Source organism: Bidens hawaiensis, unplaced genomic scaffold, assembly GCF_021521415.1.
Source record: "Bidens hawaiensis isolate Kalapana, Puna unplaced genomic scaffold, B.hawaiensis_p1.1 tig00019320_1, whole genome shotgun sequence".
NCBI lineage: Eukaryota > Viridiplantae > Streptophyta > Magnoliopsida > Asterales > Asteraceae > Bidens > Bidens hawaiensis.
In genome coordinates this window covers 347,256-419,344 of record NW_027492928.1, presented here as the reverse complement: position 1 = coordinate 419,344, position 72,089 = coordinate 347,256, and the positions used below count along the sequence as shown (strand labels likewise).

At 37.9% G+C, this 72,089-nt stretch overlaps 3 protein-coding genes and 1 long non-coding RNA gene across 4 annotated transcripts; 1 reads left to right on the top strand and 3 right to left on the bottom strand.

Moving 5' to 3' along the window:
- Nucleotides 1-14,441: 14,441 nt before the first annotated feature.
- On the bottom strand, nt 14,442-16,319 carry LOC143558065 (uncharacterized). Its single transcript, XR_013139665.1, has 5 exons — nt 16,281-16,319; nt 16,104-16,199; nt 15,838-16,037; nt 15,060-15,728; nt 14,442-14,538 (listed from the first exon to the last, which is right to left on the bottom strand). It is a non-coding gene; the product is annotated as an uncharacterized LOC143558065 (long non-coding RNA).
- A 7,058-nt stretch (nt 16,320-23,377) lies between these two features.
- Nucleotides 23,378-24,489, bottom strand: LOC143558064 (glutamate synthase 1 [NADH], chloroplastic-like). Its single transcript, XM_077046987.1, has 4 exons — nt 24,323-24,489; nt 24,053-24,205; nt 23,862-23,962; nt 23,378-23,775 (listed from the first exon to the last, which is right to left on the bottom strand). Exons 1-4 carry the CDS (start codon nt 24,440-24,442, stop codon nt 23,601-23,603), a joined length of 549 nt encoding a protein of 182 aa, XP_076903102.1. The 5' UTR covers nt 24,443-24,489; the 3' UTR covers nt 23,378-23,600.
- Nucleotides 24,490-46,654: 22,165 nt separating this feature from the next.
- On the top strand, nt 46,655-50,440 carry LOC143558063 (uncharacterized). The gene is made up of 11 exons (XM_077046986.1): nt 46,655-46,786; nt 47,617-47,678; nt 47,828-47,967; nt 48,046-48,104; nt 48,276-48,299; nt 48,549-48,631; nt 48,718-48,782; nt 48,887-48,936; nt 49,189-49,290; nt 49,387-49,446; nt 50,148-50,440. Exons 1-11 carry the CDS (start codon nt 46,784-46,786, stop codon nt 50,271-50,273), a joined length of 774 nt encoding a protein of 257 aa, XP_076903101.1. The 5' UTR covers nt 46,655-46,783; the 3' UTR covers nt 50,274-50,440.
- A 1,529-nt stretch (nt 50,441-51,969) lies between these two features.
- Nucleotides 51,970-55,712, bottom strand: LOC143558071 (glyceraldehyde-3-phosphate dehydrogenase GAPCP1, chloroplastic-like). Its single transcript, XM_077046993.1, has 14 exons — nt 55,518-55,712; nt 55,385-55,452; nt 55,229-55,296; nt 55,069-55,107; nt 54,762-54,862; nt 54,348-54,460; nt 54,146-54,245; nt 53,924-54,070; nt 53,784-53,844; nt 53,574-53,671; nt 52,666-52,808; nt 52,491-52,574; nt 52,290-52,379; nt 51,970-52,185 (listed from the first exon to the last, which is right to left on the bottom strand). Exons 1-14 carry the CDS (start codon nt 55,602-55,604, stop codon nt 52,128-52,130), a joined length of 1,257 nt encoding a protein of 418 aa, XP_076903108.1. The 5' UTR covers nt 55,605-55,712; the 3' UTR covers nt 51,970-52,127.
- Between the last annotated feature and the right edge of the window lie 16,377 nt (nt 55,713-72,089).

Genomic DNA, 72,089 nt, shown 5'->3' with positions numbered 1-72,089 from the left:
GAACCTGATCAATTGGTGTCTTTTTCCGAACCATGTTAAGTTCAAAAGTTCTTAATTTATTGACTGCTGTTTCCAAATCGATATTGGCAAACTCTTTATCTTCTCTCATCAAAACCGTGTACATTTCCCATTTCGGTGGAAGAGAATCAAGAAGTTTCTCTACTATCTCCTCTTCTTTGTATACAATGGAGTAATTGCTTAGTTCGGTCATCAGGTGATAATATCTTGTGATGATATCATCAAGTGATTCATTTTTCAAATATTTGAACACCGAGAATTGGGTTTTTAGTAGCTTAATTTTGGATGCACGTATCCCCGCATTACCTTCATATCGATTTTCTAGCGCTTCCCATAGCTCTCTAGCGGTTTTGTATTTCCTGAAGGTGTGAAGAATCTCTTGTGGAAGAGCCATGGTGATCGCTGCATGAGCTTTACTCTCTGCCTCATACATTTTCCTCTCCTCCTCATCCATCTTACTGTACTTCTTTATTTGATCACGACCCTCAAACAAGGCCGTTGGTGGAATGTATCCATCTTGTATGCACACCCACATCTTAGCATCTTGATATTTAACATACTGTTCAAACCGATCTTTCCAAGCAACGAAATCGGTACCCTTAAGCATTTTCGGAGCCTTAGTTGCTGAACCGGCCTCAACTTCCATTTTCACTAGTTCCGTAATGTTTATCGAAGTCATCTCTGAAAGAAACGCGACTTGAAAACACACAAAAAGTTTTTTTTTTTTATTTCTGAACAGTGACTAGTAGGCGAAGTTATGCTTAACTTCGCTTAAGCTTAACTTCGTTGGTTTTCCACAACTTCGCTTACTCAGATGGCGAAGTTGTTCTCAACTTCGCTTGAGATTAACTTCGCTTCCTAACTTCGCTTCTTTCTTAACTTCGCCTGATGTTAACTTCGCTTAATTCAAGCGAACTTGTGAGACAAGCGAAGTTAATGATAACTTCGCTTAAACTAATATCTTCGCCTAAACCCTAAGAACAGTGATAGCAACTTCGCCTGATGAACACAAGGTTTTTGCAGGTTTTAATTTGACGTATTGCGAGGTATACGAAAGTGTAATGGGTTATATTTGATAGTGGGAGATGGGTAGGACATAAAAACTCGGTATTTCAACGTAAACTCGTCCCACGAATAGTCGAACGGAACGATTTCTACACTCGTGTGATAATCCCGAACCACACAATCACGAGCAAACGATTTGATACTAATTGTAGGTTCCCAACCGGATCTACACGGAAGTATCTCGTACTACGTAGGTGCGGAATCCCTACGTAAGACGATACGAGTGTTCGATGCGATATACGTTAAAACCAAGCACAAATACACGTTACAATACTCAAAAGACAAGTTTTATTGCAACTCCTTTAACACGTGATATGCAAATCACAATTACACGTTCTCCAGAACTTATTAAAACATAAGTCGTAGCCAAACATATATAGTTATCGACAACTTCGCCTAACAGACTAGGCGAAGTTGTCAATAACTTCGCTTGTCCACAAGTTCGCTTATATCAGGCGAACTTGTGAGACAACTTAACTAAAACCCAAAAACAAAACCAACTAACACGATTACAGACACTAGATACTGAACTACTGACATCATGTACCAACAAGTTTTGAGGTCGGCTTCATGCTTTAATAATACTCCGCTGATATCAACAGCTCTAGAGTCGTCCTTCTTCTCTGCTTCAGTTGTTTTGGTCATGAGTTGGATTAACATTTCTTCGATATTTGAGTAGCTTGGGTTTTGATGGCTACTAGAACTTTGATCTTGAAATTGAGGTTTAGGCTGGAAGGGTTGATTCATCGGTCTTTTTTCGAATCCGGGTAAGGGTTGAGTGTTACCTCCGTCTTTCCAGCTGAAATTCGAGTGGTTTCTCCATCCTGGATTGTAGTTGTTGCTGAAAGCGTTGTTCTATCTAGTGATGAAATCGACTTCTTCCATGGCCATGATGGCTTGTTTACAGTCACTTGTCTTATGATTTCCTCCACAAGTGTCACAGGCGAGTTTGGTTTTTGATAGCTTGGCTTGAAGTTGTTCAAACTTTTTAGAAAGAGCTTCAAGCTGTGCTGTGACAAGAGTGTTGGAATCAACGTGGTGTATTCCTTTATGGGTAGGTGTAGATCTTGGTGGGTTGTAAGAGAAACACTTCTTTGCGGCCTTCTCTAGGACTTCAAATGCTTCGTTAGGTGATTTGGATCCCAGGTCTCCACCAGCGATTTGGTCGATGGCCTGTTTGTTTTGACTGGATTGGGCGTCAAAGAAAGTTTGTACTTGTAACCATACGCTCAGTCCATGATGTGGACATCTTCTTAGAAGACTTTTGTATCTTTCCCATGCTGCGTGTAACGATTCATCATCACCGGTCCGGAATCCGGTAATGCTGGCTCGGTATTTGGCAGTTTTATCGGGCGAAAAATATTTGAGGAGAAACTGTTCAACCATCTGGTCCCAAGTGGTGATGGAACTAGGAGAAAGAGATTCTATCCACTATAGGGCTTGGCCCCTTAGAGAGAAAGGAAAGAATTTAAGCTTGATTTGATATTCTGAACAGTTTTGGATTTTAAAGGTTCCGCAGATTCGTAGAAATCGAGATATGTGAGAAAGAGGGTCTTCGTCGAGGAGACCATGAAATTGAACTGAATATTCCACCATATGAATGGTGCTAGATTTGATTTCGAAATTTTCGGTGATTTCGGGTGGAGCCACTCCATTGCCATAGCCTTCGAGAGTTTGCTTGGCATATTGGCTCATGTTCGGATCATTTTTCTGGGCCGCCATCATTTCTTCGGTTTGATTTTCTCCTGATGTGGTGGTGTCTACTGATTCGTCTTTGATTGCCTCGGCGATTTCTGTAGTCCGTTTATGAGTTCGTCGACGAAAGAGTCGTTCCGGTTCAGAAATTGGAGAAACAAGCTCAGGCTCAAAAGTAGAGGACATACATGGGACTAAATCAAAATTAAACACTAAAGTAAAAGTTAGCTAAAGTTAGTCTAAAAGGTTAGTCTAATATTAAACTACGAGTTATACTATGCTATTTTAAGCTAAACTAAACTAAGGTCTAAATTAATTAAGCTAGAGTAAAGGTAAGGTAAATAAAGGTAAAATGTAGGCTAGCCGTAAAATTATATATTTTAATATTTTGTAAAAAAAATTAAAGCAAAACTTAAAATAGAAGCTAAAAATTTGTACAATTATAGACAATAATTGAATTAAAACTTGGAGTGTTCTTAGAAACGTACCGTGTCCCCGGCAACGGCGCCAAAAACTTTGATGTGTGTGTGGGCGGCTTGTATATGTATGATAGATTGGATATTTGCTTATGCACAAGATCGTGTTTTAAATTTATAAAAGTGATTTCTACAAAGACTAAACACACACAAAATAGGCAAGTGTACCTATCGTATATGTAGAATAGTATTGGTAAGAACCAAGTATCGATCCGTGGACACAAAGGTTTCTAATAATAAATCGTTGTTTTACTTTAATCGGAGGTTTTAATCATTTTGGGGTTAATTTTTTTGAACTTTTTATAAAATGTAGATACTTATATATAATATATAGGTGACCAAGATAAGAAATCTAAACGAGTTATTCAATTATGCGAAGGTTACCATCTAAGATCAAGAATCCACTCCATTTTAGCATTGATAATTAATATTTAAACATGTGATAAACTTGTCGTAGCAATATATGATAGATAGCTCCTTAAACCTTAAGTGAGCATCTTTGGCACTAAGGAGGTAACATACGCATATTAAAGTCCACCCTTTCCTAATGTCACGCCACCTCAATGATGTCAATTTAAGTTAGCAAGTAGTTTCGTAAAGTAAAAAGATTAGGATTGACTCCGATTTCTCAAATACCAATTCTAACAACTTCGGGTGGTTGTAGTTTAGTCACACAACCTCCCCTTGGTTGATTTATGTAGGTTATAATTACACATTCCGTTAACATATGATTTCTTTAGCTAATTTGATATTCTAAGCAAAGCCATTTTCGGATTACCAAGACTTAGAAAAATACATCATAACTTAAATCTCATCATTTCTAAGTACAATATAAGGATCCATGTTTCGATAATGTATCAAAGTATTTCTATCTTTCAAGAACATGAATCAATCATGAACGATTGCCAATGGAATTGACAACCACCAACTTTGAATTAGTGATTTAAGATGGTGAAACATTTCTCATCAAAAGATAATTGTAATATAACCATGTACTTTACTAGACTACATCACATGTCTTGATTAATTATCAAGTAAAACAAAGCTTCTTCATAGATTTTAGATGGTAAAAGGAGTTTAACTCATAATGAGCATGATGATTAAGATGAATGATGATAACAAATACATGATTAAACTTGGAATGATCTAACCAAATGTAGATGAATCTTCCTTTATAATGATGTTGATGATAGTTGATGATGATGGTTGATGGTGATGACCTCCAAGCCTTCAAACTCTTCACTAAACCTTCTATGTGAGTGTTAGTGTGTGTTTTTATAAGAGAGAATAGGATAGAAATCTTTTCAAGGCACACTTAATGAATGCAACATGAGCCACTATTTATAGGCAATCTGGATGGTGAGGCACGACCCCGTGTATCTTTATGACATGTTCCAGATTTGTTTTGTCTTTTGTGTGAGGTGGCAACGGCCCCGTGGTGGGTAGGCACAGCCCCGTGTTTTTTAGTGACATGTGCTCAATTCTTTTTGTCTTTTCTGTATTCTCGTCCACGGCCCCGTGCATAATAAGCACGGCCCCGTGCTTTTTTAATGACATGTGCTCAATTCTTTTTGTCTTTTTTGTATTCTCATCCACGGCCCCGTGCGTGATAAGCACGGCCCCGTGCTTTTGCTTCCAGATTTTGTCTTTTCTTATGTTAGAAGCATGGGGGCGTGTTTCTACGTTTTCTTGTGTTTTCTTCTGTTTTTCTTCGTCTTTTCGCTTGTTTCTTTGTTTGGGGCTTGGTTTCACCTGAAATTATGTTTTATTATGATAAGTAGTCTTTTATGCTATGTTATAAGATAGAAATTGCAGTTTTTAGAGATTATTTGATGCCGAAAAGATGTATATTTATATGTACGTCATCGGGCACTTCTAGATCTTTGAGCATGTGTTAGTATCACGCCCAGTAGTTTATATTATCAGTATGAATTTGGCCCATTAGAAAGGGTAAACACCACCGTGTTGTTGGCGGACCAAACTCATACACTTCCCCGGGGCATGGTGACTAATGTAATGGTTCAAGTGGAGGAATTTTTCTACTCAGTTGACTTTTTGTACTTGACTATGCTAAACGTGTGAATAATACACAACCACAAGTCATATTGGGTAGGTCATTCCTTGCCACAGCACATGCGGTGATTAATTGTGCTAATGGGATATTGGAAATTAAGTGTGGAGATCGTGATAAACGGTTACCATTGTTTGAAAATGCTACTAACCATGTTGTTGACAAGTGTGAATCCTTGAGCATAGATCACACAAAAGAGAAATGTTTTGTGACTGACAGGAATGAGCTAAGGAGTAGCATGAATGTGAAAGGATGGAATGAGATGTTGCATGGAGTTAGAGATGGTGAGGAAGAAACTACAAGAAAGGGAAAGAAGACGAAAAAGAAAAAGGTAAAGAAACCGCCAGAAGTAAATGAAAAATGGCAAGATCATGGCGTGCCAAAAGGTTGGGAGGAATCTCTTTAGGAGCGTGCATGTAACGAGAAGGCTGCACGGGGGCAGGCCAGACGCCCACCTTGAATGTCATAAAATTGTCAAAAGGGTGGTATTTGTACATTTTGTATTTTTTTTTAGTTTGCATTTTTTTTATATTACTAATTGTATTTCAAGCGTACCATCATAGCAAAAGATAAGTGTGGGGATACCGCACCACAAGAAAAGTTGGGATTTTGATGCGTTCGGTAAAGTTTTTTTTCCCGAAAATGAGGTTTCAGTTAAGCGACCCAGAGTGCTTTCATGTTCATTTTGCAGTGGTTAATCCAGGTATGTGTATATTATGTTATAACCGAACTTTGTGGGTGTAGTTCACTATAAACCCTCACGAGACCCCACTCGTCCTCCTGGGCTACCGGGAGGTTTAAAGGGCTTGTTGCATACGCTAAATGCTATCGTGATTCCTACGAAAGTGAGTTAGGTCTTTTAACGTTTTTAACTAATTTAACAGAATTTATTATGAAACGACTTAATTTGGCTAGGTAATTGTTTTAATAAAATTAACAAAAATTCATTTTCATAACTCTTAAAAGACCTATGTTTTACACTTGTGAGAAGCTTGCTTCTACACGTCTCGAGATTTTGCAGGTTCGATTGTCAGATTGGTAATTGGATGAGACGAGAGTATACGAGTGTTTATGAGGGTTCGCGAGCCGACTGGTCCTCTTCCAGTCCCGTTGATATCAGGTGATTTCAGTTTTATAATTTATTTTGTTTTTATTACTTTAAATGTTAAAAGTGTAATTGTATAATTGATAATTGAACCGCCACATTTGAGCCCCGAGTTTTAAAATTACTTAATAGTCAAAAAGTCAATTTCAACCCTGTCCCTCAAATGTTCATTAATCGTTTTATCTATTTTAACTTTGAGGACAATGTTTCATTATTCTAACATTGAGGACAATGTAAACCTCAAGTATGGGGATGGGGGAAATTTGAAAATTTTAGCCCGATAGTACCTCGAAGAGTGTTCAGAAACCAAAGTTATTAACTGTTAATTATTGCCATTAATGCCAAGTTAAAGATTTCTAGTCATGGTTTGTTTTTCAGCTTCTCAATAGTTTTACTCACAGATGTTTTCATAACGAGAAGTTGAAAATGAGGTCGTTTAGGTGGGGATAACGAGTCATGGGGACAGGTACACATGTTTATATCGTCAACCCTATTCCTCCGGTACGTGTGTGAGTTGACCCAAATATATATAATACACATATAATATATATAGTACACACATGTCATTTGAGTGCTTTCATTGATGTTCAAGGATTACGGGATCGTAGTTGGCAAAATGCAAAAGTGACAGAGGCAATTAGGTTAAGCCTCGTCTGGATGAGCGCGAGTGTGGGTACTGGAGGTTTGGGGCCTCATACATTATACATATGAGGATGGTTAATGTGAGGAGCAGGGGGTTGGGTCCATTAGAAAACCTTTCTTGGACTTATTTTTCATTTGTTTAACCCCGACATTATGTTACGAGACGATCCGGCTTACTAGGTTTATTTGTAATTGTATTTGTTTTTGTATTTGTATTTGTTCCATTATTAAGCATCACGTTATTATGCTTAAAAAAACTTGAGGAAAAAGCCAAAAAGATGTCTGTTTATATTCAGTTATGTATTCAGTAGTTCGTTTATGTAAAAAAAAAGAAAAAAAATATGAAATCAGTATGTATGTTAGTTTGCTTATTTAGAGGTTTTATAATAAGTCAGTCAGTTTGTATAGCAGTTTCGTTTATTTAGATGTTTTATAATAAGCCGGGTCGGATCGTTTGAGCTACTTAAATATTTCCCTTCCATACCCTTACACCTAGCCCCATGACAACCCTTTTAAGACCTCTTGATTTGCATTTGTGTCAAAGCAGCTTTATGGATGAATATTTGCTTATGAGTGATACTGAGAGCAGAGTGATACTAGCATATCTTTTGCTAGTCCAGATATTAAACCGAGAGGAGATATGTTATATTATGAGGGGTATGAGCATGTGTGCCTTAACCGGAAACAAAGTACACTCGTCTGGGCGGCTCTATTGTTTTTATCATAGCACTTAACCTTATTTGTGGGATGTCAATCTATAAAAAAATGTCAGTCTGGGAAACTGGGTATGACCTTAAACCTTACTAGTATTAATGGCGATAATTTACATACCTATGATGGAGGTTGATGTTTACTTTAGAGTTTGCTTGAATGCAAGCAAAATATAAGTGTGGGGATGTGATGCTTGGTTAATTTGTATATAATTAAGTTCGTTTATTTATTAGTTTTAACTGTTAATTGTGGGAACTTCGATACTTCATACGTGTTTATTGTATTTCAGGTCATAGACGTTAAACTACCTAATTTGGACCTGTACGAGAACGGGATGAAGACCCGGGATGATGTAAAAGTTGGTTTAGCATATCATTTGCTGAAAATAGAGTATCATATGCTGAGCATAAGAGGGAGCGTGTACATCAGGTGTCTTTAAAGTATGGTATGCTGAAATAGAGTATCATACTCTAAAGTTAGAGTACCATTTGGTGAGCCAGAGTACCATTTGCTGAAACTAGAGTACCATATGTTAGACCAAAATAAAGTACGCATTTTTAAAACCCTATATAAGGATAAAATTAGGGTTTGGAAAAGGGACTTCTGGCTGGCAGTTACCAGAGCTACAAGAGGGTGATTCCATCATTCCGATTCATACCGAGATCACATACATGTTCCATATCATCATAATTGAAGATTCCATGATGTCGATGCTCGGCTAACTTCTCCGAATCATACCCGGGATGTAAAGTTTGTATTATTTTCAGTTTTCTCATGTAACTAAGAACGTTTATGTATAATTGTTTATGGTTAATCTATAATTATTGATGTTTAGTATTTCTGTGTGTTCAATCGGTTTAGGTTTACGTTGATCTGAACGATTAGTTAAGAGTTGCTATAATAATTGATCATAGGACTGCTTGATTAGGTTGAATACGATAAAACCTATGATTGCTCTTAACTGAGTCACACTGGCAGGGACTGTTTGATAACCAGTGCCGTGTGTAAAACGATTATTGATGTCTAAGGTTTTGTCTAGTTGATCAGTCTGTAGTTAACCGCTAATGATTAATCTGTTAGGTTGCATGAGATTACTGTAAGTTACTTACTTGAAGTCCCGGGTGTGATTTGCTTTTATTAATTGATTGAAACTTGTTCACTTGTTCGTTGCTTAATTCTAAATTAAAACTAATTGCTTGTGTGATCAGCACTAAAATCTGCTACTTCATAATATTATAAATCTATACACGAATTGCACTGACCACATACTCCTTGTGATACGATACCCTACTTGCTCTAACTATTTAGTTTAATTAGGTTTTTGATTGACTCAAACGACGGTCATCAAATAGCTTTCATCATCAAACAACAAATTGATTAATAAAATAAAGTAACAAAACATGCTAAAAAATAAATAAATAAACAAAGGGAGAAGCCAACTATTTCTTAGGTTCGAATGTAAGTAAAAAGAGAAAAGCCACTAACTCGGAGTTAGATTAAAAGAATTAAAGAAAAAGAACCAATGCGTACCTGACACCAAAAGAACCTTAGCACTACACGACATGTTTTTCTTGTACTATAGTGGGCCTTCATCTAAATTTTTGTGCACTTTATTTAATTCTTTTACTTTCATCTTATTACTTACCTTAAAATATGTCGCATGATTATTAGGCTGAGGGGTGTGGGGGGCGCGAGATGGGGCGTGAGTGGGGGCGCCAGCCAATAATATTGTGACGTGTGGCAGAGAGAGAAACTTGATAAGATGGGTGTTGGTAGTGGTGATAGCGCCCCGGGCCATGGTGTGGAGGGGCGCGAGAGGGGGCGCAAGCGGTTTATTTTTTTATTTTTTTTATAAATGTATTAAAAAAACGTATTATTAAAAAAACAAGAAATTATTTAAAAAAACACACATTAATTAAAAAAACACATTAATATATAAAAAAAAATTAAAGTACTAAAGAAAAACATTATTCTTATTATTCGGCTTCGTCTTCTTCGATCAACCTCTTCCGGATACGTTCCTTTTGTTTTTCCATCAGCATTTGGTCGACCGGATTTAGGTGGCTGAAGTCTCTTGCAAGGAAGTCCAAATCTCTCATTCTTTTTTTTTCCTTTTTGTCAATAGAGACCACCTCCATGGTTTTGTTGAATTTATTGAGGGATTCAACAAGATCGTTGATGTTTACGGCTTCCCCCTCAGCCGGTTTTTTCCCCCTGGCGTCCCTTCCCAATGGCCGCCTCCTCGGCGGTGAAGACGTTTCCTCCCCCGCAACGTTTAGGTCGAATCCAACCCGGCAATCCGACCCGGCGGAAGTGCTGTACGCTCCAGACGAACTAGTTTTAGTCCGTTTCGGCCCTACTTCCGCATCAAGGTCCGGCGCCACTAGCTCAACCCACTTGGAACACCTTCTCAACCTCTCCCACACCTTTACATCGTCCCACGTCTTCACCGTCCCATACCTCCGCAGGCACTCCTGCCTCCACTCTTCGACAGTGAAATTATAGACCGCCAAATCGTCACTGCCACTTGGTCTCATACGACCGGCGTTCCTGTTGAACAGATTAGTAAACAAGCCGACAAATTTTCTGATTTCGGTCCACCGACCCGAAATCATATCGGCGTTCCGCTCTGTACTCCCAACGAGCGAATAGAACGTCTCCCTAACCTTTGTCCAAAAGACCTTGCTCTTTTGGTAGTCCGCTGCAAAATGCATAATAAATTTGTATGTCATTTAACTTTTTTATTTAACTTTTTTATTAAAAATCATTTTTAAAAACGTTAAAACAATTACCGCAACGCCGATCCTCAGAAGTGGCTATCCAAGCCCGACACAGGGCTTCCTTCTCATCCGATGACCACGGAGTGATTTTCCGTTTCGCCCTTCCGGTCGAAGCCGAACCCGACCCGTCCGTTGCAACTTGTTTTTTCCGGTGGACGCGTCTTCTTTGTCCCGCAGCTTCACCTTCTGGTTCTGGTTCTTGTGTCTCCGGAACTACAAAGTTAGGAGACGGTTGTATGTTGGATGGTTGAAAGCCGGATGGTTGTTGCGACCCCGAATAAAACATCGGTTGGTCCGGTGCCGACCATAAATCGTCGTAACTGTAATCTGATTCTAGGTTTGGGTACCAATTTCCAGCCATGTTTTTAAAAAAAGGTTTGGAATATGGGGTGATTTCGGGTTTTGGGTGTGGTATGTGATATTGGTTTTGGGTGTGGTATGTGAGAATGGTTTTGGGTGTGGATATATGTGATATATATTGTGATATATATAGAGGAAAAAAAATTTTTTTTTTTTATTCACATTTAAGCCTCCAACGGCTCTTTCACCATTCCCCAAGCACCCTCACGCGCAACAGCTCCCGCGAGCCCCCTGGCGCCTGCATCGTTTTCCGCTCTCGCGCCCCTCTCGCGCCCCTATCGCGCCTCGGTGGTGTGGTGCTCGCGCCCCGGGGCGCGATCGTCTGGCCTCTTGCGCCCTTCCTAGCGCTCCACACCCCTCAGCCTTAGAATCAGATGAATTTAAACAACATTAAATGAGATATGATGAAGAAGAGTTTTCATATTAAGTTTATTAATTATACAAATAATTTTAATTACAAACTATCGTACAAACTTGTTCTTTTTTTTTGTACTATATTGCCTTCTTTAATCATGTTAATAATTTACATAAAATGCACACTTTAATAAAGTTGTAGCACAATGTTATGTTTAGGGCGCAACTTATATTGCAAGCATTTCAAACTACCAATTAATCAATTTAAAAATAAAAGGCAAAAAATTCATTTTATGATAAATAAATAAGGTATGATAAAGGTATAACAAATACATAGAATCTATTTATCTTATCATATATTGTCTGTCGGTAAATAAAACACTTAAAAAGATAGAGTTTCACTTTATGATAGTTTCATTCGTTTGATCGTACACCAAATCACATGTTTCCGTAGCGCTCACCGAGTTTGTCCTTTTGACAACTAACGCTGCCTACCAATATGTTTTATCATACCCTAACATCTTCCAGGTTACTAGGAAGTCTTACCAACATGACCATCAACTATAGAAATAATATAATTATATTTATGTTAATTGATTTTTAAGGTTAAAAAGGTGTAAAAGAGGTAAGAGAGTATCTCACTTCAATTTAACAGTTAAATTGAGGTTAAGATAATATCGTATTAATAGGAATTTGAGTATGGAAAAACGGTAATATAGAAAATATGGGTTCTAAATTTGACTTGTTAGTATTTTTTTTTCTTTTGAACGATTGGCCCAAACGTGCCCGAAAAACGAACCCATGACAAACATACAAGATTGTACATGTACAATTACAATTTTATCGAAATATTAGATCTAGCTTTTAGCCAAAGGTTAACATCTTCCTTGATCATCTTCAAGAAAATGACATTCCGGGTATGCTTACTGTTGAAAACCACCTCGTGCTTACCCCTCCATAGATTGCATAGTGTAATTAGAAAAAGCCGCCCCATGTTTAATTACAATTATCAGATGACATTATGCATATCTTGCAATGGCGAACCTAAAATTTTTCATGAGTTGCAAAAATTAGCATTTAAGCATGTAGAAACTTTGCAAATAAGTTATTATGACAAACTACTCGTACTTGTGAAAAAATAGACTCAATCTCCACTTTTAACATAAGTGTAGGCCTAATTACTTATATAAATTCATATTTTAGAAATTTTCATATGCATTTTCATTTACTAGGTTAAATGTTCGATTCTCCTTTTCCATAATTCATCATCTCTATTCCTTTCAACTTTTTTTTTCTTTTTCTATCTTCATCCTAGCCAGAATCTATCTTTAAAATATGCTATGTGACTTTTAATTTATCTTTATGCATTATTATTATATTTTCAAATCAAGAATAGTTATAAACACATGATAAATTCCTTCCAAACTTTAGTTTTATGTTTCTAAAAACTCTTGGCAAATTCCTTCAAGTCACTCCTTTTATACACTCCAAATAAAAAAATACCTATTAAATGATTAATCAAAAGCATCTTTTAAACATCATCTAAACATCATATAATTATGATATTTTTTTCATACTGATAATTGTTTACTCGCGTGTTGCGGCGCGCAGATTATTTGTTGGTAACGTTACTAAATGACCTATACTTTGTAAAAAATTTGCAGGTGTCGTGTTAGAATATGTCACATGATGCTTTATTCAATTCGATCTATACTTTCATCATTTTGTTCTACGTTAGATTAATATGTCACATGATTATTAAATCAACTGAATTTAAGCAACTGAGATATGTGTGATAATAATAAAGTTAAAAATGGTGTGAATGTGCGATAATTTGCTGTACAATTAAAGCAAGCAAGTGATCTTTAATTTCTAGACAAAAACAAAAGAATCTTTCACATGTGAAAACTTCCACTCACGTACCTTCTTTTCTAAAGTCACGAATAACATTAAACAAGGCATTGCCTATTCATACACCCATTAGTATGTTTCACATGTGAAAACTTGCAGACATTCACCGTACGAACCTTATTTTCCAGTAAAATAATGTGTATAGATTATGGTTCCCGTTTTAATTCAAATACTTGTAATCTATTTTATTAAAATATTTAGGGCCTAATAAATTGCTATTCACATTTTAACTTCTAATGATTGATGTTGCTTAGTTATGTTTAATAATATTCGTTTACTTGTGTTAGTTATATTCGTTGGTTATACTCATTTATGTTTCGTGAACCATTCGTTAACTGTTACTATTCATCGTTTGTTCAGTTAAAGTTAATCGGACAAACGATCGAACATAAACAAGCCCCATTCTAATTCGTTCAGTTCATTTACCAGCCTCCATGACACACAGATAATTTATCATGAATTATATCTTTTGGACAATAATTGTTTCTGGTCAACCTAGCAGGACTTGTTTCTATCTGTACCAATAAAACTTCTTTTAACCCGTTATCCAGCCCGACAAGCGTGTCCATTTCGATACATGAGCATAGATGTAGGCCACGAAAATATTTTTGACAACAATACCGAAGTGGAGATGCATCCTGTTAAGCCCGCAATAAGCCCTCCCATGTTTTTATATTAAATCTATATAAGGCTAACTAGTAGATGTGCCCGCGCGTTGCGGCGGGACACCATGAAGATTAGGTCGGTATGAGTAAGGTTCCCAACATAGATGCGACGGAAATTTGATGGTGTCGTTACGGTTGTGATGGCACGGTAGTTTTCTATAGGTTAATGCAACATATGCTAGTGTAGGCTGAGTAAAAACAAGGACTAACTTTTAATTACTAACAAATATTATAAATATATCTAATGAAAGAAAAAGCTAAATATCTAAAACAAAACAAAGGCAAACAAAATGATCAAAAAACAACCTTAATTATGACATAAGTAAACAATACGATAATATCTTTTGCCATTACATAGTATACAAAAAAAATTATATATTTAAGAGATCATAAGCAAATAGTTAAATGGGCTTATAAAATGTCAAGGGATATATAGTGCCATTAAAAGTTGCCAGCGATCATGGGTTCTCTTATACCTTGAAATTAAATGTGTTGTCTAGAATCAACTGAACTATCTGTTTTACTATTTCGATGTTTTCAGAATCTTGGTCAACTGTTGACTTCGACCTTTGTTTTGTTTCAGGTCCTCAACATGCCACATATTGTTTCTATTTTCGTTGTAAACTTCAGCCTAAACCAATCATTAGATGCAGATTCATGTTATGCCAACTCCAGCATCCTATATCTGCCACAACAACATAATATTCCTACTATAAAACAAATTCAAAAACTGATTCAAATAAAAGATCAAGTAACCTGAAACTTTATGGTTGGGGTTGGAGTTGAAATTTAATTGTTGTGTTTGGACTTTGACATTAAGAGTTAAATCTATTTTGGGCATTTTGTTGCAAGCTTGTACAGGTCAAACCTTTCCAAGAAACAATAAGTTAATTTATGCTATCCAATTGATGAGTCAATGGGTGTGCATGAAACCGAAAGATACTGACCAAACCAGGAGTTGCTTATTGTCGATGTTGTATTATAAATTTGTATTGTTTTTGATGTAATTCAGGTTATGTTGTTATCATACTTTCAAAATCAGGTTTTGTGCTGTCACTATTAATGCAACAGGTTATGTACTTTTTGTGATAGATGAAAGGTTACTTAAGAGTATATGTTGTAAATATTATTAGGCTTATTGGGAAGAAATCAATCAAACAAAGAGTTTACCATAGTTTCTTCATTTTGTTAAGGAACTTGTTAAACCCGTCAAATCCGTCACGCAGAACCGGTTTATATACCCGGACCGACCCATTTGTAATAGGTCCTGTTCCGGGTTTGAGAAATTATTCAAATCGGTTCCAGTTCCGGTCCAGGTCGGACACGTTGCACACCCCTATTAACATAAACCTTTACTGATTCTTTACAGTTCAATTTAGTATGACTAATTTGCCCCAAAAATCCAAGGTGTTCATTGAGCTTTAATTTAGACAAGGCAACAAACAAGGTAAACAAGTGTAATGAGCGAGCCAACGAGTCAATCTTACCTTGGCTCGGGATTGGCTCATTTACTAACAGATCCGTATCGGAAAGTAAAAAATTTTGACCGTTCACGTTTTTGGAAAGAACCCGTTTTAACCATACCACGTTTCATATGTTGTTTCATCAAATAATAAAACGACCAAGTTAAAATAAACAGAGGTAAAAAAAGGGAAAATAAGTACAAGTCATTACATAAGGGAAAAAAAGGGTAAATAAGTTCAGCTTGTTTATCTTAGCGAACTAAAATGTTTAGCTAGAGCTCACTCGTTACAAACCCTTGGACTACAAAGGGAGTCCGCTCGTCTCGTTTACAAACAATCCAATATCAAGCGAGCCATGAGTTGCTTCTGACTTCGCTTGACATAAAAACCGATAATCTTGCATTCGTTCATCCTATATGATTGATTGAGTATTATTATTATTATTATTATTATTATTATTACTGGAATATCATGTATTCAACTAAAACATATAACAAGTTGAACAAGTGGAAAAGGCTTACTTTGATGAGGTGGGAAGAGTGAGGCATAGGACACTGGACCAGTCTATGGTTCCATCAAAGCCGAGCAATATTCATATAAAGCCTTCATTTGAGGATCCATGTTCTTGTCATTTTGCCATGCTTCGAGGATCATCATCATAACCGCCTCGGTAGACTTCTGCCCGCTCGTACTAAAAGCTCCAAAACACCATCAAAAGCACCTAAACAATAAACAAAATATTAATATTAAAAAAAAACAAACAATTCTTATCAAATGCTGTAAAGACATTATTACGATGAGTTGGCGTCCACGATAGGAAGAAGCTTCTTCATCTCGTTCTTTGAGAGGCCGAGGTCTTTGCATTTTAAAAGCCCCTCACGCGCTTTCATCTTTAATAAACAAACACCTAATTATTTTTTTCATATATAAATGTACACATTAGAGTGCAAAATAAAGTGTTTACCAATTAACATTTCCTCTAAGCGTGTTAATTTCACCGTTATGTTCAAGAACACGCATCGGTTGTACACGATCAGATAAACTTGGTGAAAGATTGTATATTGATTGTGTTTAACATAATACAATAGGTTCTATATTTATAGATCTACAATAGATTTCTAGGGCCGGCTAACATAAGCCTAGGGCTGGCCCATAAGACCATAAATGTATTGACTAATACTCTCCCTCAAGCTAAGGCCGGGGACCGACTCTTAGCTTGGACTTTAAGAATAGAAAACGATCTGATGGTAGCGGCTTTGTGAACACATCGGAAATTTGATCATGTGTAGAGATAAACTGAACTGATAGCCTTCTTTGTGCAACTTTCTCTCGAACGAAGTGAAAATCTACTTCCACATGTTTTGTTCTAGCATGAAAAACCGGATTAGCAGATAGATATGTAGCTCCTAGATTGTCACACCATAGAGTAGGAGCAGAGTGCATTGGGACACGAAGTTCTCTTAATAATGTTTCAAGCCAAGTCAATTCAGCAACCGTGTAACATCTTAAATTTTCATATTTAATAAAATAAAGTCGCTTTTGGTTATTAGGCCTAAATAAGTAATTAATACTAACAAGGAAAATGTCATGGACTTGGAATAATTATGGTGGATTAAAGGGTAATGGGCCTTAGGTCCATGGGCTTTAAGGGATATAAATACCCCTTAAACCATCCTAAAACCCTAATCCTCATTCTTACCTTCCATATTTGCCTATCACACTCAAAAACACACACACCTGCACACATATATACACGGCCGTGAGGGTTGGGGCGAAGTTAGGGATCGAGTAGACGATAGTTCAAGTAGATCTTTATTACACGAGCTATATACAAGATCTAGGATTCTTAATCAAGCCAAACGAGATCCAACGAACACGAAAAGGTATGTTTTGATCTTAAAGTTTACGTTTTTATTAACGTTTAACCTTGAAACTTAGAACGAGATTAGACCAGGTGTAAATGGAACGTAAAGTTGTGAACTTGATGTTAGAAACAAACTTAAGAAAACCCGCGTCTGCTTGTGAATCGTTTAAGATAAACCGAAGGTCTTGTATTGAACGTTTTTGAAATTAAAGGTCCAAACTTTACATGTTTTCGGGCCAAATCAAATCCAAAACGACCACAGGAATGATCGCGGGATGGTTAAATGCCATACCCGGGGATTTCAGGTTGAACGATGGTGATTACCGGGAGGACTAGGGACAAACAGGGCTGCAGCTGGATAACTTCGCTGCATGCCAAGTTCGCTCCTGATCAACTTCGTTCCCCAGTAAGTTCGCCTGCATGTTCGCGAAGCATATTCGCCGAGCACTAAGTTCGCCTAACATTAATTTCGCCTAAGGCTAAGTCCGCCGAATGATTAACTTCGCTTAGCTTAAGTTCGCCAAGCTGTGAACTTCGCCTAATACAAGTTCGCTTACTTAAGTTCGCATATACTTAAATTCGCTAAAGTTTAGGTTCGTTGAAAGTTTAAGTTCGTTTAAATTAAGTTCGCCTAACACGTATGTTCGCTTACATTTAAGGAAACGAATCAGATAGGAATCAGACTTAATGCGTCTTAGAAAATAAATTAAAATCCTAATGGAAAATGTGTTAAGATAGTTAATGTAAATAAATATTTTTCCAAGCTGACCTGGCAGCTCGACCCTAGCCAGGGGCTCTGCCCCTTGGACCCTTCTAGGGGCTGCCGCCCCTAGAACCCCACTGCTAAGGGCGCTACCCCCAGACCCCCGTTCGTTATGGGTAATAACTAAGACTAGAAAGATGATACGAGTAGTGATAGTTAATTGATACGTGTAATTATTATACAGTCAGCCGTGCACAACTAAAGAAAGGGATTACCATCAACGGTGAACGTAACCGACTTCAGGTGAGTTTCTAGCCCCATTTCCTTGTTATGTTTTCGGGGCTGTGTGCATACTCGATGTGAATGTTAATACACTTACCTTAAATGGTAAGTGTATGTCTTATTGACGATTGTGATAGTTATGTATGTATGCTTGACAATACGTGAACGACCTTCGGGTATTGCACGTATTGTTAAGGTAAGTATAGTATAGTAGGTATGAAATGCGTATGTGAATAAGGGAGTATGTACGATTATGTTGTGTATGGTATTAATTGTACGGATATGATAATGAAATGTAAGGTAATGTTAAAGGGTTGCATACCCTAATAATATATGCGAAGGATAAAGGGTTGCATACCCTAATAATATATGCGAAGGTTAAAGGGTTGCATACCCTAATAATATATGCAAAGGTTAAAGGGTTGCATACCCTAATAATATATGCGAAGGTTATAGGGCGTAATGCTCTTTAAAACGTAAGGTAAGTATATGTAAGAAAGAAAGTGCGAAGGTAAGTATATGATAAACGAAAGTACGAAAGGATGTACTTATGAATGTATTGTATGTTATGTAATTAACTAGAACTCACTTAGCGTAGCTGACTTTTAGTATGCACGCAGGTGAGTAGAATGAGGCAGCTCGCTTGAGGGGACACGTGGCATCGAATAAGAGGCTGGCATCGCAAGACTAAAGACGTTTATTAGTTTATGCTTTAAAGACAATATGTTATTTAAGACGAATTATGGATTGATGGGTAATGTTTTATGAAAGTTTTATTTTCCGCGAATGTTTCTATTAACTCTGATTATTAGAACTATGTGAATGAGTAAATCCAACGTCCAAATGTGAGGCACCGGTAACGGGGCCTTACAAACCGTATCGGCCAAAGCCTAATATTCAGATTCGGTAGATGACCGAGATACAGTCTTTTGTTTTCTAGCTGACCATGAAATAAGATTTGACCCAAGATAAATAGCATATCCTCCCGTGGATCGACGGTCATCCAGGCATCCAGCCCATTCAGCATCAGAAAAGGCGGTCAACTGATGAAAGGAAACATCCGTATAGGCATGCAAAACAGGAGATGAGGAGCTGGAAATCAAGAGACCATGACTAGCAGTTCCATGTAAATATCGTAAGATGCGTTTTACAGCAGACCAGTGATTGTCAGTAGGAGAATGCATGAACTGACAAACTTTATTAACCGCAAATGTGATATCAGGCCGGGAGAGAGTAACATATTGTAATGCACCAACCACTTGTCTATATTTTACTGGATCCTCAAACTGAGAGCTGTCACCAAGATAAAGAGGGTTACCTGTCGCGCACGGTGATGTAACCGGTTTGGACTGGGACAATTTCGCCCGGTCCAATAATTCATTAATGTACTTCTGTTGTGAAAGAATGATATCGGAACCTTTACGAATCACCTCAATACCCATAAAATACGATAAGGGCCCCATGTCTTGTATTGCAAACGATTTACTAAGACATTGCACCACATGATTGATAGCCTGATTGTTGTTACCTTTTAAAATAATGTCATCGACATATACTAGCATATACAAAAGTGTCCCTTTACCAGAATAAATAAACAAGGAAGGATCTGTTCTAGATCCCCTAAATCCGAGAGCAAGTAAAGCAGAAGAGAGTCGTTCAAACCAAGCCCGTGGTGCCTGTTTGTGGCCATACAAAGACTTATGCAAAAGGCACACATGATTTGGCTTACGAGGGTCAACAAAGCCTTGTGGTTGCTTCAAATATATTGTTTCCTTCAGATCACCATGTAAGAAAGCATTTTGAACATCAAGCTGTCGTAGAGACCATTGTTTGGTGACAGCTAATGATAAAACGACCCTGATTGTAGTGGATTTCACTACTGGACTAAATGTTTCAGTATAGTCTATACCAGGTTGTTGATTAAAACCTTTAGCGACTTGACGCGCCTTGTAGCGCTTAATTGCCCTATTTTGGTCTCTTTTAACTTTATATACCCATTTGCAATCAACCACATTAGTATGTGGAACACAAGGAACCAAAGACCAGGTACCATTACGGATAAGAGCTGAGTATTCGTCCGCCATGGCCTGGCAACGGTAAAGGTGGAGGGTTCTGTGTGAGATGTAGGAATGGAGGTTTGAAATGACGAGGGATTGTATGGTTTAGTTTGTTTGGGCTGTGGGCGTAGGTTAGCTGGATTTTGGCGTTGTGGAGGAGGTGGGTTTGGGTTTGGGTTTGGAGTAGGTGTGTGAGTTGATTGGGGGGCTGAAATAGGTTGTGGATCAGGTGGATTAAAGTCGTTAATCGGCTGGTCAGATTGTAGGGTGGTAGAAGATGGCTGAGTGGTGCTTGTTGGGTGAATAGTGGTTGACTGATGGTATCGGTCAAAGGCTGGGGAAGTGGGAACCGGGTTTGTTGTGGACCAGCGGGTGTAAGTACGAGTTGGTGGATCTGTAGAGTGTGTATGACTAGGGTCGGGTGGTGGGGTTGTGGTGGTATTTCAAGAATCCACCATGTTTAGGGGAATGGAAGTTATGGGATAAGATGAAACATATGGATCAGGAGATGAATTTGGGGAGGAGGTGGTGGGTTTAGTAAGGAAAGGAAAAGAATTTTCGTTGAACCGAACGTGACGGGCAATATAAATACGTTCTGTGACGAGGTCTAAGCATCGATACCCGTGATGATAGGTGCAATACCCAAGAAAAATACAAGGTGTAGATCGAAAATCCATTTTGTTGGGATTATAAGAACGAAGGTGAGGAAAGCACTGGCAACCGAACACGCGAAGAAAGGAGAAATCAGGTTTACGGTGGTATAAGTGTTCGAAGGGGCTGGTGTTGGAATTTATACGAGGGGGCATTATATTTATTAGGTAGACGGCAGTTTCAAAAGTATAATGCCAGAAACGTTGAGGGGCATGGGATTGTGCCATTAATGTTAAGCCCGTTTCAACAACATGACGATGACGTCTTTCAACAACACCATTTTGTTCGCTGGTGTGAGGACAAGAGAGACGGTGAATAACGCCAATAGAGGCAAAAAAAGATGAAAGATTTCTGAATTCCCCACCCCAATCGGTCTGCACAGTTTTTAGTTTAGTGGAGAATTGTCGTTCAGCCATAGTGACAAATTGTGTAAAGGTGGCAAACACATCTGATTTTTGTTTTAAAGGAAACCACATAAATTTAGAGAAATGGTCAACACACAAAAGAAAGTAGTTATAACCATCAAACGAAGTCATAGGGGCTGGTCCCCAAACATCACAGAAAACTGAATCCAAAATACGAGTACTTTTATAATCAGCAGACAATAAATTAAGTTTGGAAGATTTTCCAACAGAACAAGCAATGCAATGAGAATCAAAAGTCTTTGCAGAAATAGGTAAACAATATTTAGAAAGCATAGTCTGACATAACTGGGAATGTGGATGTCCCAAACGTTGATGCCATGTGGTTGTTGAAGTTCGAGATGTCGAAAAAGCAACTTTTGGATGTTGATGGAGTGGTAGTTTGATAGAGTAGAGTCCATCGTCACTTGGACTCGTGAGGAGGGTAGTGTGGGTAGAATTGTCCTTCACAGCAAAAAAATGTAGCATGAAATTCAAAATAAACATGATTATCCTCACAAATTTTTTGTACAGAAAGAAGGTGTTGTTTGATCTCAGGTACATGAAGGACATTGTTAAGTGAAAGGTTTTGTTAAGTGAGAAAAGTTTTGATGAACCGATATGTAAAATGGGAAGAGCGTTACCATTACCAACACGAAGATGATCATCACCGTAGTAAGATTCTGCGGAGTCAAAACCAGACAAATCCGGTGCTACATGGTGATTAGAACCTATGTCCGGAAGCCACGAAGTAGACGCTTGTGAGCGATAATCTGCATAATTGGCGGACGGTTGTCTCGTTTGGAAGGTGGAGGGATCTCGTTTTGGGCATTCAAATGGCACATGTCCAATTCCACACCTGTTACAAGAACCCCATACCATGTTTTGATTTGTAGCCCAACTAAACTGACCTTGACCTGAATTACGAGAGGTGCTTTCCGGGCTGCGGTTGTAGAAGTTGTTCCCACGGCTGCCACGACCGCCACGGCCGCGACTATAGTTGGACTGACCGGGCCTGTTTGTGTAAAAAGCTTGAGGTGCGGTGGCGGGTGATGAAACAGAAGATGGTTGTAACTGAAAACCAAGACGGCTAACAAGTTGTTGAAGTGCCTGAACTGTATCAGTTGGAACCGAAGGTGTAATAGCTGCTATGGCAGCTGTAAAAGCTTGAGCATTTGGAATTGCAGGGGCTGATTTTTGGATCATAAACTCATGATCTTCAAGAAGACCAGGGAGTTCATTGAAGACAGTTGTATATTGTCTAGCAAAGAGGGTTTGTTTGACTCCGTTGTACTCCTCACGAAGACCTGCAACAACAAGCATAAAAATATCTTTGTCGGGCATGGGTTGGCCAATATTTGCAAGGGCATTTGCATACTCTTGTGCCCTTGCAAGATATGCAGCAGATGTCTCGTCTTTCTCCATTTGTATTTTTAACAATTGTGCCTTCAATGTAAATTCTCTAGAAGAAGTGTGTGGGGCATAGGCTCGTTCAAGACCAAGCCAAAGGTCACGTGAGGTAACACCTTGCACGTGTTGAAAGGATGTTTCAGAGATGGTTGAGATAATTAGCATCCTAACATGTGCATCATTGCACAACCAGATCGTGTAATTGGGGTTTGATTGGGTGACAAGTGTTGTATCCTCCTTTGCAGAGGTTCTTGGAGCGGAGATGGTGGGAGAAGGACATGGAATACTCCCATCAACATAACCGAATAGGCTATGTGTAGTGAGAAAGGGTTGAATCATAAGTTTCCAGTGACCATAGTTTGTAGGGGATAGAGTGAAACCAAACTTATGAGAGTTGTGTGAAGTTTTCTCTGTGGTGGTGAAGGCTGTAAGTTGTTGATCAGCCATGGTATGTAATGGATCTGGAAAGAAGAAAGATGATATAAGTGTATTGTGGAGAGTGGCGGCAGAAAGAAGTGGGTCAGAACCCTAAGCTCTAATACCAAGATAAACTTGGTGAAAGATTGTATATTGATTATGTTTAACATAATACAATAGGTTCTATATTTATAGATCTACAATAGATTTCTAGGGCCGGCTGACATAAGCCTAGGGCTGGCCCATAAGACCATAAATGTATTGACTAATACGATCCCAGCTAGGAAACGTGTTGGTTGAAAACCGAGAATGAATCTGTACAACCGATATTATTTAGTCAATAACATTATTAAAATGGCTGTAAAAGTTAGCATCAAAGTACACTTGTGACTGAACCAATAATATACGGATGGTGAACACGAGGGGTCTTATCTTCAAGAAGTGAGCAAAACACTTCTTAATGCCAACTCACCACTGAAGAATCCAATCCAGCATCCCGTTAACCGGTTGATCCAATGCTGTTGTTAAGTGTCATGTCAGCAGACAAAGAATCAAGTTTATGAAAAAATATATTTAGCAGTGCCATGTAGCTCGTAAACCTTTCGTTCCCGAGATCCGCGTGATAATACTCCTTCAGCTGGTTTGGTTTCAACTGACCTTTATACACCACAGTTCTACATTCAATGAAAAAATAATAATAAATAAATAAATTATATAAATATTAAATAGTCAATAATTAATAATCTCAAGGAAAACAAACCTAGATGATAAAGAACATATATAGAAGTCACGGACCCCACCGTGTTGAAGGTTCAATGCAGCCCGAATGGCTACCATTGAAACCCGTCTTAGTATGTACATCTGCAAATATAAGACAAATATAAATATAAAGATCGTCTCGTATTTAAAAAGGTTAAAATGGTCAAATGCAAGGAAATAAATAATGTATACCTGTCGCTCAAAATCGACTTTTGACTTGGGGGTGAGAGTGAGGAACACTTGTTCGATAACGGGTTCGGTTTGTAAAGCGTATTTGCCGAAACCAGAAATATCTGTCGGGACCGTACGCCAACCAAGAACCGTGTGCCCAAGTGACTCAGCAACCTAAAACCAAAAATGTAAACTTTTAAACCGAATTCAACATAAACTGCATAAAGATCATAAACCTTGTTTTTGAATATTTAAAGTAATAATAATTCATCATTTAAATTCTTGAAATACCTTTGTGAACACAATCTTGCTCTGCTTCCTTCTGGTAACAGAAGTCGGCAAGAAGAACATGCCGACAGCAAAATTACCTGGTGCGGGTAGCTCAAACCCTTCATCCTTTGCCACCTGCATAAATCATTATTTTTTAAAATCTTACAGATTCCTAAAACCCGGTGTGGCAACCATTGATAAGTGATGAATGAATTAATTTGTTGCAACCATGGTTGTACAGAACCAAACCTTTACACCCAAAATGGTGTGCTTAAGATTGAGAACATCAAAACTGCATAATAAAGGCTGCAGAAATTACTAACAAAATATGAAAGTTGTTAAAAGTAATCAATTAAGTTCATAAAAAATCAAAGGTAAACCTAATATAACAAAACTACAAACCCTGAACATGAATTTGAGGCGAAATTGAATAACTGGATAATGGCTGTTGAAGAAGGAAGCGATTAGAGATGAAAAGAGACGGCAATTGGAAGTCGAAATAGGGCTTGTGACCTGAATTAATTAAGCATTTGCTAGGTTTTGTTTTATTGAATATGATCCATCCCCAATTGAGAATTGAAACGGACGGTAGGGGTGTTTCACATTCATCTTGATGGCTTCAGACGGAATTGATTGACATTATAATTAAAAGGACGCAATCAATTTTCGGATGGACGCAATCAGTTGTTCAATTTAAGCAGTATTTGAAGAAGTTCGCCGGAGGAAATCGTTAAAAGTAATTGAGTTGGCCGGCGGTGGAGGTATCATAAATAATACGACGTCTCTAAGAGAGAGAGAAATGGAAGATGAAAAGGTGTGTATCCTTATTATTATTATAATAATAATAATAATAATAATGTAGTATAGATATAGATATAGATATAGAGGGGATGGTTCAAGAGAAAAGTCAAGTTATTGCAAGAAGTGTGAGAAGTGATTTATAGCCATTGATCAATACATTAACTATGACATTTTTGTAATTAGTTGGTCAATGATTTAATGTCATTTTAATAGAAAAGGGTAGTGTAGTAATTTGTGCTTTAAAAGAAACGTTAAAAGTTACACCTAATAATTAAAATACCAGACTTAAAGTTTCACTAATTATTGATAACTTCCAAAATACCATACTTCCAAAATTAACACAAAAACTCAATCTCACAATAATCAGGGGATTCATAGGATCTTCATTCACTTAGGGGAAACTGTTCATCAATTTTGCATAAAAGGGGTTGTTTTGCTGATAGAAACCTAGGGTTTTTTTATCACGTCATGAGCTATGAGTGGCCTAACAGCCGGTGGTTTAGGAGCCGACGATATCGAAGGTTAGATTATTGTTGTTTGTCAAATTGCGTTTATTATATGTTGTTATCGATGTAGGAAGATCTTTAATTATGTTATTCCAGAACTTAATCAGTGGTTAAAAGATGTTAGTTTTTTTGGTTCTTCATCCAATTTCAAGTTTTTTTTCCTACTTTTTTTCTATTAAATCTTGAACTTAATTGGTAGTAAAAAATGTTACTTTTTTTTTCTTCATCCGATTTCAAGTTTTTCCTACTTTTTTTATAACGACAACCCCTAATTATATGTTGGAGTCTTGATTGCGATAGTGAATACAAAGGTCATTTGAGTATGTATAAAATCTGTGGTATACAATGGTGCTTTGATAGTTAACTAGTTAAAAGATATTGTAATTAATTTTTTTGCAACGTGTTTGTTGTGGGTAGGTTATGCAATTATAGTGAATGTATTTTATTTTTATTTTTTTTTTGCAATGTGTTGGTTGTGTGTAGGCATAGCCTACAGGTAAAACATGTGAGCTTGGCAAAAAAATGTGTAGGTTATGTAGGATGTCAAACAACCTACATATTATATGTTATCTGCAGTGTAGGATGCCAAAAGAAGATGACAATATATGTTATATGCAGCGTAGGATGTGTAGGGTGCCAAAAGAATATGGTAATGTATGTTACATGCAATGGATGATGCTAAAAGAAGATGGTAACATACGTTATGTGCAATGTAGGGTGTCAACATAATATGTAATGTATGTTATGTGTAGTGTATACAATGTAGGATGCTAGAAAAAGATGTTTGTTGTGTGTTGTGTAGGTTGTTTAGGTAGTGTATGTTATCATAGTTTATGCAGTGTAGGTTGTTTAGGATGTGCATGTATTGTAGGTTTTGCGATGTAGGTTGTCTAGGATGTTTATGTTTTTGTAGGTTCTGATTTGTAGGTTGTGTATGTTATATGTATCATTTTTTTAACATTGCTATTTTCTTATATGCAGCAAAAAAAATAAAAAAAAGGTGGGTTTTGAGAGATTTGTGCATAAATTAATGGATGGTATTGTTGGATACATTAATAAAAAGCACTTTAAATAATAAAATTGCTTATGACCATGTTTAAATTAATAAAATAGCTAATGACAAATTATTTGTCTAACTATAACTTAATTGACTGATACTAAACGTTGATATCAGAATTTCACTTGTAAAGGCTTCATCTAACAGGGTAAACACAATTTTATAGTGATAGTTTTGATGTAATCTTACTGTTGATTATTTCTGAATTGTTGTGTAGGGAGTAGTTATGAAAGTGCTTATGAATTACTTATATTGTTTATGGAATCTTACTGTTGATTGCTTGTCTTTGCTACTATTTAGTCTTTGCCTAGTAGTTTGGTAGGTATAAATTAGTTGCACATATGTTAAATAATACATAATGTTTGTAATGTATGTTTTCATGTTTATTATATAGTAAGTTTTTTTATGTGTTTTTTTGATGTATATTGTCTTTGTTTTTAAACAGATCGAAAGACGTGTGATGTTTTGAAAATTCACAAACAAAAAAGGCGAGACTTTGGTGAAAATCAATGTTAAACGTACGCTGAAGGTTGATGACAATAACCACATTTGATTGTGGCTACATACATAATTTGGTTTAAGAGTTTTATTCATTTATGGATTCGGGATTATTTTGGAGGATCGAATTAACTTAATTTTTTTTGTAATGTGATGTTTTTATTCATGATTTGTACAGTTTCATACATGTAGAATGTTTTTATGGAATTTGGCATACACGAATCCAAAAAAAAATTATTTTGAATGATTTGGTTTTCTTTTTAATGGCTGAAAATATAAAAATTGAAATAGAGATATAATAAAATTTCGTGTGTGGGAATACATTGTGATACAGTGTATAAGTTTCTTTTGATGTGTAGGATATGTATTAGTTGTGTATGTATGATATGTTATGTGTTTTGCTATGTAGGTAATATATCAATTATACACAGAATAATAATATGTAATTTGTTTATTTACATGTGTTATGTTATTTTGTGTAGGAACTATTTTTTTATAAGAAAGAATAGTGTTGGTGCATAATGTCAGTAGTTCAGTATCTCGTGTTTTGTATGTGTCTGTAATCGTGTTAGATTGTTAGTTTTGGTTTTGAATATTGTTTTGCACAAGTTCGCCTGGGATGTAGGCGAACTTGGAGATAAGCGAAGTTATGACAACTTCGCCTAGTATGTTAGGCGAAGTTGTCGAGGTCTATTTAAACCTCACTTCGACTTATTTTGATAATGTTTTTTTCCGAACGCGTATTGGTGATTACTGATATCACGTGTTGAAGTGTTGCAATACAATCGTGCTTATTAGTATTGTGACGTGTGTTTGTTTATCGGTTCAACGTATTATCTATCTTATGCTCGTATCGTATTACGTGGGGATTCCGCACCCTCGTGTTACGAGATACTCCTGTGTAGATCCGGCTGGGAACCTACAATTGGTATCAGAGCATTTGCTCGTGATTGTGTGGTTCGGGATTATCACACGGATGTAAAGATCGTTCCGTTCGACTATTCGCGGAACGAGTTTACGTTGAAATACCTAGTTTTTGTGTCTTACCCATCTCCCACCATCAAATATACCCCAAAACACCTTCGCATACCTCGCAATACATCCAATTAAAACCTGCAAAACCTTGTGTTCATCCGGCGAAGTTGCCGTCATCTTACGTAGGGTTTAAGCGAACTTATAAGGTTTAAGTGAAGTTACTGTGAAGGCGAAGTTAAGTCCAAGCGAAGTTAAGTCCAAGCGAATTTAAGTCCAAGCGAAGTTAAGGCCAAGCGAAGTTATAATAACTTCGCTATCTGGTCACTGTTTAAAAAAAAATACTTTCTTTGTATTTCGAGTTGTGTTTCTCTCAACTATGACTTCAATAAACATTACAGAACTAGTAAAAGTGGATGTTGAAGCCGGTTCAGCAACTAAAGCTCCAAAAATGCTTAAGGGTACCGATTTCGTTGCATTGAAAGATCGGTTTGAACAGTATGTGAAGTATCAAGATGCTAAGATGTGGGTTTGCATTCAAGATGGATACATTCCACCAACATCCTTGTTTGAAGGTCGTGAACAAATTAAGAAGTACAGTAAGATGGAAGAGGAGGAAAAGAAAATGTATGAGGCAGAGAGTAAAGCTCATGCAACAATAACCATGGCTCTTCCACAAGAGATTCTTCATACCTTCAAGAAGTACAAAACTGCTAGAGAGCTATGGGAAGCACTAGAAAATAGATATGAAGGTAATGTGGGGATACGTGCTTCCAAGACAAAGCTGCTAAAAACCCAATTCTCTGTATTCAAGTATTTGAAAAATGAATCACTTGACGATATCATCACAAGATATTATCACTTGATGACCGAACTTAGTAATTACTCCATTGAATACAAGGAAGAAGAGATAGTAGAGAAACTTCTTGATGCTCTTCCACCGAAATGGGAAATGTACACGGTTCTGATGAGAGAGGATAAAGACTTTGCCAAGATTGATTTGGAAACAGCAGTCAATAAGTTACGAAATTTTGAACTTAACATGGTTCGGAAGGAGACACCAACTGATCAGGTTCAGGATCCGGGAATGTATGGTGCGAAAGTCAATCCAAGCTTAAGTTCAAAATCAGAATCCACTGCCTACTACTCAAAGGGAGAATCAAACTCAAACTCAACTCGAGATGGTCATGTGATTCTCAATATGGATGGCGACGTATGTTTCGTAGCTGGAGGTAGTAATCCTTCAAAACCTCAAGCCACAACTGGAAATTTCTCGTCGAATGTACCAAGATACAACTACTCACAGATGCCCATGAGTGTTAAATCAGCTGAACAGCAGTTTGCTCTATATGCATCCTTCATTGCATCTTATGAGAACTACATCAAAGGTAAAATAGTCGACCCTGCAACTTTGGATGAAAACTATGATCAGATTGATGCTGATGATTTGGAAGAGATGGACCTGCAGTGGCAGATGGCTATGATAGTAAGAAGGGTAAAGAGATTCATGAAGAAAACGAGTAGAAAGTTCGTTGGAGAAAGACCAGGGTTTGATAAATCAAAGGTTCGATGTTACAACTGTCAACAAAATGGTCACTTTGCTAAGGAATGTACAAATGAGAGAGTCGAACGAAGTCAGAACAGGCCTACATAACAGAATGGGGGAGGTAGTAAGAATAGGGCTATGGTATCTAGACAGAATGGTGGATACAACTGGAATATACAAGTTGAGGAAGTGTTCGAACATGCTAATTTAGTAAACATCGAAACTGGAGGAAATGAGAGGGAGACGGGAGAAAATCAAGCATATATGGTAGAAGTGAACGATCAGCTCTCTAAGGTAAGTTCTGAACTTCATTGTGTACAATGTGAAAATCTGTCTGAATAATTAAAAACAATAACTGATCAGTTTGTTAGTTTGGACACACAATTTAAAACGTTAAAAGAAGATCATCACTATACTAAAACTAGAGAAAACAGTTACTCGGTAAAAATAAAAGCTAGTGAAAAAGATATCAGAAGTCTTAAAGCCAGTCTAGCTGAAAAAATACAAGTAATTGATCTTAGTTATGAAGTGTTAGAAGAAAAAACCAAACTAATTGCTGAAAAAGATAAACAGATAGCTGATTACTAGGTAAAAGTGGTGGAACTAAACAGAAAAATTGAACAATTTAGAAATTCTTCAGCAATGCTTGATCACATCATAAGTGTTCAACGTTCCCCAGTTAACAAAGGGGGAATTGGATTTTCTGAAGTTCCACCACCGTATAACAATAACTATACTTATAATCCTAGTAATCAGCAATCTGCGAATGTTGAGATTAGTCAGACAGTTCCAATCAAAATTTCTACGAAAGAAACTGAAGTTAATAAGAGCGAGACGAGTAAGTCAGGTTCTAACGTTGCGATCTCTGTCCTTAGCTCTGTCTCATCAAATTCGGACAAGTCATCCGAATTGGGTGAGATAAAAGAAGAGGTAGTGTTACTAAAACGTGGGGAGGAATATATGCCCGATGAAAAGAATTCTTCCCTAAATCCGTTTGTCCCACCATATGTTAGACAAACGGGTAGTAATGCAACCTCGACATCTGCAACAACTGTTGAGACGAAAGTTCAAAACAGAAGTTGTTTCAGATGCAATCAAGTAGGACACCTTATTGCTGATTGTCCTCTAAAACAGAGAAAATTTAGAGGTATGAGGCCTCCGAAAACTGAGAATAAAATGAATACTAATTATGATACTGGTAAGAATGCGAACACACCAAATTTCAGTCATTGGACTAATCCAAGATTTCAAAGAAATCGGTCTCATTTTTTCCCAGGTCACTACCAAACCAACAATTATAATTCAGTTAATTCACTAAGGTTTGGATGGCCTCATAGCCAGTCCTCTAGAAGGTTTCCTTTCAGAACTTACAGAAACCGTTCTCAAACTGACTTTGGGCAACCAAAGTACTGGATGCCGGTCAACAGATTTAATCGACCCAAGACCAGTAGGTCTTGGGTCCCTAGATTTTAATCTATTTCTTTAATTGTGCAGGAACAGTAAAACAGGGCTGTAAACAATCTGTGGGTTGTTGACAGTGGCTGTTCCCGGCACATGACTGGTAACAAGAATTTGTTACGTGACTGGAAATCTGTTCAAGGAGGAAGGGTTATTTTCGCTGGAGAGAGTGGAGGTAGAATCAGTGGTATTGGAACTGTGACAAATGAAAGAATGAAGTTAGAGAAGGTGAATTTTGTGGAAGAGTTGAAGCATAACTTGTTGAGTGTGTCTCAGATTTGTGACAAAGAATACACAGTGCATTTTACTAAAAATGAGGCAATCGTTCTTTATCATGGTTTCAAGATACCAGAGGCCTGGGTGGTGATGAAAGCTCCAAGAGAAAAGAACACGTATGTAATGGATATGAGGTCAACTGAAATGACAACAGAAGTGTCATGTCTTCTGTCAAAGGCAACTGAGTCTGAGTCTGAGTCAGAGTTATGGCATCAAAGAATGGGACATATACATCTTCGCAAAATGAATTACATTGTTATGAATGGGCTGGTGCTTGGTGTTCCCTTGAAGAATTTTAACTTTGAAGATCAATGCTTGTCGTGCAAGAAAGGAAAGCATCACAAAAAACCTCATCACTCCAAGAAGGTTAACTCAATTGTCAGTGCCCTAGACCTACTTCACATGGATCTCTTTGGTCCCGTGAATGTAAAGAGTCTAGGTGGAACGTCATACTGCTTGGTTGTAACCGATGATTTCTCTCGATACTCTTGGGTATACTTTCTGAAGGCAAAAGATGAGACAGTTCAGTTGGTAACTAACTTGATTACCAAGGTTGAAAATATTGTTGGGAGAAAGGTTAAGTACATCAGGAGTGATAATGGTACAGAGTTCAAGAATTATCAGATGGAGATGTTCTGCTTACAGAAAGGGATAGAACATCAGTACAGCGCCCCGTATACTCCGCAACAAAATGGGGTAGCTGTGAGGAAGAATAGGACGCTAATCGAAGGAGCCAGAACCATGCTGGCAGATGCTAAACTTCCCGTGGTGTTCTGGGCTGAAGCTGTTGCCACAGCCTTTTATATCCTTAATCGTGTTTTAACTGTTAAAAGATTAAATAAAACTTGTTATGAACTCATGCATGGTAGAAAGCCAAACTTGAATGGTCTCGAACCTTTCGGGTCCCCATGTTCGATATTAAAGACAAACTCAAAATTTGGTGAGAAAGCCGACGAAGGTATTTTAGTCGGCTATGTTGTTGGGACTCCCAACAGAAGAGTCTTTAATTTATCGAACAGCAAGGTTGAGGAGATATGTAACACTGACATTACGAGTTACAAATCACCAAGGCCTAGCATGGGACTCGCTGAAGCTTTCGACTATGATAAACTATTCAAATCTTTTAATATGCCTTACTTGGATTTTGCAGAAGTTGATGAGAAAATTGCTTCACAGATTCTGTATGACGAGGAGGAGAATATTGTGCAACGTCCGCGATACGACGAAAGTCAACCTTCCTCGTCAAGTGTCGTTGATACTCCTGCTGCCTCTACTGAAGAAGAATTCTACAATCCATTTCACTCTCAACATCAATCACATACTGATGAACTCTCTTCGATTTTAGAAAACAATCTGGAAGTCGGTCCGGTTCAGACTACTGGAATTCACAAAAATACCCTTTGGAGAATGTGATAGGTAATCTGTCTAACGGTGTTCAAACAAGAAGAAGTTTGGATGAACACACATGTGTTTACGCAAGCATTAAAGACACGGGTATCCTAAATGAATGCTTGTACACCTGCTTCATAAGCCAGATTGAACCAAAGAATTATCAAATGGCTCTAAAGGATAGCTCGTGGGTCGAAGCCATGCAAGAAGAATTAGCACAGTTTGAGAAGATGGAAGTATGGAAATTAGTTGAAAAATCACAGAAAGTAAATGCTATCGGTACAAAGTGGGTTTTTAAATGTAAGAGAGAAGAGAAAGGGATAATCATACAGAACAAGGCAAGGCTGGTAGTAAAAGGGTTCAATCAGCAAGAAGGAATCGACTACAACGAAGTGTTTGCTCCTGTGGCAAGATTGGAGGCAATTCGACTATTTTTGGCATTTGCTGCACACGAAGAGATGAAAGTGTTCCATTTAGATGTGAAAAGTGCCTTTTTAAATGGTAAAGTCGATGAAGTGGTATATGTTGAACAACCTCCGGGATTCCCTGATCCAGATTTTCCTGATCATGTGTACAAACTTAGTAAAGCTTTATATGGGCTACATCAGGCACCTCGTGCCTGGTACGCAACCTTGTCCGATTACTTGCTTGATAATGGGTTCGAAAGAGGAAAGATCGATAGCACGCTGTTTGTCAAGAGAAAAGGGGGAGATTTTCTACTAGTTCAAGTCTATGTGGACGACATCATTTTTGCTGCATCAAAAGTCGCCATGTGTCAGGAATTTGAAGCAGTCATGAAAAAGAGGTTTGAAATGAGCGCCATGGGCGAATTAACTTTCTTTTTGGGATTGCAGGTAGATCAGAAGAAAGATGGGATGTTTATTCATCAAACAAAATATGTCCATGATGTGCTCAAACGCTTCAAGATGGACGATAGCACCCCATTTGATACTCCAGTTTGCGTCAACCACAAACTGGATGCTGATTCTGACAGTGATGAAGACGTTGATCCCACCCAATATCGAGCAATCATAGGTTCTTTAATGTATCTAACTGCATCTAGACCTGATATTATGTTTGCAGTTTGTCTTTGTGCTCGTTTTCAGGCAAGCCCGAAGGAATCTCACATGAAGGGAGTGAAGAGAATATTGCGGTATCTCAAAGGCAAGCCTAAGTTGGGATTGTGGTACACGAAAGGGGGAGAATTGGATTTGGTAGCTTACACAGATTCTGACTATGGAGGTTGCAATCAGAACAGGAAGTCAACAACCGGTGGATGTCAGTTTCTGGGAGGAAGATTGGTGTCATGGCAGTGCAAAAAGCAGACCTCAGTAGCCATTTCCACCTGCGAAGCAGAGTACATGGCAGCATCAAACTGCTGCTCCCAGGTTCTATGGATACAACAGCAATTGCGCGATTACGGTCTGAATTTCACTCAAACTCCTATTTGCATTGATAACACTGCTGCAATCTCAGTAACTAACAATCCCGTCAAACACAGCAAAACTAAACATATTGACATTCGTCATCATTTTATACGGGATTGTGCTGAGAAGAAATTAGTTGTGCTTGAAAATGTTGATTCTTTGGATAATTTCGCCGATCTTTTTACTAAAGTGTTTGACCGATCCCGTTTTCAAAATCTTGTTGAGCTTAATGGGATGATCAATCCTGAGTAAAAAAAAAAACACATCACTATCGCTTAGAATTATGTCGGTTGCTTCAGTTTGAATGACACATCTTCGGATATGTTTGGTCCTTACTTCTACTAGTAGATTATGAGGATAGCCATTAACCAGATGACTGAAAGTGACCGGGGGGTTTATGATGGATTTTTACTCTTTCGCTGAAAAATAGTCGTTCATACTTAGTTAGAAGGACACATACACGTATGTGATCGGTCCAGCTGGTCCATTGGATCTTTAGGATAGCCGTTTACCTGAAGACTTTGACTTGATCGGGGCGATAGAATTTAAAATTTTTTTGGGAGATGATATAATTTTTCAAGTCTATAACTTCGTAAGAAGTTTCAATACAATGTTTTAAAGAAAATTGATCCAACCATGGAAAGTGATAGAAACGCTAATTCTGTGTGCTTAACTGGTGAAGTTATTAGGCCTAAAAGACTCTAAAACAGCCATTGTATGTTAGGGTAGCTTTCTATGGTGCGTAAAAGTAGAAGTGATACAAACTAAATCTCCTCGATTTAATGTGGAGAATCATTCTGAGTTGTGCATGTCTCCATATACATCTTTCCGAATGATAGGCAGAAAAGTGATTACCCAGTCATACACGAGCCCGTGAGTGTTCTGATTCCCGAGAAGATAGTGTCGAGTACCTGCAGTGATCCAGATTCGGGACTTGCAGTTGTCTATAATTTGAAGTTGTATTAATGTCTTTATTAAAAAAAAACATGTTGTTAAGCCTTCTGAAGCTTATGTTGTTTCAAATATCAATAAAGAGGCAAGAAAGAAAACGGGAAGAAGACTCTAAAGATTGATGTGTGCTTACTTTTAATCAGACACTACGGGTAGAAGTCAACTCGGGGTGACTTGGGGAAAGCCAAATACGCTTTGAGAATATATAGGAGGCATCACATTCTCTCATGTGATGTCCATCTAAAGTTTGAGCTTAATTGAACCTTATCCGTATCACAGAAGTGATGAAAACCATACTAAGTTTTATACCTGCTTACAACCTGTTTCTTTATGCCATAATACCGCTGAACATGGATCTATGTGACAGCCGCTTAATTAGTATGATTCCTGTTCGGATCTTTTTTAAAACATGCAGGTCCTCGTCAAGACTGAAATTTGATCCCGTTTATTTAATTACTAAAATTTTCATTGCATATTTTGTTTTATGGTTTAAAACTTGGTTACTTGGTTCTTAAAAGCCAGTTGCTTTTTGATCAAATTTATAAGGTCTGGTTTGTAAATTAAAATAGGCGAAGTTACTGGTAAGGTAAAGGGGCGAAGTTGTTCAGGGGCGAAGTTAATGGTAAGCGAAGTTGACAATAACTTCGCCCATGTATTTTCAAAAGTATAAAAGATGTTACAGGGGTCAACTTGGTCAAATACTTTCCACCCTTCAAACTCTCGGCGAACTTATAACCACACTTCTACCCTCGGTGAACTTAATCCTTGAATCGAACCTCATTATTATCTGTTTCTTGTCCGTGATCAAGGTGTGTAGGATCGGTTTAACCTGTAATTCATATTAATGGTGTTAATCAGAAGCCTTTGTGGTCCGATTTGTGACATAGTTTATGCAACCCTTTAAACACTCGATAAACTTTCTGTTTCTACGTTGTTTGTAACCCATTTAGTCTTCTAGATCTTGATAGTACTATCTTCTCATGTTTTCATTCTCAAAAATTTCCAATCAAAACCTTGAAAAAAAAACGATCGGGTTTGCGCCGTTTCAGTTAAAGGCGAAGTTAGTGTTTAGGCGAAGTTGTTCTCAACTTCGCCCTAGGTATAACTTCGCCTGCTCAAGCTTATTTTATTTAAACGTTCTGGTTTGTTCTCAGGCGAAGTTGTACTCAACTTCTCCATATGGCTAACTTTGCCTGCACATTAGATGTTATCATAACTTCGCTCATGGTAACAGGCGAAGTTATGACCTCCTACGTCGATGTTCTAACTTAGACCGTTTGTTGTGCAGATATGGCTGCTGTGGCAGGGGCTGGTGGTGCTGGTGGTGACGAAGGTGGTGACAACAACCGACAGTTCTTTCCGGGTCACAACATGTATATCACTTTGGATCCGGATGCTAGTGGTATAGATGACTAACGTGAGATCATATCATTCCTCGTTCGCTCACGTATTTTTCACGCCATCACGACTACTCTCCCCATTTCTCTACCAAATATTGAAGACTTTTGGCGAACGGTATAATATGACTGTAGAGTTGATCCTCCGGTTATGCGCGCTACAGTGAACAATCAGGTGGTACAGTTCTCTGCAGATCAAATAAGGGTCGCTTTGCAGTTCGGGGTTGAAACTACAAATGATCCAACAGATTTTCCGGCTCCATTCAGAGATGGTGCGTTTCTACGTATGGGTTATTCGGGTCCGTTGGGTGACACTCAAAGGAGAAAGGGATTTTTACTAGATCAGTGGCGTTTTCTGATGCACGTGATGATAGTGTGCATGTCTGGTCGTAAAGCTGGTACAGACGGTATGGGGGCAACGATGCAATCTGCAATGACAGCCCTGACTTACAACAAGCCATACAGCTTTAGTCAGATGGTGTTTTATGAAATTGATCGTCAGAGACGCGCGGTCGCCAGGGAAAGATTTTTAATGTATCCAAGATTTTTACAGATGATTCTGAATCATGTAGCCCCTACGATGCCTCAACGACGTCCTATCCGTTATGTTGAGAGTGTAAGTAAGAGAATCTTTGCGCAATGTAGGTCATCAAGTGCTCGTAGCAAACCAGAGCTTCGTCCGCGGCACACTGCATTGTTTGGTTATTTGGTGAACCCTGCCTATATTGCTCCTCCAGGAGATGAATTTCGTGACCCAGCACCGCAACAGGCTAATGTTCCTCAACCACCTCATGTGGTTCAACCACCACCTGTGGTACAGCAAGCACTGCCTGCTGATCCTGTTGCAGCTCCGGAAGAACAGGTCGATCTTGAAGCCGCCTTTGGAGGACAAGGGTTCTTCGACATGGAACAAATTGATCCAGCTGCTGAGGTTCGAGCTCCAGTAGCTGAGGCATCTGGTGTGCATGTCTCTATGGTCGCTACGTCTGTGGCGGATTCTGAGAGAACCGACTCCGATTCCTCCACTGACGATATTGCTGAAGCACAACAGATTCTGGTCAGACAAAAAAGAATACATGGCAAGAGAAAGAAAGACTCGGATGACAGTGAATCTGACTATGAGGAGGAGTTAGACAAGTTGGTACGAGGATCGAAGAAGGTCAGAACTGGTGAGAGTTCAGGAGTTGGTGAAAGCTCAAGGGTGGTTCGTTTCTCTCCACCCTCGTTATCTGGTATGACTATGGTTCCTGCTTCTATGCCTGTGACAGTGCCGATGACCTCAAGTGTTCCCGTGGTGACCACATCGTCATCCTTTGGTGTTCCTCCGACCACGTTTCAATTTACAGCACCGGAGATAGTCTCCTTGCCACCTCCTACTGTTACTCCATCGGAGGTTGTTGCAAGATTTGTTGAGTCAACGTTGGTTGCTACTGCGGGGTTGCCTGTTTCAATACCACCCGCAGTTACTTTTCATACTACTTCTGATACTCCAGCTAGTTTGGGAATACCTCCACCTTATGCTTAAGACGTTTCTCACATACGTTTTGATTTTGATGCTACCTTGTCTGATTCTGAAAGGATAGCTGCTCTTGAACGGGTAGTTGCTGAACAGTCAAGAATCAATCTAATCCAGACTCAAGCTATCCAGCAACTTGTAGCAGAAAATCAGATCCAATCGTCCCTCCTTGTTGAACACGGTAAACTATTTGATGCTCTAAAACAGTTCTTAGCATCTCAGGGGGGGACGAGCTGCAAGAGCGACGAGTTGAGAACCAAGAAGAGACAAGATAGAGACGATGATCCCAATGCATCGAAAGGTGCAGGTGGTGAGTTGCCAAGAACTGAACAAACTCTTGGGACTTCCACATCTCAGGGGGAGTCAACTGGAACGGCAGGTGAATCAGGTGGTGAAAATGTCGTGGTTGTTGATGATGAGGAAATGTTGGGTGATGATGATGTGTTAACTATTGAGGAGATTTAAAAGATATGAGAACAGATTGTGATTGATAGTGAGATAGAAGAAAGTGAGATTGTGTATGACAGTGTAGAACATGATATTCCAGACGTTGACAAGGTGAATGTGAGTCAAGATATGGATGTGTCAGATGAGTCTGAGTGGGAAGAACAACCGAGATGGAAAGAAGGCTATGCTCAATGGTTTGTTAAGACAAAGAAGCCAGCGGTTCCAACAATGTTCAAAAAGAGTTACAATATCAAAGGGTATGCTGAGTCGAAGAAAGGTATTATTTGCTGGCTGTATGATGAGCAGTTAAAGTTATTTGTGATTAAACGCTTTGATGGGATTCAGTATTTTAAGAGGACGTTGAGATCTCTCAATACCTTTCCTGAGTGTGAGGTGAAGGATTTGGCTAGATTGAGATTGATTAATAGGAGTGATGACAATATGGCTAGAATAATTGGGAAGATTGTGTGGAAAGAAAGTGTGAAAGAGAAGAAATTTGAGTTGTTAAAGCCTCAGAAAGGAAAGTTAGTTGAAGATAAGGAAAGGGGAATGCGAGCTGATGGCAAACCTTGGATGGTGATGAAATATAAGCCGATTCGGTGTTTGAAAGAAGTGCCGATGAAGATAATGCCCAAGGATGTCTTAAAGAGTCTCAAGTGGTGGTACGTTGATAGTCAAACAGCTGAAGCTGTCATGGAAGATGAAGACGAACAGGAGATTCTAAGAGTGTATGATCCCATGCACTTGGTAAATTTATCTCAAGCTGATTTGCAGGTACTAAACGATAAGAAGATCTTCTATATTCCTGCGTGGAAAGATGAAGCCAAGAAGTACCAGAGGGTGGTCTCTGTCTGTGTAAGACAGAGAGTTCATGCTTGAAGACGGGTGACACGAGATTTTTGGGATTACTAGATACGAGAATGAAGATAGAGATATGAAGCTACTGCCAAGGGGGAGTCTGTTGGTGCATAATGTCAGTAGTTCAGTATCTCGTGTTTTGTATGTGTCTGTAATCGTGTTAGATTGTTAGTTTTGGTTTTGAATATTGTTTTGCACAAGTTCGCCTGGGATGTAGGCGAACTTAGAGATAAGCGAAGTTATGACAACTTCGCCTAGTATGTTAGGCGAAGTTGTCGAGGTCTATTTAAACCTCACTTCGACTTATTTTGATAAAGTTTTTTCCGAACGTGTATTGGTGATTACTGATATCACGTGTTGAAGTGTTGCAATACAATCGTGCTTATTAGTATTGTGACGTGTGTTTGTTTATCGGTTCAACGTATTATCTATCTTATGCTCGTATCGTATTACGTGGGGATTCCACACCCTCGTGTTACGAGATACTCCTGTGTAGATCCGGCTGGAAACCTACAAATAGTAATTAGTGTAGGTTGTTGACTAGAAATGTAGGATACATATATAGTGTTCACTATAAGAATAACTTGTTCTTATTATTTTATTTATTGTATAACAGAAAATGGTTTCTTATTTGTTTATGTGAAAATATATGTATGTTGTAGACTAGACTCTCGGATAAACATTAATATTGGATACATAATAATGAATAAAAAACAATTAAAATGAAAGACAATTATGTTATGTAAAGTTTCCATAACAGTTGTTAGTTTACAAAAATAGCACTCAAAACACTACTAGTTTACCCTTGTAAATAAATAAATAGAAAAGAAAAATGAAAATACATGATTGGTTAAAATCATTTCTTCCATTTCTTGCAATAATTTGATTTATCTTTTGAACTTAAACCTAGATATAAATAACTAAAGAAATAAATTTAGTAGTTAGTTGTGGTTAGATAGAATGAGTGGTCACAAACTCTTTTGAGCCTAAGTTAGCTAAATTTTATTTTATCTTCTTCTTCCTCCGAATTCTCGAGCAGAGACGGATCCATAAACTTTTATAACGGGGACACAAATTTAGTAGTGTCAAAACAAAGTGATCAAGATAGGCCGGGTTAGATGAGTCGATAAAAATACTTATTTACTTAACGCAAAACCGCATAAACAAGAAATTGTTTATTAAACATAACAATAAACAATAAGTTAAAAAATCATTTGTAAACGAAAAACAAGAAAACGTACATTTATTGTTCAATTGGTTAATTCAACAACAACAAAATAGAGCCCTTTGTCTCTGTGTTTTCACATCGAGAATTATTTGCAAATGAAGGGATGTCAAAGGGGCTTCTTACTTCCCAAAAAAATCCTCCTACATCTCTATATAAACGTTGGTTTACTTATCAGTCATGATTAACGCATGTTAACTTTAGGACCGATTAAAATCTACTATTAAGTTATAAATTTTTAAAAAAGTTTTTTTAATTTTGAAAATCCAAAAGCTAAGAAAGGACTATTTATTATTCCAAGAACCACATTCTGGCTTTAACATTTATGGAGTTATTATTCCTTCTAAAGCCATTATATAAGCATGCGTCTTGATTGTTGAAAACCCACTCCAACTACTTAACAAACTTCTTCTTCTTCTTTTTCTTCTTCTTCTTCTTCTTGTATATTTAACCTTGATCAGTTTACTAGCTAGCTCCCATAAGTACTAGTTAAATCTCCACTTCCTCAACAAATACGACACTTTGTAAGTCTCTCATTCATTTCCAAATTCTAACCATCTTGTGTCTATCATTCTATATGCATGTATACATGTATATGTTAATATTGTTGCAAAAATCGGCTTTGGTGCTAGTCGGTCAACATCGGTCAAAGTCGGACATAATCTGTCAAAATTAGGGATAGAATGAGTCCAAATCGTATCATATCGTATCAAATTTGTGATGAATTTGTCACATAGTACAAACTTTGTTAATTTACACTAAAATTCTCCAACTTTATTAGTTATTTTAATTATGTTTGGGTATTTTACATTTAAATTTAAGCTCTCAAACTTTACTAGTTTAGATATAAAACACATAAACTTAAGTATATATACATAAAAATTTGTTGCCGTCTGTCATCACCGTCCACATATTTTTCGTTTTTACTAGTAATAAATAAAACTGATCTATAGTTGTTTTGTTGTTTTTTAATAGGCAGATTCAATTACAAATGCGGTTTATAAGGATCTGTCGAGCTAATCTACAATGGCGTCTTATTCAACGTCATCTAAGGAGCTATCAACGTATGGTGTGTTTTTGAGCTTTAATTATACAGGAAGAAATTACAGCCTTACTTTAGAGCGCTCTTCCTATCGAATAGCTTCAACAGTGGCTTGGTGAAGATCATATATATGCTCACCAGGCCAACTTGTTTCTTCATTAGTTTATTTTCGGTGGGATTCCCTTGCTACACGTCACTCCAACACATGGAGGAAAATTGTGGTATACACGAGTATACTCGCCGCAGGAGACGTAGCATGGATAGGGGTCTACATCTTAGCCATTTCAAGATAACTAATGAGAAGATCTTTTTATATGAGTATTTGACTAATGACTATGTAAAAAAATTTTAAAAGTTTAGACCTTCATTAATATGTAGAAAAGTGAAAGAGATGTTAAAGAAAGTGTTCATTTAATGTTTGATTTCCGGTTGTCGGTAAAAACAAACGTATACTAATAGTATGTACAAAAATGAGTGGGAACATATGATGAAGATGAGGGTGTTGAATATAAACCGGTATATAATTCATTTGTCTTTTTATATGTTAAAAAAATAGTGTACTTTTTTTAATTTTCAAGACATTTTTAACACTTTTGTTGACTAATAAAATAGTTACAGGTAGCAACAATTAATGAATTATATTATAGCAAATTTCTAAATAAAATGAAGTACCAGATTTCGTTTGTTGCTTTGATAAAGATAGGTTAATTTGTTAAGATAAATATATAATTAGATTTTGTTCATTTTATTTGATAGTTTACCTTTTTTATTCATTTGATAGTTATTTACATATTATTCATTTGATTTTGGATTTAAACTAGAAATTTGCCCATCTTGCGTTGCGACGAGAGCATGCACTGTTAACAACGCATACTTCAACTTTGTGTCGGGTATGGAAATTATTTGAGCTACCGCATTGCCGGGGGTAACTTACAACTTGCATGTTTAAGATAATTAATTGAATGATTATTCGAATTCTAATTTAAAGTGTGCCACCACTTGTACATTCTATCGGCTCATATGTGATCACTTGTCCGTAATCGAATTTCCCAAGTTCACATCGAGCGACGAGCACACACTCGTCTCACTACCTCGTTCCATTTTTATAAAATTCAAGACATCGAAGTAATTTATATTTTATCAATTACACAACACATAATTATGCATACACAGTTACCAATAGTTGAGAAACTTAGATTTACACTCCTTCCTATAATTCTCATAAAGAATTCAAAAGCACTAACATGGGGTCATTCTCATGCTAAAAAACTCATGGGGCGGATACATGTGGATTCGATGGAGTTCGCTATTTAAAAGGATTACGCCACGTGTATGATGTCTGACAAACCCGTAAACTTTGTATTTAAACCCGTTGAATCCGTTAGTTTTGATACAAAAACCGTCTCCTTGAAAACATCGACTTCATGATGTTTCATTATGTTTTTATCTGTTCCGTGAGTTTTTGAAAATTGTTTGAAAAAAAAAGAACTTTGCTTTTTATTTTATATTTTCTAAATATAAATAAAAATTCAACATTTCAGATATAGGTTTTGAGCCGACACGAGTTTTCACACGTGGTTTTTTGTTTCGTTTTCGTTGATTTTTTTGGTTTCGATTCATTTCTCAAGTTTTTTTTGGAACGAGGACAACGGATAAACATTTTAGTTTTTATATTTTTACATTTTTTTGCTTTTTGATTTATATATTGAGTTATAATTTTATATTATTTATTTGAGGGGTTTTCTATTAACATCAAAGACTCACTGAGCCAATAAAAGCATGGTGAAACATTACAGAGTCGATTGTCTTCAAGGAGACGATTTTGTATTAAAACTCAAGAATCCGACAAATTTTGGTACAAAGTGGGTCTTGTCAAACATCAAACACGTGGCATAATAATATTGAATTGCGAACTCCATCGGCACGAATCCAAATGTGTTGGCTTTGTGAGTTTTGTATAGTTTAAAAAATTTTGGGTTAAATTTGGATTCTCTCTCCTTAAAATTGACTATTTTGGAACTTTTTTCATTTTTTTATCTTGCTAGAGACACCAGACAAAAATTAGGTTGCACCTCATTTATACGTCGCGTGTTCTATATGTGGCGTATGAGAGAGTTTTGTTTTTTTCCTGTTTGTATCTTATATGCCGTGTATAGTGTTATGCGCAACATATAAGTACGAGATGACAAGTGATGTGATACTCAGGTGTACCCTATATGTCGCGTGTAGCCCTATAAGCGATGTTTAAACCCCCTTTTTTTACTCTTTTAAAAATACTAATTAACCAATTAAAATTACTAATTACTCTTCTTTTAAAAATACTATTTTTATAAATAGCTAATTAATCTTTTTTTTCATTAATAGTTTTGTTATTAATCCTTTTTTTAATTAATAATTTTTAAAAATAAATAAGCAAATATAATAATTAATCTTTTTTTATTAAATAAATAGCTAAAAATAATATTTAATCTTTTATTATTAATACTTGTTTTAATTAATAACTTATAAAAAACAGAGATGGAGCAGCAAGATCGTCTACCACAGGGGCCGACACCGATCTACATCGAGGGGGATGTGTAGTTACAGACTTATCCCCCTGCGCAGTTTCAGGCGAAGAGCACCGCAACTTTGAATTCGAGCTGATTGTCGTTAACGACGTTTGTATTTAAAAAAGTGAATATTTATAAAAACTAATACAACAAAAATAAAACCCCAAATAAACACACACATATATATGCCACGTATAGCAATATACGCGACATATAGCTTTTAATTAATGTCCTTAGGGAGGGGGGGAGAGACACCTCTTTATGCACGCACATATAGTGCTATACCGGCATATAGAAGGGTGTCCTCCCCTCAAAAAATAAAAGAAGTTGGTGTCTAGAGAATTTCCCATATTTTTAGGAGAAAATAAATATTAAATGGGTCTACAGTGACAATGTAGGGAGATGATAGACATGGCATGAGTGGTGTCGATCATTTCATAGGTGATGGGACTGCTCATTTTTTCTAGTCATATTGTCACTTTTAATTAGTGTTACAAAGCTTATGAATAATCAGTGTTTTTCTTCTAACATATCTACCATCGGTTGAGGTGTTACAAAATATATCCATTCTATAGTTTGAGATGAAAAGTATGATCATGAATCAATGTTATGTGATGGTGATGAGAGGGAGAGAGAGAAAGAGAGATTTTGTAAGATTGGCGCATATGAAGGATGAATACCCTCAATTATAAGAACAATTGTTCTTCCTTGATGATACATAATTTTTGGAGTTAATGCTCATGGATCTTGTTGTCGGTCTATTTATGAACTATTACATTGTTGAGAGAGGCGTGACATTGATTCACGGACATCAGATAATAAGGATTGAAATGAATAGAAAGTTAGAAACAACGTAACTGAGATTATCCATTGGATGTAGTCAACTATTAAGAGATGTTCTACATGTTCTCAATGTCTCAAATAGTATCATTTTTGCAAGGAGTTTGACGGCTATAAATACTCAGTCTCATTTAATGATGAGTTTATGACTAGGTTATAAGAAGGTATTCCTCATTCATTCTAAAAAATGGAATATAGTTATATCAACTTAGGTTATGAGATAAACCTACAAACGTTATTAACACCCCTCACAGCGAGCCAGCTAAAGTAGCTCATGAGTAGTTTGACCCATTTACACTCATGTTGTAACACCCTGATTCCTATTTTGCGATATTTGTTGGATTTTAACATTCAAACTTCAATCAAAACTCAATCATTACACTTTAATTAACGTTTTACAAGGTAAAACCATTCATTAAGTCTGAAACTTTAATGAATAGTTTAAAAGCAAAACATAATGTGTAATGCCAAATCACTTTCATATATTATAACCATCTGAATAGTTTAAGCGTCCAATAACAGTGAAACTTTTTAATCGGTTTACATTCAAATATAAATCTTCTGACCGATTAGTAGGCGTCAACTTTCTCGACTTGTTATCAGTCAAGTTCTTTCATCAAACCCCCACACTCCCCACATGGGTTTAACACGAGGCTCTTTTATATTTTTATAAATATGTGATTTTTGTTTAAACTATCTTCCGTCTTACTTTTGAGTCATATTTCAACTGTTACATAACTAAGCCTGCATGACTAAAACCTCACAAATACTCAAAACTCAAACCAATTCAATTTCTAATACATAAACTTTATTTATCCATTTAGTTTGCTACTTTCATTACTACCATATATTATACCCCAAGTATTTGAGTCATGAAGCTTTACCTTACTTTTTTGAGTAGACCGCTTATGTTAACTGATTGGTCGTTCCTCATTCATGTCACAATCCCCCACAACTTTCTATTGTTTACTGCCTCGATCTTCTACCACCCCGGATAGCAGCCACTCACCCGCTGCCATTCGTCACTCCTACACCAATCCAAACTCAGTGTTGTAGTCAACATCACTTGACCCTATCAATAATCGCAACTCACCACCACCGCCACCTTGTTTTCGCCTCTATCCTCCCGATCACGACATTTGTCTTTTTCTCAACACCCCACTTTCTCTCCTGTGAGTAGACTAGTCGACCAATTAGATTTATATGTGGTATTTGGTGGTTTGTTAAACTTAGATCATCTTATCACTTAATCACCAAAATTCAAATTTCAACTTCTATCTTCTTTCTTTCATTGTTTTTAAAGGATTCAAGTTTCATCTCTTAACCTAATAAAAATACATAATAATAATAATCATAACCCGTTATTAGTATTTCATATTTTTTAACAGTATTTGAAAACTACCCAATATCCGAATACGCCTTCTCAGAATTAGATGTCAATTGTTCATATAATTTTAACGTCCCTAAACTGACTCGTCTAAAAACGTTATCAAAAAGAAGCCCATCGTTATCAAAAAACCGTTTTGAGTCCGGCTTTAAATCTAATTTCTCTAAATATAATATATGATATATATGACATTAAATGATGGAAATAAACTGGTATTAGATTACATTACACCTGCCTTCTCACATCATTAATATTTGAGAATCGGTGGAGATTGAAGCAAGCTGTGAGCACTGCCCACAACCAAATTATTCATATTGCTACCGATTAGGGTTTCAAAGCCATGGTCAGTCAGTTCATCATTTTTCACTTAATTTCTTGCAATTTCTTGTCTTTTAATCATTTTATAATCATTTTCTTGATAAAGTTTGAATCTTTTTCTTTAAACTGTGTAATTATTATCAGTTTTAATGGTTTTAAAGGTTAGGGATTTGTTTCCTCTTTGTATGATTGTTATGGTTACAAGAAAGCTTTTGAACTCAATGGATTATAGATTATTTGATAAATTAATGTGCTTTATTATGTTTTTGAATGATTGATTGTATATTAAAAGTTAACCTAATTTAGAATTGGTAATTTTATTTAGGTAAAATGGATTTTAATTTTGCAGTTGCCCGATAATAATCCCGTGTCAAAAAAATTCAAAAATTCTTGCCATCAGTCCCACTTTTCGCCCTTTTTTTTAATTGGGCCCGTTAAAAAAACTTAACTCCGTTAATTTTTTTCCGAATTTCAAACTGATGTTTTAGTGCTTTTGACCGGATTGATGATATGAGTCGATTGATGTAAAATTTACATCAAAACGGTGCTCCAAACGACGAAACGTTGTTTGAACTTCCAATTAGCAAAATCAAGCCGTTTGGAGCGCCGGTTTCAAAATAAGTTTTACATCAATCGACTCGTATACTTCTTCCGATCAAAAGCCCTAAAACATCAGTTCCAAATTCAGAAAAAACTTAAAAGGAGTCAAATGAGAAAAAATGGGGTGAAAGGTGGGACTGGTGTCATGAATTTCTTGAGGTTGGATTATTATCGGTCAACTGCAAAAAGGTGGGATTATCAAAATCCAATTTGCCTTTTATTTATAATCCTGATTATTTTCTTTATTATTGACAGAACAAGCTTGGCAGAGGGCAGAGGGACAAAGTCCATCAATTTATGACAATTACCGGAACAGGGTGATTCGCTCGCATTATTAACATTTTAACTCCTTTTTATTCATATAACATGTTCTGTAAAAACTTATGAAAGCTTCAAGAAATATAAAATTGTAGATTTGTACGATCTGTGTTACTTAAGTGCTTTCTGTTAATTGTCGTGAACACAGTGAAACAGTTGCGTTAGCGACTTTGAAGGCCAGTGATTGGAATCTTGATGGTGCATTTGATGTCTTCTACCGACAGCCTCATGTGAATAAGTCGTCGATCAATGCGCGAAACATTGAGGAATTGTATAATAAATACAAAGGTAAATTTACCATTTGTTTTTTATATTCTGATATTTTTGAAGGAAATATGATTTCTTAGTGTGAGCTTTGTTTTATAGATCCTTATGCTGATATGATTATGGCTGATGGCATTGGCAACCTCTGCAATGACCTTCAGGTATCTCTCACACACACATGCGCAAATTAGTTTTATTCGTGGTTATATGGTTTCTGATTAAATTTGTGAGCTATTTAGATGCTAGGTTGAATATAAATTGCGAATTATACTCATATTATTTACGACCGAATTTTCTAAATGTTATTCTGATACTTGTTTCTGTTATGATAGGTGGATCCTCAAGACATTGTTATGGTATGTTAAGATGTATATTTTATAAATAGATTACATGTATAATCACAACTTTATTAATTATAAAGCACCAAGTTATTAGAAGCGTATTCCCCTGATGTCGGAAAAAGGAAAAAAAATTATTAGTTTATACGCACATAAGCTTTCTATAAATATATCTTTTTTTTCTTTAAACAAAAGATCTTTTAAGAAATATTTTAATATAATTATGTTAGATTTGGCTAACACATTTTGCTGATATCGTTACTTCAGTTGGTCATTTCGTGGCACATGAAGGCTGCTACCATGTGTGAATTCTCAAAGCAGGAATTTGTTGGTGGCTTGCAGTCGTTAGGGTAAATTCGATTCGATTCACATCTATATTGATAGATTGAGAGTAATATGTTATCAAATAATTAAAGTAACTTTCTATTAATAACAGGATAGATTCGCTAGAGAAATTCCGTGAGCGTATTCCATCTATGCGTGCTGAGCTGAAAGACGACCGTATGTATCATATCTTATTATTTTCATCATTAGTTGCTTAACAGTGATCATTGTTTTAAAGATCGATCTAATGTGGTGTTCTTTTGTTGTTTTTCTTGTCGCAGAGAAATTTAAGGAGATTTATAACTTTACATTCGGCTGGGCAAAGGAGAAGGTACTTAAACTAATTTAAAATCAGATTTTTACACATTTTTTCTTATTATTGCTAAAGCTATAATAAAAGCACGGGAAGAAACCATCATAATGAAATGGCTGAATATGTGCTGATTTACATACACACTCGTTCTTTATGTGAAGATCTTGCACATTTGATGTTTATATGCATATATACATATAGTTAGTTATTACATGCTTAATACTGCAATGCTCTTAAATAGTATTAAATTATATTCTTTTATGATTTCAGGGTCAGAAATCGCTAGCATTGGATACAGCAATTGGGATGTGGCAGTTGTTGTTTGAAGAAAATCATTGGCCAATGGTTAATCATTGGTGTCAGTTCTTACAGGTAACCCTAGAGTTGTAGCACACACGTTTTACTTAATCTTTGTCCTTATTGGGATGATTTAAAAGATTAGTTTTTTGCATTGTTTTTCAATTTCAGGCTCGACATAACAAAGCTATTTCTCGAGATACTTGGTTTCAGCTACTGGAATTTGCCAAAGTAAGATTCAAGCCCTCAAATCTTATTAGAAGTGTTGTTAATAGTTTTTCAAGCTTGGGCTCGTCTGTTATATTATTAAAGATGTAATTATTTTATTTATATAATTATTCTTTCTATATAGTTATAATTATAAATTTTCTACGTAACATAATATATATGATATACCTAACTTTTTCATATAATAATGCTTAGTGTAAACCGCACAGATGGTCCCTCAGGCTTGGGCCAAATTATAGATTTGGTCGAATGGTCCCTATGTGTTAAATAGTGCGGGTTTATTTCTCAACAACCGTGTTTGTTTTCAAGGATGTTTCACAGACTTAAAAAAGTTTATTTAATCAGTTAGTTTTATGGGCATTAATGTTTTTTTGGTATGTTAAAACTTGAAATGACTATTGACTAATGTGCCCTTAAAACCAACCGACAAAATTAACTCTGTTAAGTTTTTGGGGCCATCCTCGAAAGCATACATGATAACTGGAAACTATAGCCGCAAAATTTAAAGCTTAAGCACCAAATCCATAATATGGTCCAAACCATAGAGGTCATCCGTGTAATTTACTCTAATATATGTCATGTAACTTATTATATATAAAACTGAGATTATTATATTTAAATAAGTAATAATAGGGTACGATTGGTTTCTCGAGCTATATGCGAAGCTTTGCGTAGCTCGCTAACATATTTTTTTATGTATGCAGAATGTGGACCCGATACTATCAAACTATGATGCAGATGGTGCTTGGCCATATCTGATTGATGAATTTGTGGACTACCTAGGCGAAAACGGCATTGTTCAGAAGGGTGTTATGAAGGAGTGGCTTTAGAACATGTTTGTATGATTTGGAGACTTACATTTGGTCTGACGCATAATGTGTTGTGACCAAGTTAAGCCTTCCTTTGATTTATTATTATTCAAGAACCAAAATATATGTCTATAGACAGAATATATATAGCCTTGTTGGGATAATTTAATTTACTTTTGTTTGGATTGTTTGATGTGTGCTTTCTTTGGTTGGTGTTGTTTTTCTTGAATTTTTATTTGTTGGTTTAAAATAATTTGCGTGTTTGATTCGAACATGGAGCAAATGTGTTTCTGGGAGTTTCAGTGTTTCTGGGGACTTAAGACGGATGACCCGCTATCCTCTTTCTTATTTATTATTGCTATGGAAGGTCTTACTGATATGATGAAACGGACGGTGGATAAAAGGGGTTTATTCCGGGTTAAAATGTGGTTCAGTGGCCCAGTTTTATCGCATTTTTTATGTGCGGATGATGTGGTTTTTATTGGTGAATGGAATGACCTTAATTGGATGGCATGGGATAAAGTGTCGGCTCCGATTGAGTATGGGGGTCTTCTAGGATTAGGTGTTTTAAGAGACACAAATGTCACTTTGCTAGCAAGAGAGGTAATCTATGGCGGAAGGTTATATGGTCGTTTCATCATTCTTCTTGTACATGGTCTTTTATCGCGGTAAAACTTTCCTATGCAGGCCCTTGGCAACAAATAATAAGAGTATCTCCTGAGCTTGAATCAACCAGTGTCGACTTGAGTAAGCTAATCCGAACAGTTGTAAAAAGTGGGAAAAAGACGTGGTTTTGGCTAGACGTTTGGATTGGTGATAGCCCGCTGTGTGATTGGTTGCCCTTTTTTCGAATGAAAAATCAAAATGATGCTCGGTGGCAGATTGACTTTTCATGTTGGATGGCGCGATTTGTGGGAGATGGGATTGGTATAGAGATAGGGGTTAGCTAACTGTTTGTTCCGGAATCCGGAGTATAATTTTAAATGGATCCCAAGGAAAGTGGGATTTGTGGCTTGGAGGGCTGTGTTAGACTGTTAGCTGTTAAGTAGGCTCTCGACTTTCGATGCGTTGGCAAGAAGAAACATCCCAGTTAGATGGACTATATGCCCAATTTTTGGAAGTGAAGAGGAAGCGGTTGACCATGTATTCATCTCATGTGTAGCTCAAATGATGTGGAGTTTGATCTCTCAATGGTGTAAGGTACCTGATATTTACGCATTTTTGTGTTCGGGATTTGGTACTTACATGTCGTTTCCTAAAGATAAGGCGAAAGTATTTCATGCAGTATGATTGGTTATGATGTGTATTAGGATTACATAATGGTATGATTGGTTATGATGTGTATTAGGATTACATAATGGGATTCCGGTACAAGTTCATATCTTGTTGGAAGAGATAATTTTGGTTTCCTTTGGATTAAAACTAGCTCATAAAGGAACAGACTTTCATCATAAGATTGATGATTTTGTGTTTAATAGTCGGTTGTTTTGGTTTTTTTTTTTTTTTGTACATCAATGGTTGGGCGTGAATCGTAATAACTCACGCTCAGTTGATTGGTGTTTGTAATTGGTGGTTTCTAGCACCTTGCTAGGGTTAATAAAAAGTTTTGCTGGTTGCTAAAAAAATGAATACATGAAATTATTTTGTTTCAAGCGTTAGAAATATAAATATAAGTGAATGATTTAAGTAAATGATGTCAAAACATTCATATAGGAGAAAAATAATGTCAAACCAATCACCAGGTGGCAAATGCCAACCACATATATCATCCCTTTATTTCCTACATTTGTAACAGTTCATAAGATCAAAAACAAGATTCTATGCCATCCTTTTTCATTAGAACAGCAACAACAAAAATTCCCAAACGCGTTCACCTTAGTGGGAAGTTGCGGCTACCAACGCCATATGCTCGATCAAATCCAACACTCGGTTGCTGCACACAAAATTAAATGAACCCTGAGTTAATACATTATCTAAAGGATTAAAAATGACAAAAAGACTTAAAAAGAGTCTGTATGTATGGATGGATTATGTTACCTGTAACCCCACTCATTGTCATACCATGACACCAACTTCACAAATGAAGCACTTAGCCCTATCCCGGCCTTTGCATCGAAAATACTTGACCTGAAATAAAAAGAAAAACGTTATATGCCAGAAAACCAAGAATTGCAAGATATTGCCTTAAGAATGTTAAACGTGAAAAACGTCAAAAGTAAAAATGAAGACTAGAATGACCTGGAATCACCAACAAAGTCATTGGAGACAACATCCTCATCGGTGTATCCAAGAATTCCTTGCAAGGGACCTTCAGAGGCATACCTACGATACAAAGAAAAGACCATTTATGAGTCAACTTGCTAATTACATGGTAATTACAATAAACTTAATAAGGTAATCTTAAATGGCATACTTGATTGCGGCTTTAACGTCTTCATAAGAAGCGCTCTTCTCAAGTCGACAAGTTAAATCCACAACGGAGACATTTGCTGTTGGGACTCTGAAGGCCATACCGGTCAGTTTCCCATTTAGTTCTGGTAAGACCTTCCCTACAGCCTGCAATTTTAACATATGAATGATTAGAGACGGTGATTTAGGAGGGTTGGTAACAGATCAAAACAGGCAATTTCAAAATAAAGGAGTATAAATTGGGTTCGGTTGACCAGTTAAATATTGTCTTGGCAGTAATAGTTACAAATTAAAAAGATACTTGTCATGAATGAACCTATGATCATCAATAACAAGTGACAACAATAGCTCACTAAAATAAATTGTTACACTTCAAATTACACATTATATAATAAACATGATCATTAACTGAAAAAAACCAATTTAGCATCGATATCTACTCAATACTTATACCCTATACTTTCCTAATTATATATAACATTTAAAAAGTACATAGTATTCGGATTCAAACATTAAAATATAAAAAATTTACCATGTGCATGCATGAAAATATAGACGAAATGAAATATATTCCTCTTACAAAAGAGGTTATAAAAACCCATAATTGAAAAGAATGTCAACAATTAAATATTTAAACCAATTTCTTATGACCCAAGTTGACCCAAGTAACTGCACAAAAGAAGTATTATAGTATTCAAGGGAATTTTAATGTATATGTGTTGGTATTTGTTAGATCTAACTTACAAATTACAAATAACATTAAATCTTCAATGTGAAAATTTCCTTAAATTCTTTAGCCAATTCCAAAATTATTGGAAAATGTAGAAAATGAAGCAACTTCCGGAACTTTAACTCAAAAGTTTTCACTAATCACAAAATAAACGATTTCCGGTCAAGTTCAAAATACCGTACCTTGGCAGCACCAGTCGAACTAGGGATGATGTTTTGTGAAGCACCGCGACCTCCACGCCAATCCTTCATTGAGGGTCCATCAACGGTTTTTTGTGTAGCTAAACAAATATGTGCATAACAATATAATCATTACCCTTTTATAAATGTAAAAAACAAAAAATTGGGTATTTATGCACACCAAAATGCACAAACATAAAGCGGCAGACAGACCTGTTTTAGCATGCACAGTTGTCATCAAACCTTCAACAATACCAAACTCCTCATGAACCACCTGTACAAATTACAAATCCATAAATGTAAACAAAGAAAATGAGGCCAACAAATGCGGAAAACCAAAAAAGAATGTGTACCTTGGCCAAAGGAGCCAAGCAATTAGTGGTGCAGCTGGCATTGGATACAATATCCATGTTAGGCTTGTATGTGGTCTCGTTTACTCCCACAACAAACATCGGTGCATCAGCTGATGGAGCTGAGATAACCACCTTCTTGGCACCACCCTGCACATTGACACCATGAAAAGTCAACCTAAGGTGTTACATATGTCCTTTAACAAACCAAACTCAATTTTTTACCTTCTTGTGTGCTGAAGCCTTATCAAGAGTTGTGAAAACTCCAGAAGATTCCACAACAAAGTCGGCTCCAAAATCACCCCATGGAATAGCTGCAGGATCTCTGAGTACAGAGTATGAAGCTTATGATCAGTTTCATAAAAGCTTGGGTCACAAATAATTTAGTATAGATAGATTTTGACAACAAAAGACAAATTTTTAATACCTTTGGCTAGATACTTTTATCTGCTTTCCATTGATTTCCAAAGTTGACTCATCAACCACCTTGATGGTTCCTTTAAACAGACCGTGAGTAGAATCATACTTCAACATGTAAGCCTGAAAAAGGTATTCATCTCATGGTTATTAATATAATTGTGAAAGTATCCAACCGTCCATAACATTAAGCATTCGATTATCCAACCCTTTTCAATTTTGTTATCTTCTTGTCTTAACATAAATATAAGTTTTTTTACTTCTGAAAACAAGAAATCGATTTTTATTTTGCTACCTTACATTAAATAGGGAGTATTGACTGGTAAAATGTGATTTTAGTCAAAACAAAACACGCTTATGATTTGAGTCAAACGTAGCCATCAAACAAAATCAAGAAAACCGTGACATAAAAGTTCATCCTTACCATGTACTTGGCATCAATAAAAGGGTCATTGACCGCAACAACCTCGATATCATCTCTAAAAGTCGCTATTCTCAACACCAACCTTCCAATTCTTCCAAAACCTGCAAGATTCAAGTTAATACAGTAAAACTCTGCAAATCATCCCACATAAACAAACAAAATAACATATATTTATCATATAAGCAAGACCATTATATTCCCATTTTCATCTAAATACAGCAACCATTCAAAAAGTAAATAAATCTATAAACTTTACTAAATCACCACCAATTTAAATTCTACACATAAAAATAGTAACAAATCATACCATTGATTCCGACTCGAGTCTTCCCACCAGTGCTAGACTCTACAAAAAAAACCCAAGCAAACAAAATTTATTATAAAAAAAAAAAAAAAAAAAAAAACTGGATGAGGCATTTCATCAAACAGTTGGTGGGCATGTTACAAAAAGGTTTAAATGAACTTACTTGAAACAGTAGGAGGTGTCTGGGTAGCTGTAGCTTTAATCGGCTGAATGCAGTACGCACGTGACGTCCTAATTACCAAAACAAATCAATCAATAATCAAATCATTATGAATCAATGAAAACCCTAAAAACCCAGATGTAAAAACAAAAACCCAACTGTAAAGATGAAGATTCGGCATTAACAGCTGCACCAAACACGTTGGATTTGAAGTTCAACGATGACACCTGAAAAAAAACACAAAATTTGAACAAAAAGACGTTAAGATTAAAGTGGTGAATCAAGATTAGACCTTGAGAGGTGTGGGATTGGAGGATGATTGTAGTGATGCATGAAGAGCAGGTGATGGGTTGGTGGATCTGAGAATAGAAGAAGCCATGAATGAATGAATGTGAGTTGGTGGTCAAAACCCTAGACGAGAGGAGGTGTTATATATATATAAATAAATAAATAAAAAGAATGGCTTTTGGCGATAAAGAGACGCTTATGGCCTTTGGTGGAGTATTTAAATGGTGAAGTTGGCAAGAAAGAGTAAGGGCCGGCGGCTGGTAATGAAGCTGTGTGTGTATATTATAATTTGGAAGGAAGGTTCATAACACCCCCTCCTCTTCTTACGTGGGGTTTAAAAAATGTCAAAACTAATTCCGTTAGGGGTTGAAGCATCGATACGATTTGATTAGGGATTTCTGCTAAGAAAGAGGCACCGATTAATTTTTTGACTTGCATGTTGAATGGGAGAAGATAGGGGGGGGGGGTGTTGTAGACAGGATGCTGATATAATATAATGGTAGTTAAGTTGATTGGTTTGACTAGTTTGAAAGTTAAACAGTTTGGTTTTCGGTGTTTGGTGGGTTATAATCATTAATCATCTTTATCAATTTTAGAGTTTTGACGCAAACTGATGATCTGAAAAAAAAATGGTGTAAATCATTAAGACAACTCGTCAAACCGATACAACTTGTTGTTACCGGTTTTACCAAACCCACTCACAGCAGTTAAAGCTTCGGTTCATAACATATTAACATTTATTAAAACCTAACAAAACCGTGAACATAAGGATATTTTTATGTGCATTATAAAAGTAGGAAGTAATATTATGAAACTAACTATGCATAACACGATATTAACTATCTTTGTATTTTATTTATAAAACTCACTAATGACAACTACAAATGCAAATTGAATATTCTACTTAACTTTTGAAACTTAAAAAAGATTATTTTAACAAAATAATTTGTATGTGTGAAGTTTATTTTATAGTTGAATATTTAAAACATGCATAAAGTCGATCAATATATACTAGCAGAGAGCCCGCGCTTTGCTGCGCGTGTGAAATATGACCATAATACTGTTACTTTTAGGAATTTATTGTGTTATAGTATCCGTATTATGGTTATATGTCGCACTCGCAGCAAAGCGCGGGCTCTCTGCTAGTTATATTATTAATGTTATAGTATCCGTCAAGTTTATCATATGACTTTAATCGCTTTATTTAATTCAAGATGTAGCAAATCTAGGTATGGCAATGAAACCCGAACCCGATGGGAAAACCCGACATCAATGGGACGGGTAATACCCGACCCATTAGGGTTTGGGACTAGTTTTGAAATTTTTCGCGGGTTTGGGACGGGTTTGGGATTTATAATAAACCCGATTACCCGATGACATAAACCCATTTACCCGATTATATAGCCGATGTACCCGATATAGCTTATTATATTATATATATACACTATATTCCAAATATATTATTTGTCGGAACTTGTTTATGACAACTATTTGAGACATTTTATCTTTATGGCAACCATATTTGTAATCGATTAGTTATATTTTGTCAAAACCCGGTATAAACTTAGCGGGTTTTGAGCCGGGTATACCCGTCGTATATTTTACCAAAACCCGATAAGAAACCCGAAACCCGATGGGAAAATCCGATGGGTAATTACCCGATTAAAACCCGACGGGTTTGAGACGGACTTTCATAACCTGGTATGGGTTTGGGAATACCTAAACCCGACCCATTGCCATCCCTAAGCAAATCACGCACATCTCCTTAATGTTTGTGGTAATGAGAAAGCAATGAATGGAATTGAAGGTAACATTCAGTCCAATATTAAATATACAAGCGTCTCATGAGAGAGAAAGTGGGAGGTGAAAGGTTGCCTATATGCATTATAATGTAATATAGATAGCAATATAAAACAAAACGATATTATATAAAATGGTTAAAATACAACTTATAAAAATACAGTGTGAAGAAATAAATAATCTTACGTCAGGTGAAAAAACACGGATCTACTCTCCACTAATGGGTCCTAGATCCGATGAGTCCACAGGGTAGGATACGGTTAACCGCCAACACGATATGAACTCAATTGCCCAAAGTCCAGTGACGAAGACCTGCAAAACAGACACCGTGAGCTCGTTACGGGAAGGACAAGAGGGGGGGTCTTCCTGTAACCACCCTCCGGCGTGAGAATAAGTACAGTTCTGACGAAGATAATGCACTTAAGTAAATTGAAAGAGTACAGTGGGAGTGAATGAATACCTCATGATGATTGAGAGGGTATTTATAGCCGAAGAGTGTAGGGAAGTGATTGGGCCAGATGTCCCTTAAGAAAATGCTCTTATAACTGTCTAGACACGTGTCCTCACATGATAGGTTCAGCTTATACGTTGCATGTGCATGTATAACAACCTAGACACGCGTCCTTCTGATATTGGTTAAGGGGTAATATTAGCCATGTGCATGGTTGTAACGGCCTTGCCAGGTGTCACTGGTTAATTGGCCGAAGTATCACGTATTGCCCAAGAAAGCATCTTGGCAAATCTTCTAGAAAGTAATTGGTTATTGACAGCTGTCCCAGAGTATTACCTCGTGGTCATTTACGCGGAAGGATATTTCTTCTTGCGGATGACTTTTGAGGGTGCCCGGATGCTTCCGCATGTGTCATAAGAGTGCTTCTTCCTCAAATGATTTATGCGGATGGTTCATATGTCCCGCGGGTGCCTTATGAGGGACTTCTGGTTGACCCGCGGGCATTATTTAGGGATATTTGGGTCTTTTTGGTACCCTACCTCTATAAGTCCCCCAGTCCAGTGTTTCTTCCGTGTGAAGTATTTTATGCGGGTGAAATTCGGGACTTAGTGTGGATTTAGGGATTTTTGGCTCTGCAAGTTGGTGAGAAATATCTTTTGTTGCTGTGGATAATCATGAAAAAGGAGAAGTTGACCACTCGCAGGCGCGTGTGCAGGTGACAGGACGTTTATGACGGTTGTCACTGTACCCTACTGTACAACTTTTTCCCTTTTTCGAATTTCCCGCGTGACGTGGCGATCATTTACTTGACGGTTTTTTCTCTCTCCACTGTTCGCATCCCATCGCATTAATTGTGGTGGGTATGAATAGAGGGAGTTAACTTCTTTTTGAAGTTTTATCGCCTTTGAATTCTGCATATTAACTTGCTTTCTTTTTCTGAATCCTTCGATACTTCTTTTGATTCCTTTTGAACTAATCCAAATATTTTAACTAAGTGTAATGGCAACTGTTCAATCTGAGGTTGATGAGATAGAAGTCCACTGGGATCAGGAGGAATACCAAAAACTCATTACGACTTATGGTATTCCGCCAGAGTGGGAACCGGAGTTCCCATCTGCTGGTTCTATCGCTAGTTTCCCACCTCCCGGGAAGATGACGTTGTATTCCGATTACTTCGTTTATGGGAACTTTCGCCTTCCAATCACGAAGTTTTTTCTACGCGTGGTGAAAGCCTATGGAATCCACCTATCTCAACTTCACCCCCATGCCGTCATGCAAATTCGTCACTTCGAGTTCGTGTGTATGGCACATGAGATAGTGCCCCGACTGGATCGGTTCGTTGTCTTCTATAAGATGGCAAACCGGAATGGATGGTTTACTTGCCATAGCTTGCCTGATAGGGTTATTGGCAATGTAACTGAAGAAACTTCCAAAGACTGGAAGAAAAAGTTCTTCTGGATTTCTGAGGATGTGGTGCCCGAGGCCATGACCCGTCGTTCTCCTAACGACGCTTTTATTGATATTACTCCGGCCGCTCATGAGAAGCGTGACTGGTTTCACAAGTTGACTACTCCGCCAAAATCAATGCGGGCACTTCCCGAGGAAGCCCTTGTGTGGGCGGGCATGAGCCAGCTATGGTCGTCTCCATATTTGGAGCCTGTTTTTATTGGACTAGACGACCGTAATTTCTATTACTCTGTTCTTTGTCTTGTCTTTTTTAAGGTTCTGCCATTGATATCTATATTTGTTTTCATGTTTTGGATCTTTGTTGCATGCCCTGGATGATGGCAACGGCTGCGTGGGTAGGAATATTCGTGATGCAAAGGATACGCCTGTCCTTGAAAGAACTGCACAGTACTTCCTTTTTCCGGTCAAAGTGCGTGCTGAACCAATTGTCTCGGAGTCTATCTTCGAGTCAGGTGCGTATATCCTGAACCCTCCTCCTCTTAATGTGCTGACCTCTGATGGGACAATCGTCATATTAAGTGACGATTCTGCCATCCTTGAGGAGGAAAGCTCGGATGATGCTTCTGAAATTTCATCTGTCTCCCATTTGCTAGCAGAACTCTACCGGAAGAGGTCTTTCCGTGTATCCCAGGCGAGTGACGCGGGTACTAGTTCCGCGGACGTCGGGAAGGGGCCGAAGACAGAGAAGCGCCGGACTCATCTTCCGAGGAGACCACCGCTGCCCAGCCTTGCGGAGCGTCTAGGGACGGTTTCTGGTGAGTTCTTACTTGTTAACTTTGTTGTTTTTCGATAATGAGATCTGACTATGATTTTCTTATGCAGATCCATCCATTGCTGAAGGTTATGCGGTCGGTAGGCTACCGACGCCGACACCGCATGTTGAGAAACAACTGTCGCCTCCTCCGGAGAAGGAGGCGGATAATCCTGTTACCCCTCATGTTGAAATGACCTTGGAGGGGTCCAATGTTCAGCCGGTGACTACCGGGTCTCTGGACTATCTTTTCCAGGGTAGGGATGCCACCGGCTCTCAAAATGATAACCCTGAAGTCACTGCTGAAGGCTTCAAGGTAAATGAATCTCCTCCGTGTACTGCCCCCCCCCCCAATTCTACTCTACCTCTTCGCCCTTTACAACGGGTGAAGGAGATGACTTTTTATTCGGACCTTATGTCCATGGGGTTGGGGGAGGTTCCTCACAAGGTGTTCCACAACAGTCTTCCTCCACTCCTGTTCGCCTCGGAACTTCGAGTTCTCAATATTTCGGGAACGTACAGCTGGGGGGGGGACTATGATTTGTTTGTCCCATCATGGGACATTGTCAATGGGTCTCGGGTTTCGAATCCCAAGACCTGCATGAGTTTTGTTGAGCACTGTATGCCGCCTGCTGAAGTGGCATACCAGAAAACTCGCTCCCGCCAAGATCTTCATTTATCTATTTCTTTGACTAACAGCTTAGCTTGTAGTCAAGAAATCTTGCGGGAGTGGCGGACAATGGGCGGAAAGCTGGGTACGGCTTCTGAGGCCGTGAAGGTTGCGGAGAGGGAAGCTGAGGAGCAGCGGAAAGCGGCGGTCGAGGCGAAATGGAAACAAGTCGATGCCGAGGCTGCACTTAAACTGGAAAAAGACCGAAGTGTTGCCGCTGCTAAGAGTTGGAAAGAGGCCTGTGAGAGGTCTAATGCCACTCTTGAAGCTTCCCGAGCTGAAACTCAAAGGAAGAGGGATGAATTGGCGAAGGCACAGGACGAAGTGTCTCGTCAAAACACCCGGATCCAAGAGCTCGAGGAAGAACTGAGATTGCAGAAGGAGCAATCTGAGCTCAAAGATAAGACTGTTGCTGAAATGCAGTCTGCTTATGACTCCTTGCTGCAATCTCGTACTAAAGCTGAGACCCGCACCTCCGGCGAGTTGTAAGTGCTTCGTGACAGGGCGGAGCGTGGTGAGCGGGAAAGGCAATACTTCCTCAATCGTGGACTTGACTTAGTAAGATTTTCTCGTGTATTGCTTTATCTGTGTACTATAAGTTTTGTGCTCTAATATGTCCCTTCCGTTTTGTTGTTAGGTTATCCGTCATGTTAAGAAGAGTACGGAGCTTACCGATTGTTTCGTGAACTTAACAACTGCTTCGGAAGGCGTTGGACGGGTAAAGGGCTTTAATGACGGATTGGCATTTGCCCAATCCGGGCAGTCTATTGAAAGCCACCCGCTTCATGGCCTCAACACGAAGCAGGAACTGGATATGCGGATAAAATAGTATGATGATCTGACTTTCCCGCTGCAACATATGCTTCCGGAGTTCGCCTTGACTGAAGATGGCGTGAAGCAGCTGCGGGTTTATAGTGACGATGAGTCTGATGATGACGAGTCTGATGATGACCAGTCTGAGGGTGCTTCTCACAATGCTCCGGAGGATACTTCGGCCCCTAACTCGTAGGATAGATATAGGAGCTAGAACTGAACTTATAATTTCTTTTCATATTTTTGTAATCATCATTTTTGAATGTTAATGAAAAGAACTTCATGTTGATAATATCTTTGTGAAATATCTTTCTTTGCATTTTGAATTTTGTATAAACTGGATGGATAGTACTGGTGACGTGGCGGAGAGAGAATTCCAGGTGGTGGCTGACAAGGCGTGTAAAACGCATGCTTGACAGCCTGTAAACACTTTTTCGAATCTCCCGCCTGACGTGTCAGTCATCCCGTGGTCCGCATTTTCTCTTTCCTCTGTCAGTTAGACGGTTGCATTAATTGCGATGAGTATAAATATGCCTTGATGTCTTCAACCCATCCTTATCACTTACATATTTTCTCTTTCAATCATACCAGAAAACTTTTGCTCTCTTACATCTGTCTTTTATATTCTGTTCTAATGGCTGCCCAGAAGAAAAATCCCCCTGCTATTAATGAAGTTGGGTGCGAGATTAAAGAGAAAGACTTTGAGGACGTTAAAAACGTGTATGGTTTCCCTTCGGAATGGGAGGCCGAACGTTCGTCAAAAGGAGTAATTGCGACGGCGCCTCCGGCGAAGAAGATGGCCGTCTATTTGGACCATTTTACAACTGGAAATTTCCGATTGCCCGTGACCAAATTCGTGCAATCGGTTTTGACAGCATATGGGATTCATTTATCCCAGATCCATCCTTTTGGAATACTACGAATTCGAACCTTCGAGTTTTGCTGTCAAGCGCACAGTTTGAAGCCCTTTCTAAAAAATTCGAACAACTTCAAGCCGAGCTATCAAAAACCAGACTCACCTGTGACACTTGTGAAGGAAATCATAAAACAAGTGACTGTAAACAATTCATTATGGCCATGGAAGAAGTCGATTTCATCGCTCGACAGAACAACGCTTTCAGCAATAACTACAATCCAGGATGGAGAAACCACCCGAATTTCAGTTGGAAAGACGGAGGTAACACTCAACCTTTACCCGGATTCGAAAAAAGACCAATGAATCAACCCTTCCAGCCTAAACCTCAATTTCAAGATCAAAGCTCTAGTAGCCATCAAAACCCAAGCAATTATAAGATCGAAGAAATGTTAATCCAACTGATGACCAAAACAAATGAAGCTGAAAAGAAAGCCGACTCAAGAGCTGTTGATATCAGCGGAGTATTATTAAAACATGAAGCCGATCTCAAAAGTCAACAAGCATCACTTCAGAACCTAGAAACCCAAATCGGACAAATTGCCCGACAATTATCCGAAAGATCACCTAACACTCTTCCAAACAACCCAATCACCAACCCGAATGCAACAGCTAACGCCGTTACACTCAGGAGAGGTACAACCACTGTTGTCTCACCAACTTCAGAACAAGTTATGGAGAAAAAATCTCCTGACGAAACGCAGGAAAGGCTGACCCCAACAAGCACAGTACAGCCTAAGGAGCCAGTCCGAACCTATGTTCCACCTATTCCATACCCTGGAAGATAGAAGCAGGAGCGATTGAAAGCCCAGTATGGGAAGTTTCTAGAACTCTTTTAGCAACTTCACATCAACATCCCTTTTGTCGAAGCTATTGCTCAGATGCCAAAATATGCCAAGTTTCTCAAAGAAGTGCTGACAAACAAAAGGAAGCTGGAGGAGCTCTCGCATGTCACCTTAAGTGAAGAATGTTTAGCCGTCCTCCAAAGCAAGCTACCGACAAAGATGACCGATCTAGGGAGCTTTACTATCCCTTGTCTCATAGGAAATTTATCTGTTAGAAATGCCCTGTTTGACCTAGGAGCTAGTATTAATTAATGCCTTATGCGGTTTTTTGCAAAACTAGGGATAGGAGAACCAAAGCCCACCCGCATGAGCATTCAGTTAGCAGACCGATTAGTTAAAGATCCTCGGGGCATTGTTGAAAACATGCTTGTCAAAATTGCCAAGTTTATTTTCCCAGTAGATTTTGTGATTCTAGACATGGAGGAAGACAAAAGTGTACCTCTAATTTTAGGAAGACCCTTTTTAGCCACCGCAAAGGCTATCATTGATATTTGCACCGGTAAACTCACTCTCAGTGTCTTTTGACATAGGAAAATCTATGCAATATCCGCAACAGCACGATGACACCTTATATTGTGTTGACATAATAGACTCCATCGTAAGTTGCTATATGCGAGATTCCTCCATCAATACTCCCTTAGAAACACAAGTCTTAGATAAAACACTCAACAAACCAATTTAGAGAACGAAAATTTCAACAATAACTGCCACGAAGAATCAGAAACGATATACGAAATCATTGAAAACAATGAAAAATCAAAACCATCAATCGAATAACCACCAGCCTTAGAATTAAAAGAACTACCAAAACATCTCGAATACGCCTTTCTAGAGAAAGATTCTCAACTCCCGGTAATTATTTCATCTCACCTTTCTAAAGAAGAGAAAGACGAACTTCTTAAGGTTCTCAAAAACCATAAGAAGGCTATCGCATGAAAGATCATGGATATCAAGGGCATCAGTCCTTCCTTTTGTACTCACAAAATCCTCATGGAGGAAGAATACAAACCCGTGGTCCAACATCAAAGACGTCTCAATCCAAACATGCAAGATGTGGTGAAGAAGGAAGTAATCAAACTGCTTGATGCCGGATTAATCTACCCGATCTCGGATTCACCTTGGGTTAGTCCCGTTCAAGTAGTACCCAAGAAGGGAGGGATGACGGTCGTAATGAACGAGAAGGATGAACTAATACCAATGAGAACCATCACAGGCTGGCGAGTTTGCATTGATTACCGGAAGCTTAATGGCGCCACAAGAAAAGATCATTTTCCACTTCCTTTCATAGACCAAATGCTCGAAAGATTATTTGGAAAAATGTTTTACTGTTTTCTTGATGAATTTTCCGGATACTTTCAGATTCCCATTGCTCCTGAAGATCAGGAGAAAACTACTTTTACATGTCCGTATGGAACCTTCGCCTACCGAAGAATTCCATTTGGACTATATAATGCTCCAGCCACCTTCCAACGCTGCATGGTGGCCATCTTTCATGAAATGATCGAAAACTCTATGGAAGTTTTCATGGACGACTTCTCAGTCTTCGGAGACTCCTTCGGTCATTGTTTGAAAAACCTAGACAAAATGTTAGCTAGGTGTGAAGAAGTAAATCTAGTGCTCAACTGGGAAAATGCCACTTTATGGTAAAGGAAGGCATTGTTCTCGGTCACAAAATTTCTCAAAACGGACTAGAAGTTGATAGGGCCAAAATAGAAACCATATCCAAACTTCCGCCACCAACTTCAATCAAAGCCATTAGAAGTTTTCTAGGTCACGCAGGTTTCTACCGCCGCTTCATAAAAGACTTCTCAAAAATCTCAAGACCTATGACCAAACGTCTGGAAAAAGACGCACCATTCGTCTTCTCCGAGGAGTGTGTTGAGTCATTCAATACACTAAAAGATAAACTTGTCAACGCACCAATCATGACCACACCCGATTGGACCCTTCCATTCGAAATCATGTGCGATGCAAGTGACTTTGCAGTTGGAGCCGTACTCGGAAAACGCAAAGAAAGGCATTTTCACCCAATCTACTATGCCAGTAAAACTCTTAATGATGCACAAGAAAATTACACCACAAGAAAAATTTAGATCATACCTAGTTCTTTCCAAAACCATAGTTTACACCGATCATGCCGCAATACGGTACCTATTCAACAAACAAGATGCCAAACCCAGACTCATCCAATGGATCCTATTGCTCCAAGAATTTGACATCGAAGTTAAGGACAAGAAGGGAGCATAAAATGTAGCCGCAGACCATCTTTCACGGTTAGAATGTCCAACTCCCGAAGAACTTCACGAAGAAATTATCAACGATAATTTCCCACATGAAATCCTGATACACATTCAAGGAGTCATAGAAGAAAAAGACGAAAGTCCTTGGTATGCTGACTTCGCAAACTATTTAGCTTGCGGGATCCTTAGAAAAGGGCTTAGCCACCAACAGCGGAGGAAATTCTTCTCCGATCTTAAGTTTTACTTCTGGGAAGATCCATACGTATTTAGAATAGGTGCGGATTAAGTCATTCGTAGGTACGTAGCAGGCAAGGAGGCCTTAGACATTCTCAAATACTGCCATGAAGGACCAACAGGTGGACACCATGGTACCGCCACCAGGGTCAGGAAAGTGTTTGATGCATGATTTTTCTGGCCCACTATATACAAAGATACACATACTTTGATCCAAGCATGCGATGCTTGTCAAAGAGCCGGGACCATCTCATCAAAAAATGAGATGCCTCAAAAAGGCATTCAAATTTGTGAAATCTTTGATGTATGGGGGATAGATTTCATGGGGCCATTTCCTAACTCATTCAGAAATAAATACATCCTTGTAGCAGTCGACTACGTATCTAAATGGGTAGAAGCACAAGCTCTTCCCACTAACGATGCTCGAGTAGTTGTACGATTTCTGAAAAAGTTATTCTCAAGATTCGGTACTCCAAAAGCCCTAATCAGCGACAAAGGTACCCACTTCTGTAACACCCTAATGGACAAGGTCTTAGCATAGTATGGGGTCCATCACCGACTGGCAACACCATATCACCCTCAGACAAGTAGGCAGGTAGAAGTCTCGAATCGAGGAATTAAGAGAATTTTGGAAAGAAGTGTGGGGATAAATCGCAAAAATTTGGCAGAAAAGTTAGATGACGCATTGTGGGCCCTTAGGACGGCCTACAAAACTCCCATAGGAACGACACCCCTCAAGCTCGTTCACAGGAAGGCATGTCATCTACCAGTAGAATTAAAACACAAAGCCTACTTGGCCCTTAGAGCAGTGAATTTTGATCTAACGTCCGCCTGAGCAAACCGGGAAGATCAAATTCGTGAGCTCGAGGAACTAAGAACAATGGCCTACGAAAATTCCTGGTCCTACAAGGAAAAGACTAAACGCATACACGACGCTCATTTAAAAGGAAACAAAAAATTTCAAGCTGGCGATCGTGTACTGTTATACAACGCTCGTTTACGTATTTTCCCAGGAAAACTGAAATCCCGGTGGGCAGGTTCATACGTAGTTGAATCAGTTTTTGACTATGGGACAATCGAAATTTCAAATTCAAACGGCCAAAAGTTCAAGGTAAATGGACATCGATTAAAGCCATATATCGACGGTCCACTTAAAGAAGTGTTGGAGGTATTAACCCTCCAAACTTTTTAAGTAAGAAATTAAGGAAACAAGGTCTTGCCAAGACCTTCTCAAAACTAGGCCCTGTAAATATTTATTTTAAAATATATATATATATATATATATATATATATATATTGAAAAACCACGGGGGCGTGCTCTCAGAAGCACGGTCCCGTGCCTAAAAATGCGGGCCGGCATCTACGCTACAAAAATCTCAGTCAGACTGGTTTGTAACATAATTGTCAGAGTAAAAACACGGGGGCGTGCTTCCAAAAGCACGGTACCGTGCTCGGTTTCCTGTTTGGTTATAAAAGGCACCTTGTGTCATTGCATTTCTTGCAAAAAACCAAAACCAAAAACCTCTGAAAATTCAGCATGCCAACTGAGATGAATGAGGCAATTCCCGTTTCCTGACATCCGAGAAACGATGCCCGCCATGTTTCCAAAACCGAGCTTCTTTTGAAACTTTAAGAACTCGTGAAAGAACTCACCAAAATGAATCTCCTTGCTGAGATGCGTCTCGTGCAACTCACCGAGTCACTGGAAAACATGAAAATGGAACTCCGAGACATCAACGAGCAACTCCAATTTCAAGTTCTCGGTTTCCCGTATTTTCCACCACCAGGACCATTCGGAGGAGGAGAACCTTTCGGGGAACTCTAGGAAACTTAACTTTCTGTTTTTATGTGTAAACAAGTGCATTAAGCACAATGTGTTAGGACTTCGGGCTTAACCCGATTATTTTCTTTTCTTAGGAAACCCGGGCTTATCCCGTAACTGTTCTAGGATCTTTAACTAATGAAAAGTAATTTTTAGATGACCAAACTTCCAAATTATCACAGTAAACGTCATCCTAAAAATTCTGGATCTTGAATCGTGTTGAAAATTAAAAAGAAATTCACTGTGACAAAAATCACGGGCCGTGCTTTCCTAAGCACGAGGCCATGGTCACCCCAGAATCTTCAGCATGATACGCGCTGACTCCGTATAATTCTCTGACTCAAAAACATTTATTCTTCTAGCAGCACGGGCCCGTGCTTCCAAATGCGCGGGGCCGTGTTCAACTTTCCAGTCTCTATATAATGCATGCATAAATTCACTATTCCATTCACACCAAACACAAACTACATAAATGGAAGGAAAACGGGTTGAATGGAGGCCAGTGAAGAAGGGGAAACAACATGAATCTTCCTTCCTTGAGGAACAAATCATTAGACTCCAATGCATCGTAAGAGATCAAGTTGAGAGCAACATGCAAACCGAGGCTCGAGTAGTCGAGTTAATTAACAAAGTCGACCTGCTTAGGTTCGAAAACTTCTATGTTGTGGATGGCCACCACAAAGATGTGACTTCCAAACTTAACTTTCTCAACCGAGAAATCGTTAAGCTCAACAAAAAGCTTGACGAACTTTTGGAAGCCAAACAAGCACCACCACACATCCAGGACTTGTTCGGGAGTGGTGGCCGTTAAAATTCTGACTTCGTTTCGTGTTTAAGTTATTCCCGCTAGTACTATGTGTTAGGACCCGAGAATTGTTGGTGTACTTTTCATTTCATCTATCTTTAATTATGTCTTTAGTTTTACGTTTTTAATGAAATCTAGGATGTTTAATTACCATGTTAAAATAACCAGAAAATAAAAACCCAGTTAAAAACAAACCAGCTCGACAAATAAACAAAACAGTACTGTCTGCACTAAGCAGCACGGTACCGTGCTTCCTATTGCACGGGGCCGTGTTTTTGGTCACACAGCAGTTACGAGTTTTAAATTAATAAAATAACTTTCTCACACATCCAACCTTAATTTCACTGCGTTCTGAACCGAAAACCGCCGACCGTCAACTATTTTGCGAATTTCTTCATCAAATCTTCGATTCTAAACCTAAGATGGCCGAGTATGGAGAAGAAGTTCATGCATGCCTAGTCTTCGGAAACCGCAAGACAAAGGACCGATTGGCAAACAAAAGATTAACTTATCTCAACAACAGGTATCCAGAAGCCCACTTCCATGCATGCAAAGAAACCCTCAGACACGTTAACCAATGGGACAGCTATCAGAACATTGTAAAGGAACCTTGGAGACGGGTTTTTAGCCAAACAGGGGATTCAGTGACAGAACTTACAAAGGAGTTCCTAGTCTTATTCAACATGAAGAAGAAAAAGTTTGACATGTGGGATACCAAGGCAATCGAGTTTCGATGTGGGGGTGTTTGGCACACAACTTCTGTCACTCAACTGGGAATTGATTTGGGTATTTATACGGCTAAGGAAACTGACACAGATATCTGGTTCGAGGCCAAAACAACTTTTACAGAGGAGGGTGATGATGATGAAGCTGAAGCATGTGCCATTAGGGAAGAAGCTTGGGAACAGTTGAGTTATGGAACAGCAAGGTATAGACCGAGTGTTTCAAAAAGCACTGCGTAATCCACTCATGAGATACATCCACCGTCTGCTGAGTCATACCGTCACAGCTCGAGGACAGAGTGAGGGGTTGTTAACCTGAAGGATCTTTGGGCATTGTACTGCATGAAAAACGAAATACCATGCAATATCACTATGCTATTTTGCAAACTTTTCATGTCAAATGCTACTGCCCGAGGAAATTCCTTGATCTTCAGTGGTCCCTGGATCTACAACCTCTACAGGACCTATGGTGCAGACACAGAAGGAACTCCAAGCCCAAACACGATAGCTCTCAACCTTGATTACTGTGAAAGCATGCAGATGGTTCAGCAAATCAGCCCATGTGTGTGGAGATTTTGTAATAAGAACAACCAAGTTTGGGACCCAGAAGACCCGTCATAGATGATGATACAGGATGTGCATGAGAGACGACAATCACCGCCCAGACAACAACGCCGCCAAACTTACCATCAGAGAGGGGGGCCATCTTCATCAGGGGCCGGCCCCAGTTCGTCACACGATAGCCGATACTCTTTCGAGGGTATTTATGGACTTATTGATCAGTTCTTAGCTAACACTACCGCCTCATTTAACAGGATTACAGAGCAGATGGCTGCCTCAGATGCACAGCGAGCAGCCGAATATGCAGAGGTGAGGCGAGAGATTGATCGTTTGGGCTATCGCATGGACAGGCAGTGGGGACCATTTGACCCGGACACGGGTAACTGATGACTGGCGGCACTACTAGGTCGGGCACGGGCACGGGTTGGTAGTACTTTATGAACTTATTATGTGTGTTTTGAACAATTTACTTTTCGTCGTACTTGTTTGTTTGTTTTTATGTTGGTTTGGATATTTTTATGGCCGTGGGTGCCAAAGACATTATGTTAGGTACTAATTTAGCCCGATAGGGCAAGGGATGGATGATTCCATACCCAATTTTCAGCAGTTTATGCTTGGTTGTTTGTGGTTGTTTGCAGTTTTATATTATACAGGTACGAAAACAGGAAAACTGACGAAAAATAGGGGACGCTCTGTCGAAATTTCGTTAACCCATAGGGAAGTAACTCTCCATTTTTACCCAAGATACTCAATTAGAATTTTTATATTTGCATGTATCTTGTCACATTGAGGACAATGTGATATTCAAGTGTGGGGAGGGGAATTACTTGACCAATTGTTTGTCCAACTAATTATAAAAATTCTCTAAAACAAATATTTTTGCGGCAAACAAAGATTACTTAAAAATCTAAAGAGAAAACCAAGAAAATTTTTTGCAAACAACCAATCATTACATAAAAGTGAAAAAGTAAGAAGAAGTTTTGTAATTTTGAGAATAAATTTATGGAAAATATGGCGTTAATACCCAATTCCTCCGTTACTGTGAGATAAACCTCATGCCATATAAATATTTTTTCGGAAGCTTTGAGTGAGTCATATGTTTCATGTGATTTAGAACTTGTCGCAATTATTCATTTCAAGACCGCACGAAGCGTAGTATAAGGAAGAAGGTAATATTTACACAAACCCATCACCAAGTTACAAAACCCAAAAACCTTAAAACCCGATCACTTTATCCATTTTCACCGGTAAAATACAACACTGGTCTTTTACCGGCAGACCCTAAAGAACTGGAAATGCATTATTTCGATTTCAATTTCCTTTGCTGCATATACTTCACAAAACCTAGGTTGCCTCCATAACTTAGGGAGAGAATTTTTCTCTTTAGCAATGAGGTGAGGAAAAAGTGGCGCCAAAACGAACAAAGGCCACCATTCTGTGGAATTTCCAAAAACACAATGAAGAGAATAGCAAAAAGATATGAACGATGCATAGGTTGCGGAAACTGGTCCCATGAAGGAAGATGTAGAAAAAGTCAAACTCAGTCTCAGCATGAATATACTAAACTAATGAGGGTGGGGGCTATTAGGCTCAAAGCCGAATGATCCATTAGAGTTGGAAGTTATATTCAGAATAGGATTGAGGAAGAATTGATCCACATCCTTGATAAAACTGGTCTTGACGATCTGACCTTAAAAGAGTCATTAGGTATGTTAAAAAAGAAAACTCTCGAAGAAAAGAGCTAACCATTGAAGACATCTCAAAACTCCCGACAAAGTGGAAGTTGTATGTACCATTAACCCTTGAACAGCCACAAAATGCCAATTCCTACTCACACTAAACCGAAACCCTTTTTACCTTCTGATCTATGCAACCCTTCAAAAGGTGGAGATTTGAACTTGTTACAAGCTTATTTATCACAGGTTGCATTTTGGCTAAGAGTGTTCACATACATACATCACAGATATGATCAATAAAACCGAGTGTGAGTGAACATTGTGAGAACGTGACGTTTTGTATAAAGGAAGCTCATAAAAACAAAAGTTCTCTCTCTTTTATCACTAACATAAAGATTGGTTATTTTGTTTCGTCTTCTTGGAGCTCACTTAAGGGATAGCTATAATCTAAATTTGCTGTTTTCAGAGGATATTTATAAGAAGATTGCTTGAGGACAAGCAATGTTCAAGTGTGGGGATGTTTGATGTACATATAAATATACATATTTTCGGCATCAAATAATCTCTAAAAACTGCAATTTCTATCAAATAACATAGCATAAAAGGCTACTTATCATAATAAAACATAATTTCAGGTGAAACTAAGCCCCAAATGAAGAAACAAGCAAAAAGACGAAGAAAACACAAGAAAACAAATAAACACGCCCCCATGCCTCAAGAAACACGCCCCCATGCTTCTGACACAAGAAAAGACAAAATCTGGAAGCAAAAGCACGGGACCGTGCTCATCATGCACGGGGTCATGG

Coding starts and splice junctions, on each gene's coding strand:
- LOC143558064 (XM_077046987.1), bottom strand. CDS start 24,442: ATGCAGGTGGCAAAGGATGAAGGGTTTGAGCTACCCGCACCAGGTAAT. Junction 23,963..24,052: donor AAGTCGATTTTGAGCGACAG/GTATACATTATT, acceptor TTATATTTGCAG/ATGTACATACTAAGACGGGT. Junction 23,776..23,861: donor ATATGTTCTTTATCATCTAG/GTTTGTTTTCCT, acceptor CATTGAATGTAG/AACTGTGGTGTATAAAGGTC.
- LOC143558071 (XM_077046993.1), bottom strand. CDS start 55,604: ATGGCTTCTTCTATTCTCAGATCCACCAACCCATCACCTGCTCTTCAT. Junction 52,380..52,490: donor GACTTTGTTGGTGATTCCAG/GTCATTCTAGTC, acceptor TTTTTATTTCAG/GTCAAGTATTTTCGATGCAA. Junction 52,186..52,289: donor GACAATGAGTGGGGTTACAG/GTAACATAATCC, acceptor TTTTGTGTGCAG/CAACCGAGTGTTGGATTTGA.
- LOC143558063 (XM_077046986.1), top strand. Junction 47,968..48,045: donor ATTGTATAATAAATACAAAG/GTAAATTTACCA, acceptor TTTGTTTTATAG/ATCCTTATGCTGATATGATT. Junction 48,937..49,188: donor TCGGCTGGGCAAAGGAGAAG/GTACTTAAACTA, acceptor TTATGATTTCAG/GGTCAGAAATCGCTAGCATT.